The sequence below is a fragment of the Larimichthys crocea genome, unplaced genomic scaffold (genome assembly GCF_000972845.2).
Source record: "Larimichthys crocea isolate SSNF unplaced genomic scaffold, L_crocea_2.0 scaffold150, whole genome shotgun sequence".
Taxonomy (NCBI): domain Eukaryota; kingdom Metazoa; phylum Chordata; class Actinopteri; family Sciaenidae; genus Larimichthys; species Larimichthys crocea.
Window position 1 is genome coordinate 609,762 of NW_020852061.1, and position 72,089 is coordinate 681,850.

Here is a 72,089-nt window from a genome sequence, read left to right on the forward strand (position 1 = left end):
TCAGCTGTAAATGATGCAGGGAGGACTCCAACAAACAGTCGAGCCACAGCGAGGATGAAAAAGGCTGCAGGCAACAGGCTTGTCCTGCGGTTTGTGACTAGCGCACCTCCAACACGTCATCCAACCCTCCAAGTGTTCTGACTGAGCTCTTCAAATGGACTTCTCCTTCTGTGATAAGTGTAGATTCGTACACCAACCCACCCCGTCTGAACAGAGCAGCCTCTCTTTTCTAATTTGTCTTTGTTTCTTTAATTGCCATCCGAGCCTTCTAGCTTTCTTCTGGTGTGCAGCTTTCATGTTGTGGTGGCCGACTGCTGTTGTACTCGAGATAAAGCTCAATGGCCTGCACTCGAAAACCAAAAAAAAATAACTATTTCATTTAGTATTTGGCTTTCAGGGTCACACAGCTTCGCTCGGCAAGGCTCAGATGCAGATTGCTTTGTGTTTCATGCTACGATGGCAAACACTGTGACACTGTTCCCTGCTGTGGCTCAGTCGGGCTCTTTGGGCTGAAAGCTACATTTCAAGAGAGATGCTGTTTTTTTCAGTTTGCATGAAACTTTTCTCGCGTCTCTTTCAAACCTGGTTTTTGTGACATCATCAAAGAAATGAGAAAGAAGGAGGGAGGAAGAAAACAGGAGCAGGAAATCACAAGTCTGTTTAATTAAAGCTCAAAAATCTCCTTCGTTCTGTCTCACACAAACACAACCTCTCATCTTTGTACATAACTTTTGTACAGATTCACCCAAAGACCATTTTCCACCAGAGAGGAGTTCTTCACAGCAGGCTGATCACGCCGTTAAGTTGGATCATCAAATGGTCAAACACACTGCACCCTTAATCTGCATTCATAGCAGTTACATCAATTTTTAAATTTCCAACATTGATCTTTCATTATGGAGTAGTGTAAATTGGCACAAAAAAAACCTGGACACTGCAGAACTGTCCCAACATAGATCACTTCTTCCATCAAAATTAAAAATGTCTCAGGTGACATTTGACAGAGAAATCGCAGCTGAAAACTTTTAGGCCTTCTACCAGAATTCACTTTACTGGGGACGAGAATGATGTATGGTCAGACGTAACCCCGGCCAAAACCAGGTTGAGGTGTCCAACAGGGGGAATCAGAGCGTGGATATATTGCTCTGCCTGTCTAAGTTGGCAGGAATCAGTTGTTTCAACAGAAGGAAATCCGATCATTTAGAATTTTATGGCATCAGCAGCGAGGCTGTGTGGGTCGGCTCAGATGAAGTGTAACCTGTAGACGTGCGCTTCATCCGTTATGTGGAAAATGTAAAGTTATAGTTAGATCAAGAACTTCAACATGGGTGAGCATCGTGCCGACACATGGTGCGGGCTGCTTTACTTAAAGGTCCAGTGTGAAACATTTAAAGAGATCTATGGGCAGAAATTAAATATAATATGCAGAGTTATGTTTCTATTTGTGTATAGCAACCTGAAAATAAGAATCATTGTGGTTTTATTAGCTGTGAATGAGCCTTTTATTTCTACAGTAGACCAGATCGTTCAAACCAAACATCGGCTCTAGATGTGGGACCTTTTCTGCTGCAGTTTATCCTTGGTGAGGCGAGCAGTATTCAGTTGGTTAGTTAGTGATAAAAGCAAAGCTTGAATTTCACGCCTTGTACTTGAATGTATTTTATTAATTAAGTCTTTCAGATTGCTGCATCGAGGTTATTAATTCTATGGGAAAAATGTTTCTGTTTCTCGCATGAATCTATTTAATGTCATAACAAATATCTTATATGACAATTAATAAAGTAAATGAAGGTTTCATTTGTCAGGGTGATTGGCAGTTGAAAAACTATTTTTCTTTAAAAGGGACTGAAACTCATCCTCATCTTACTGATTAAAAAAAAAAAAAGTGACATTTCTCTCAAACAAGGTTCAGAATCTGTCATCAATACAAAATACCAAACTCGAGTGAGGCTGACAGTCCGGTGGAGTAAATGTGGTTCTGTGATAGGTGATACTTTCTCACAACTGAAGGAGTGAAGGAGTGTCCTGGGACTTGAGGAGGTTCAGTTCTGCCTGGAAAATGTTTTGATGCTGTGCAGACATTTGTTGAGTAACTAGAGACCGTGTGGGATCTGAGTTAGTGTTTTTTTTGCCATGTTTGATATTCCATGGGGACTAATTTGCTTTACGTATAATGACAGCAACGCACAACCTGTCTGCACTCCATCGCTCTGCTTTTCCCTCCCTCTGTCGGTTTCTGTTTCCATGCCTCCCCAAGGACAGTCAAATGTCATACTAACTAGTAGTGTCATGGGGTGAGTTTGTCTACTCCAGAGGCATGAAGCAAACCGACTACAATTAAGGCTCTCACCAAATGGGACCCAGTTTAATTGACCCAGAGAAGGTCCATGACCCGTTTCAGGGTCCTGATCTATAGTTTCAGAAATGCTGACATGCAGGGTGTGTATGTGAAGCCTTAAATATAGTCTACCACTGTGGGAGCCAGTCTAATGAAAACATTCCCCGGCCAGGTTGTGACCCAACAGAAACAGACTTGCATCTTATTTTAGGTCCTGAACCTTGAAAAAAAAATGTAAGCAGTGTTTTGTCAAAGTCTGGTCTCAGACCGAAAAAGTGGGTCATGGGAAGATTAAAACTGGCCCTTCAAGTTACTCTCTAGAAATTAATGTCAAAACTCATCGGCTATGCTATGTTGCAAGACCTGTGGGTTAGCAGTCTGGAGTTTTCCATACGCTCAGTGAGTCAGCGCGGGGTAGAAATCAATTCATTTCAATTCCCCTTCATTGTCCTCAAGGGGAAGTTCTTGAAGCCAAGAGTTTAAAAAAAAAAAACATCAATAAGTTCATAAAAGCATGCATGAAAGGTAGACTGGAGTCCTCACTTACCAAACATAGTTACTCTTTAAATAGATCGAACAGTGAACTTAACATTCAGTTCAACACTTTTATCAGCCTCACTTCAAACATGTACACATAACTAAAATGAGTTATCGTTACACAGAGACAATCTTGGAGGAAGGAAACCTGCTGCCACATTTGGTGGCAGTGTTTCCTCCTTATAAATAAAATAAAACCCAAAGTGTAGTGGTTATAGATATAATAAGCTACAGAAGAGAACAAAACTAAAAAATAGTTTTGTTTTGGGAATTAAAGGAGCAGTGTTCGATGTGTGATTGCAACACCCTCACCTCCCTCTCTCCTTCCGAGTGTGATGGATCTTTAATCTTAATTAATCTGGCTCTTCTCCTCTAAGCTGTTAGAGGACTTTAGATTTAGTACGAGACGCAACACAAATGATGCATGGAGGCCGTGATTTCATGATGATAGAGACAGTTTACTTTGATAAAACCTTTCACCATGCCAATCGAAAACATCACATTTTTTAAAATTCAAAACACTAATTAGCACAATTTCAGCCACGAGTAGTGTTATAAAAATTAGGGTTACACAGCCAGTTGGATGTTTTAACTTATACAATGTTTGTTCTTACATTATATGTTCTTAGGGCACTTCCCTTTATTGATGTTTTACTCAGACGGGCAGGGTAAGGTAAAGTCCAGGTTAACGTATAAATAGAGGAATTTGAGAACAGAATGAGTCAGGGAGATGACATTAAGATTGGGGACATACTGGCTACTCATTAGGTGATAAGCTGTTTAAAGGCATTATATGCAAATTGACAATTTACAGGGGTTGAGACAGCCCATCTTCAGGAAAATGTATAAAAACCAACTGTTAACGCTCCTCTGGGAGCCTTTTTCTCTGTGACCCCTTTAGTGTGTTGCACTGTGAAACGCTCCTTCTTGTACAAGAACAATAAATTCAACTTAAACGTTGATGCGTTGAATTCGATCCTCCTTATTTAAGGGTTCTTCTTTGAAATTACTGTAACAAGTAGAAAATGTGCAAACGAGGATGATGAGCTGGTGTGACCTGCTCAGACCTCTGTGGCAGGATTGTGGTTTCACGGACTCGTGTCTTCCCAAACATATTATGAGGACCAAATGTCCACTCGAGAATAGAAAGAGAGGGATTAGGACATAGGAGCAAATGTGTGGAGCAGTGACAGCTCTTTGTGTGTGTGTGTGTGTGTGTGTGTGTGTCCTGAGGGCATTAACGTTCCTGGTCAATCCCACACAACTTTGAATGTATCCGTGTGTCTGTGTGCTTCTGCATGTGTGTGTCCTCGGTGGAATGCTGTCGAGGAGTCGCAGGAGGAGGTGGAAAGGACAGACAGGGGGTCTAAATGTGGCACTCAGACACATATGGAGCCTATTACCTCCCGTACTGAGTTTCTTTCTGCAGCTCGGTGTCCGGTGTCAGCCTGATCCGTCTCTCTCTCTCTCTCTCTTTGTCAGGTCACTTCACATCAGGATAATTGGGGCGATTGGGATGCGTGTGAATGGCAGCGGGTCGCCGAAGCAAACAAACAGAAGCACAAATCGGAGCATCAGAACCGAAATAAGAGGCTACGCTTTGTCAAGGTGATGTGTTTTAACGAGCTCGTTTGAGAGAGGCGATGAATAAATCACCTCGCTGTGCCTTCCAGACCTTTTTTTTTTCTTCTTCTTTTCGGGTCGTGGAGGTTTGATTTCACCAGAAAATTTGTAATTTGATGATGCTTTCTCCTTTGATACGCTTCCCTCCTCCTCTCCTCTCCTCCTCCTCTGGTTTTTTCCAGGGGACTCATTTAACTCTCTTTCTCCTCTCCTATCATTTGTCCTTTTTTCTCTTTGTCTACTCGCCATATTCCTTCTTTCCCCCCTCGTTTCTCCTTCTGTCGCTCCTCCTCCTCAGACCAACAGTCACTATTATTTCTGAAAGACTTTTCCTTGAAGCCACAATCCTTCTCCTCCTCCTCCCTTTTCTAAGACCCTCCTCTGCCTCTTTTTTTGAGGGCTTTTCCCTCAGAACTTCAATCTTTCCTTAACTCCTATCCTTCCCACCATCACCACCTCCTTCTTCTTCTCCCTCTATGTCTCCCTCTCTCCCCCCCTGAGACCTTGGACAGTGATGCTGGGTGTATTTAAGAAGGAAGCCGAGGATTTTCCACAAAGCTTCAATCTTGGTCTTTTAGAGAGCGGCACCACATGAACACACACCAGGCTGCCAAACCAGGCTTTATAATGGCTTAAAATGTCCAGCGGGGGCGGGAGTGAAGAGGGGGGGATGAGAGGGAGAGTAAAAAAAAGTGGTGGTGAGCAGAAAAGGGACTGACGGCGTTGTGAGGGAGTCTGAAAAAGAAATCGCCGTCCTTTGTTAAACTAGAGGTCAATTACTTTGAAGTCCGTGACACATTTATGTAATTTTTTTATGTGATTTGATGTGTTTGCTTTGGCGAGACGTACGTCAGTATTTTCCACGTCCGCGAAGCCTTTAAACTGAAAGGAATGGAAAAAGGGATGAAGTGGAGGAAAGGAGGAGACGGAGGTTAAAAGTTGGTGAGAGTGAAGAAAGAAAGTCTCCTGTTTCCTTCACCTCGGGCCGATCCAGCTGAGCCTGAAACCACACGGCCACGTGGACACCACATCCTTCCCCCGTGTGCGTGTGTGTGTGTGTGTGTGTGTGTGAGAGAGACCTACATTTACAGTGTGTTAAAGTGTGTGTGTGTGTGTGTGTGTGTGTGTGTTGTGTGGGCCTTTTCTACATTTACAATGTGTCTAAGTGCACTGGTTCTGTGTGAGTTTAACGAGTGTGTTTTTGTGTGTCTGCACGTGTTGCTGTCGAATTTACTGTGTGTGTGTGTGTGTGTGTGTGTGTGTAGGCGAGAGAGCCCCTTATTATTGTTGTGCGCCAGGTGTGTGATGCATTATGAGCATGTCTGTGTAGTGTGTGTATCCACCTCTCTGCCTGTGCGTGTGTGAAGCTGTTACATTAAGATGTGTGTGTGTGTGTGTGTGTGTGTTTCCCGTGTATTTCACATAGTACATATATCACACAGGAGACACATATAGGAGCCTGTATTTCCTGGGTATTATAGAAGGTTTTCACTGAGTGTGTGCAGCAGATGTGAGCTCAGAGACGACGTCACAGGCTTTTCCTCTTCTACATCCTGAAATCCAGCAGAAGCACGTCTCACTGCTCGTCGTCTGTCTTCACATTTATCCTTCTCTTCTGTCTGTGTAGATTCATTTCTCTGTCTGTCTGTTCACTGTGCAGAATCACAGCTTTCTTCGAACATAGAAAAAACAGATTGGTTTGTTTAAAATGATTCAAAGTGAAGCATCATACATCCGACCTCATGTCAGATATCTCGATTTGATTTGAAAAGCGTCAGAAGTTATCTCATACAGTGCAGGTCTGCAGCGTACTCTTCAGAAAATGATTAACAACAAGTCCCGATCCATGAGAACCTGCAAGATGAGAGAGCAGTAAAACTTAGTTAGTGCCATCTCAACAAATCTCTCAATGGGCTGCGATTGGTTCGACTGAAACATTTACGTTGTTAAAGTTTGAGATCAGGTGTAGTCAGTTCTGATTTCAGGAGGTCCGGATACAGAAAGTCACGTTCAGGTTCTGCAGCATCATCATGTTTAAGTTGCGATATAATTAAGTTTCTGGCTCTGGGTCCAGACAGGACAGAGAAAAAAAAAAGATTTAAAGATGAAAAACAAATAAAAGAATAAGAAGCAATCAGATGATTTTATGTAACAGAAACATTAGAACTCGTTCCCGCTTCTGGAAATGATCGTATCATCTCAGGTTTATCTTGTCACTCAACAGCTATGAGTGAATAATGAAAATGCATCAAAAGCAACGACAGGATTGTTGTTACATTCATTTTTGAGCAGTTATGTGACTTATGCAGTGAGGGTCAACTTCTTCCTGAACAAAAGTAAGCCGCTGTAGGAAAGGGAAGTATTTTAAGCATGGTATAGCTCTGAGCATTTTGTACAGGAGTAAAAAAAACATAATTGTTCCATTTTGTTTTGTTAGTGTCTGTGTCTGTTAGCTACACCTCATCCCACAATATATAGACGTAAACTCTGCATAACTCTTGTCTTCAGAGTCTGTTTTCATCTCCCCTCTCTCACTCTTAGTGTTGGGCTAAATATAATATCCAGCCCTGTGTTTGTTTCTCCCTTTCTATCTTCTTAATTCATATCAGCGTTTGTTCCTCCATCCACAATCCACCACTGCCCATAAACACAGTAAACTGTCTCCGTCCAAATCTTCCAAAGCCCACTGTCTGACCGTCTGTGAAGAATGTCTTCAGCAGACCATCAAGAGCTGAGGTTTGAGTCCGCAGCCTGATTATCAAAGAGAGGTGAATCACACAGTCTTTACGGGCCTACGAGGAAACTTCATGAGTCAATGGTTTCCAGCGAAAGCACCATCGAAGGAGACGGGTTGGGATTATGGGACGAAACCGACTGAAAGAAACTTCAGCTTCTAGTTTGAGGGAAGTTCAACTGTCACATTTAGACAAGAAGTACTCGGCAAGTTCTAACAAACTATAGTGGACGTTGAAAAAAACCACCCCGACAACATTCAACTGCTCAAGAACCATCCAGTCAAGTTCAATCACGGGCATGCAGTCAGTTTGGCATCAACCTCATTGCTCCCTGCAGAAACGCATGCATGGACATACAGAGGAGTCGTGGATTAGCTGAACAATGCATCGTCATGAGACAGGAATGCTACAAACATGTGACGAGAAACATTTACAGCAGTTAAAGGCAACGTACTCCACAATCCACAAAGAAGAGGTGTAAGACTGAAACACTAGCAGGGAGCGTTTTCTGCAAGATAACTGTGGCTAATATATAAGGTGAATGCAGTACTTTAGTTCGTCGTGGAGTATTTCTGAATACTTCTTCAGTTTTCAGACCTCACATAGGTTACGGTGTGAGAGTGACATCACCCCACAGTTCAGGGGTGTAATCTTCCAGGGAATATTTCACATATTTTTCGTGGCCTACATGAAACAACAGATCAGTTTTTTCTCAGTGCTTCAGTGCAGCCTTTTCTTTAATTCCCTAGTTTCGTATGCCTCTGTGTCCTCCTTCCTCTGATCAGACCCTCTGTGTCTGCCTCCCTCCCTCTCCACCGGTGTCATTCCGTTCCATTTAAAATCAGTCGGACAGCCAGTCAGTCACCTTGCCGTCTGGCTGTTTACAGGCGGAAAGGTCGGGGCAAATTGAGCAGAAGTCAGCCCTTGAGGGATGGAGAGATGGCTGGCAAGACTGGTAAAAGTGAACAAGGGAGAGGAGGAAGAGAACTCTCCAATAAGTCACCTTTTGAGCTATTGATTGTGAGCTCAGACTGTTTACACTCTGGATCCTGGTTACTTACCATATAGATTCTGACCCCGGTTCTCCACTGGCTTTCTACATGACAAGAACACTAACTAGCATTTTTAATGAGAGCGGTACTTAAAGGAAACGATTGTGTGTAAAATAATTCAATCATTTTAATGCTACATTAACGTCGTGTCTCTGTCCTTTGCATTTTGCACCCTGCATGTCGATGTAACCACGTGCATCAGGTACGATCACCCATGACGTAACGCACCACCGACTATTTCACTGATTTTGGTGAACCAGGCTCTATGGGCATAACGACAGAGGAGAAGAGACTGAAGAGGACCTAAGACCAGATAATGACCATCAGACAAGAGTAAATCAGCAAAACACATAAAATACAATGAATAGATACCAGCATCATTCGACTGTGTGACAACATGAGTGACTCTCTAGATTAGAAACTAGGTCGTCTTGGTTTTAGGGTCCCAACTTCACAAAAGCAGCAAATGAAACCGTTACAGCCGAGCTACATTTTTAAATCCTGACCTGGAAATTCTCAATTGTTCTGGCACAGTTTACAAGACAGTTTCAAAAAGGACAGACAGGGAGTGTGTGTGTGTGTGTGTGTGTGTGTGTGTGTGTGTGTGTGTGTGTGTGTGCGTCCACCATGCAGCAGCACCAGGCAGAGAAAGGTAAAATAAATGTTATTTTCAATCAGTCGGCCTCAGCAAGCAGCAAGCAGCAGTCAAACATACAGGAGGAGACCCCTGATGCGTTAAAGGACATTTTCAGTGTGTGTGTGTGTGTATGTGTGTGTGTGTGTGTGTGTGTGATATAGAACCAGCATCCCAGCAGTCAAGGTGTAGGCTACTGCAGGGTGGAGGAGTGAGAGACGGAGGGATGGATGTTGAAGTACCGCAGCAGCAAAAGCAATCTGCAGTATCAGGCTGCAGCTGGGTGAATTTACCCCCCGTGGTTTTTACAATAAATAACAAAAACACAAAAAAGTGTCGCACACACACACACACACTAAATAACAAAAACACAAAAAAGTGTCGCACACACACACACACACACAAAAATCAAGAGAGCTCTCAGAGCCTGTTAGCACACAAGTTCACGCTGAGAAGAGTTCAGGTGTGGCTCGCTGTTCAGTCTGCTCTTGAATTTGATGAAGAGTTGAAGAGTTAACTCCGAAGAGCTGCTGGTGATAAAAAGCTGTCGGATGCTGCTTTATTCTTTAGAGCTCCAAATGAAATGACTGAGTGTTAGATACAGTAAGACGCATGTAGCTGTAGCTTCATTACAACTGTAATGTTAAATTGTTTATCTGGACTTAACAAAGCGAGTGTCTCCTCTGCTTCTTTGGAAAGCACCAATCATGTTGTGTCTAAGAGGGAACGCCACTGTGTCATTTCACTGCCTCATCTCTTATTTTTCTACATCAGGGCATCTCTGTAGGATTTAGTGGCATCTAGTGGTGTGGTTGCAGATTGCAAACCTTTCGTTTCACGTTTAACGTGCTAAGCATGTTGAGTTTGTCCCTTCTAGGCTACTGTAGACACATTGTTGGTTTAACACAAGGGTCCTCAAACTTTTTCTGGTGCGGGCCACATCAACTTGCCTTTCTGTGATGGGGGGTCGGGGTCAGTCTATAACTGAAATGATTTCAGTCCCACCAGGATTTCGTGGCCTTTTTTGAAATAGTTGCGGCCTAAAATCACTGATGTTGCATGAGGTTTTCAAAAAAAATTGCGGTGAAAGTTGCTTTTTACATTTTTGTTGCGATTTGGTTGCGGGAGGAAGTGAAAGTTGCGATAAGTTGTGATTCGACAGTCGCGGAGAGGGCGCAGTGAGCAAGTCCATGGCCCCGGGAAGCGGCGAGGTCCGGGCAGGAGGGCGCTGTAAAGCTCACGGCCGGAGCCGTGAGCCACCTTCACCCCCCGAGCCTTTCCAAGCCGACCCAGAGCGGGTCGGGGAGCGGTCCCATGAGGGGATCCTCCCGCAACGTGCGGCCGTCCCTGACCCGCCGAGTTGAATCCCCCGGGCAGACTGCGCGGAAGTTGATCACGAGCAAAGTCCGTCGGAATATACCATTGTGGTAGGGGATGAAATAATTCGTAAATAAGGTAGATTTTAATCAGAATGCCAAGCTTAATCATTAAGTGTGGATATTTTATAATAGGAAAATGCAATTTTGAAAAATAGGCCATGTTTAGAGGGATTGTTTGGGATCGTTAAGTGGGCCACTCCAATTGTTTAGGCGGGCCGGATGTGGCCCGGGGGCCGTAGTTTGGAGACCCCTGGTTTAACATGTAGAACACACTCCATCTGTGCTGTGAGCCTTACACACTGGATCTTTAAGTAAAGTCAACATCAGCATAACGATGATTGGATTGGACATGTTTGATGTACTTGGGGACAGAACATGGATAAAATGAGTGACTGACAGTCAGATAAATGAATTTTCAAAGGATTAACATCTCAAGCAGCATGAGAGCTGAAAGCCACAGAACCCAGAATCATCAGATTTTTCTAAATATCAGGAAGGCACGAGGTCCTTCTTCATCATCTCCTTTCTTTCCTCTCCCTCTGTCTCTCCTTCGCACATACCTGCCTCTCTCTTTCTCTCTTCCACTGTCTTGTCAAGACAATTCTGTCTCTTCGCTCTTTCGCTGTCGCCATGTTCCTTCGAGGCAAAACAATCAGACCGCAGTCATTTGTCAGAAGAGTGAGGAGCGACGGGAAAAACGACTGAAGTATCGGTTTGTAATCAGCAAACAAAGATCAGCATAGCGCTCAAACACACTGCTCTGTCTTTGTATTTATTTAGTCTTTTAATATTATGGAAGTGTCATTTTTTTAACTTAAGAAGAGACGTGAAGATCCGTCCTTAGATTCACATACAAGCCGCTTATTTTTAAATATGAGAATCTAATTTACATATTTATCAGACTTACAGGTTTCCACCAATTCACGCTCACGGTCTGATGGAGTTAACATCTGCAAAAAACCCTTAAAAATCCAGATTATAGAAATAAGAAAGACATTATTATTATTGCAGTGGATCCTAAACTCTTCTGTCATGCCCCCCTTCAGAGACTGATGCTGATGTCTGGCTGTCAGTGTGATATCTGAATCATTTCCCTCATTTCATCAGCGTTTATTTAGTCTCGATCCGAGTTTGGCAAACTGCCTGCGAGGTGGTCTCGCCATCTGGATGGGACTTTAACATATTGCTTAGTTTTGTTGCAGACTTCAGATTGTCTGTGATCTCAGCGGGTTGAAATTAGCTGCGAGAGCAAATGGTTTTTGTTTTAAAAAAAATAAGCGTTTAAAAACCTTGTTTCGTCTCATTTTTCATAGCACGAATGTTAACACAGAGCTCTGCGGTGGCTGTGATCATAATGACTAGAGTTGATGAACTGAGATATAAATACAAACAGAGCTGCTGTATTTTTCTTTCCAGTCTTGTACTTTGGTGCCATATGTATTCCCTACAAGTTGAATATCCCAGATTACAGTCAGGAGCTTTGTGCAGCTGCCAGCTCCAAATTCACTAATACTTGATCCTATTATTCTCTTAAGTTCTTAAGTTTATTATCTGTCTTTGCTCAGTTGGCTAAGTCGTCTGTTGTATATTCCAGCGTCGCGTTGGTGCTGGTATCATCCTCCCATGTTTTATTCAGACTTACTCTTGAAAACAAGATCCGTTTTTACACATCTGTTCCAAACTGGGCCAGGATTAGAACATGAGATTAATTCTTTTGAGCAAAATCTATTTGCAAAATGCAGACTTTACCATATTTTAGCATTACATTTATTTCTAATCAATGTTTTATTGGTTGCTCTTGGTCTTACAGTGGAGAAAGTGGCAGTTTGTTTAATCTATTATTTTTTTTTACAGTATATTTTCTGTATTTCCCCGACTGTTTGTCACCATTCTCAGGCTTCAGAATAAATAATAGAGATGTATGACAGTGATTTTCACAGCAAGCTGACAGGAATGCCACAACTTAAGCAGCAGGGCATGAAATTACCTACTTTATCATATCCCAGTGGATAATTGTTTTTGCTATGGGTTCTCTACATTGGCAGAAAGGTCACAGTGTCTGTGGATATCGGAGTCGAGTGCAGCAGCAGCAGCTGCAGCCTTTCTCTTTTTTTTTTTTTATTATTATTTTAGGGTCAGTGTCTCCTTTCTGGCAGGCTATCTTAATCTGGGGGTCTTAGCACTGCTTAGTTTGTTGTGTTTTGTCGGGCAGTTGGTGTAAGTGTCTGCACAGGGAGGTGTAATCCTGCAGTCATGTGCTGTATGGAGGTGTGTATGCATGTGTGTGTGTGTGTGTGTGTGTTATTCACACATGGCAGAAGTTATTTTTATTTAACCAGCACCAGAGGTAGAGACACCTGTGCTGGCCGGAAGCCTAGAGACACATAATGGTTTTTACTGCATGGGGCTCCGTTCACACTGCAGGATTTACGCCAGATGTGGCTCCAATTATCACACGGACAGGAGCATGTGACTCTGACTGCCTGCCTGCAGACATGTTCACATGTAAGACAAATACAGCGCCACTTCTGTGATATTTCTTGATGAAACTAATGCAGGGGGAAAGCTAAAAACGACCACGTTAAAGGTTCTCATATAACAAAACCTTTGTAATAATGATATTATTTATCAGGAGTATCAAAGAATAAAGCTTCATTTAAACTAAACCGTCCCTGTTTGCAGAGTGTACCTCCATGTTTAGGTTGAACTTCAGCTGAAGTATCACCGTTTGTCTAAATGTGCTTTTCATCCCTATCTAGACACAATCCAGACACAGTTTTGATTTGTGCTCGGCGCCGTAAACAGAGTCTCAGGTGACTTACATTGTTAGATCTGCGTGGGATAACGTAGCTTTGTTTATGTGCGTTACAAACATCCAGAACTCGGAGAACATTCCTGAATGTTGACGGGATACAGAGAGTGAAAAGTAGCAGACAGAGGGTTTTAATGTAAAAGCACTCGTACATCAGCTACATGGGAGCTTTTAAAGGCAGGTGTAAATGGGATCATAAACGGTTCTATTATCTAGATACGTCTTGACGGACCTTTTATCTACATTTGAAATTTTACTGCCAAGTTAACTGTGAATTGGTCCTGGTGGATTAGAAGAAAGCATGTCCACACTCAAAACTAGGTGCACCTGCAGTGGGTGTTTAATTCAAGTCATAAAAAAAATGACTGGAACAAACTGTCGTTTTTTTATGATGCATTTTACTGATCCCAATCCAAACACAACGTATCCGTGTCCTTCCATCTATGCTTGGACTTTTACGCCCGTTTCGATTGGTGTCTCTCCAATCTCTGCGGCTGCAAACGACAAATTAGAGTCCTTCATTTGTCCCTCGTTACCGTGATAACTAGGCCCCAGAGGACTGGAGTCAAAGGTCATCCGAAGCGGCGACCTTAGCAACCTTTGTTGAAATACGGCGATTAGGTGTAATTGAGGCAGCCGGCATTCATTATGTCAGTCAATAGAGGGATCAATAGCGTGATAGATTGGAGCTATGTATTGTTTAGGCTCAGATTAGGAAGCCATCAGAGGTGACTTCAGCTGGCTGTCAGTGTTAGATTAAAGCATCCCGGTTATTTCACTGCAGCTGTGCTGAGTCATAAAGTCATTTAGACATTGATCAGTCTGCAACAACAATATCATGAACATTTCTTGGATAATTTGCCAGTTTGTAAGATATAACAACCTAATTTTACCCTTGAAAATAAACAAAATTATTATTAAATTAAAGTCATGCATATTGTACCCCCAAAATCTTCCAGACTGGACCTTTAAAGTTTAAAGTGTTGGTGATTGACCATCAATGAAGCAGATATACATTCAATACAGAGCTGGAAACTGCACTGTCCTGTCCTGGCTGCAGGGTCATATCACCCGAGCACTGGCAAACTGATGTTCATGTTATTCGATCACACCTATTCTGATACCAATAAATATTCTAATATCAGAGATCTGACTTGGTCTTCCTCGACATGTTCTTCACGTATGTGAACAGATTTATGCCGATATGTTAAAAAAATAAAAAAAAACAGCGTCTGTCATTGTGTGTAATTATTCTCCTCATTTGTCTTAATAAACGTCTCCTCGTTTCCCTCACCACCTCACGTCTTTGCACTTAAGATTTTAAGAACAGATGTGAGTAAAGAGACGTGAAGGAATCGCTTATTAATATTTCCAGCTCATGTTACAGGTCCAGTCCCTGTAGCTGCCATCGTTCTGTGGCTTCTGCACTGTGGAACAAACGAGGCCTGTAATGTTTGTACGGTCTCACACAAGGCTGGTAATAAATACACTCTGTCTTATGGTTATTTTTGCCCAGAGCCTGAGTTTTGAAGCGTGTATGAAGTTACACAAGGTTGGTAATAAATAGACTTTGGAGATAAGACAACTAAGATTTCTCCTCTCCTCCTCTTCCTCCTCCAGTGATGGAGATGGAGCGAGCAGCACAGTAAAGTGATTAGGTTTTATTATTTTCTCCAGACTCTGGGCTTCTTGGTTGATTAAATTAAAGCGTGTAGCGGCTTGTCTGAACACAGAAGGGGTCAAAACGAAACCGAACAGAATAGCTCTGGGGGAACGGAGGCAGCATGAATGCAATATGATAGATAATACGGTTTTGTGATGAGTGGGTGAGTGAAAAAAGAGATTGTGTCTTGGAAATCTGTGTTTTGGAGAGTGGAAGGTAATGATGCAGGGTCAGATAAATGAAGTGAAGTGAGCGCTGTCCTAAACGAACTTTCTTTCTCATCTGCAAGACTAATAAACAATAATACACAACACGTGTGAGTCGCAGCCTAAAGAAAACTTGTGGATTACGACAGACCAAGCTCAACAAATTGAGAAGAATTGCTTAATTCCCAGACTGTCACCATAAAAACGGCCGTATATGCCGTTTGTGCCGGCAGCTTATTACGACTGAATATTTACGTCTATTCTCAGGCGGTGAACTTTAGTGGCCATGATAATTATGACAGGAGCAAAGGAGGAAGTCAGGTGATGGAGTTTACAATTAAAATCCATGTACGGAGGAGGCTGTGCCCCGCGTGAAACCGAAAGTCAATGCACATATCGTATCGTATTTAACGTAACGTCACATACATTAGGTAGCTTTTAACCTAAAGCATGATCCTTTCTTAAGCTTGACCGAGTATCTTTAGTGTCTAAACCTAACCAAGCTGGATTGTTGAGCCGCATTTTGTAGTAACGGTGCATTTTGTAATAAACGTCCAAAATGAAATAACTTTTTCATTTCATTTTGTAATAAACTGCCCCAACACATTTTGTAATAAATTTTGCCGCATTATGTAATAAGTTATTACATTTTGACAAGATTATTACACAATGCACTTGCAACTTTTTTATTTTCTAGGAAATGTAATAACATGGTGCATTATGTAATAACAATTCTAAAGCATAGTTTATTTGTTTGTTAATTGTATTTTATTTTACTTTAAAGTATTTGTAAAAGCTAAACCTATTATTAGTATCACTGTATTAGCCTAGTAGCAGTACTTAGCAATTACTATTACAATTACTAGTACACTATTCAAAGGTTACATTAACAGAGAATATTATGTAAATTGCAGATTTTTTGCATTTGGTAATAATCTTGTCAAAATGTAATAACTTATTACATAATGCGGCAAAATTTATTACAAAATGCGTTGGGGCAGTTTATTACAAAATGCACAGTTATTACAAAATGCGGCTCAACATGGATTCATGAAGACTGTTTACTTCATGGATCCAAAATTCTTTTTTTCAGTTAACCTCCTCGGCGCCGTCGGGGTGCGCTTGATTCATCGCCGATCGACCTATTCAGTCATTGAGGATTGAGAACATGTTTATTCCCCAGCTGACAGATTCGTAACATTTCAGAACACCCGGTGAACTTTGAGCTCGGTCTCAGTTTGCCTTCAACAAAACCAAAACGACAGACATATTACAACAACGTATTATATTACACACGCAAACATAACGGAACATATTTTTGTACATCACTGCCCGACTTTGTTAAAATAACACGCTGTTTCTCGTTCCTCGCTCTAGAATAATAGGTGTGCAGACTGTAGGCGTTTGTCAGAAGCTGCATACAGTTCAATGCATTTCAAGCAGAACTTGTTTACGCAGACGGTCTACCAGAAGTTTGATCCGTCGTCCCTCATTACATTCTACCTCCAGGATTTCAAGAATCCTTCTTCTAAATGAGGTTTTTTCAGAGCTCTGCTCCGCACAGAGATGTCCACCATCGGAAAGAAAGAAACAGAAAAATAATTCCATTAAAATACGAACGTCGAGCAGAGACATCCTGATACAAATGTGGATTCTCGCTGTTCATCAGTTTAGGCTCCAACTTGGTTTAATGATGTAGTCTTCTCCACCTGGAGTAAGGCTTATTAAGACACACTTGTATCATGGAGACCCCATCAAGGTAAGGGTATTCTCTCCGCTCTGGGACCGTGGCTCCATTAAATATACCACTAGTCATGTCATGTGGGAGTTTAACCTAAGTAAATGTCATCCCTTACTCAGAAACCCGGGCTGATTAAAACATCGTACCAACAGCTCGCCTATGACCAATTTTAGCTTCCTAACGAACAGTCTGCCAGAGACGGTGCAGCACAACTCTAAGCACAACTAAGAAAATAAGGTTCATAGTTTACTAGGTGAAAAACAAAATGCTTCCTGGGATGAAGTTTCACTGATACAGATGATGGCGAACGATCATTTTCCTTTGTGCCGGTAATAAGTTTGAAATCTCTCATTTTGGAATCAAATCCCCGGAGTTACACTCTTCTCGAATATCCAGACGATGTTAAAACATCAGAGCAGTGACTAAATTACGCGCCACCTCAGCAAACAAACAGAAACTCAGAGGCTTGTTGTTCTGATGATTTCACTGCCGAGTTGAACCTGAACAGTTCGCAGTCAGACTTTAATGAATCCAATAAGAAGAATATCAGTATTATTACAATAAGCCATCAAGCTATGATTTTCCGGTGATGCTTTATTAGAGTTTTCTCAGTATAAAGAAATCCTGTGAGATGTGTCTGTCTGTTTGTGACACTTCCACAAAGATTCATACACAGGCTGCTTCAATAAAGGAAACTCGGTGTAACTGAGGCCTCGGGGCATGTTGACAATGACTTGTTCAGGGTGTTTCTTTGTAGTCTGGAGGTTTTACTTTTCCCGACACCAGTTCATCTTGGGTGGCAACACGTAGCTGCTCTGCAAGTCAATTATGTGATTTTCTGTGTTTAGGCTAAGGCCTACTGCATGGATCGATTGCAAATACGTAGACTAGAAACATTACGGTCATCTGTGCATGACTCTTTGTCTCTTTGTTTGTGATTGACTCCTCCTCCTAAAACACACGGATCAAATCAGACAAATGAGAACGCAGTCATGCCACACGTGTTGTACAATGATGCTGACATGAAAGTTCACGTCGTATTTTTAGTTCTTCTGACCCACCCATGACCATTTTTAGACTTTTCCAACATTGGCAAAGTCTAAAGGCGGAAACAGAGAGATCTCTGACACCATTTAACATTGATACTTTGAACTAATGTTCAGATTTCTACGTATCATTGTGTATTCCCGTGACGCGTTCAGGCTCCCGCGGCGCTGAGCTCTTTTGAACTAACCGACCCGACAGGATTGACCACATGTTGTTTGTTTCGCCCGGTGAATTGTAGGGTTGACCTCTGCAGCCTTCAGGGACCGTCTGCATCGCCACCATCACCACCTCGGCTCGGTCCAACAAGGCTTCACCCCTTCGCCTCCACCTCCACCTGCCAGCTGGATTAAAACAACACATGGTCACGTCGCACTATGTGCGTCCACAGATGAGACGCGCTGGGGGACAGAAAAGACATGAGGGGGACAGAGTGAAGGGTTAAAACGTTAAAGCTTTGTTTTGCCATAAAGGGACATTCCCTCAATTTTCTACCACCGAGCGGAAATGACTCACCCTCGAATCTAGGCCATGTCATTCACACTAAAGCCCACCCTGCCGCCTCTGTATGTATATGTGTCACTGTGTGTGTGTGTGTGTGTGTGTGTTATGAGCTGGTTTTGGTTTACTTCCAGCTACCTCAGAGTACAGCTACTAACATACCATGGCTATGACATGCTACACCACAGCACGCACACACACACACACACACACACACACACACACACACTTTCCCAGTCTCAGTTGATTTTTTTTTTTAGGGTAGAAGGATGTGAGGGGAGTAGCCTAGAATTAAACTGAATTAAAGACTCTTTTTCCCCCTCTTGTTATTTATTCATTGCTTTTTCTCTCCTTTACTCCTGAGCATGACTGCTGCATTCAGTGTGTGTGTGTGTGTGTGTGTGTGTGTGTGTGTGTGTGTTTTGTACCAATAACCGGTCGCGGGCATCATTTCACTCGCTGAGTTCAAAGGTGAAACGCGTCATGTTGTTCTTCGTGGTATTTTAAACTTTGTCGTTTCCCAATAAACCATAAAAAGTTGTTGATGATGTCATCCTGCACTCCGGGGGCGTGTACTAATTTAACAGCCAATGAAACGCTTTCTCTCTTCTGACTGCTTCCTGTTTGATCCAGTCTAGGGCTGTGTCCGAAATCACTCCCTAACCACTATGTAGTGACCACGCCATTTTGTAGTGGTGTCCGAATGTTTAGTGTCCACTATATAGTGCACTGCATGTATCCCACAATTCACCGCGAAATGTAGTGAACATCCGATGGTCACTAACCGAAGCAAGATATCCCATCATGCATTGCCAGAAGTTCTCTGGGCGCGGAAAGGAAATAAATTGAAATAAAAAAGTAAATAAAAAGTAAATAATTGAATTATTGATAAAACACAAACAGCCAGACTGACAGTAGATGGCATTTCTATAGCGCTACAGGAGTTTTCTAAAATAACGGTGTATGTTTTTTTCGGCGGATGGATGAGAGGATGAGGATGATGCTTAAATAGAAAACAAAACACGAAAATAAAACATACAGGACAGTAATCAAAAGACTCTAATTTAATAAAAATGCAGTAGTAAATGTACAAGAATTATGTGAGACGACATTAATGTGGTACGTTTTAATTGTGCGACAGCAATGACGTAATTACCGGCGCCAAGAGAAGTGTCCGATAGTGTCCGAACATTTTTTCTGTTAAGCTCACTATATAGTCCACTACATTTATTTCCCTATGTAGGGAGTAGGGAGTAGGGAATGAGTGAGTGATTTCGGACACAGCCTAGGAGTGACTGTGAAGCTGCTACAGTCATCTCTGTCCGGGCCTCACTGATTACCGTACAGAACCAGAACCACAGAACTTCATTCAAACTGGATCAGATCAATATATTTGCTGGTTTTCCCTCTGATGTGCTCCGACTGCTCAGCTTCATTTACACACTTCATGACGGACGGATAGCTTCAGCATAACCTCTTGTAAACTGCTGCTAGCAGGCAACAGAATCGGACCGGACCAGGTTCGAGCACCGCCTCTGAGACCAACAGGAAGTTCTGGTCTGGCCTGCCGTGCAGCTACGTGAACCGACTCAGGCTTGAGATGCCAAGGGCCAAACGTGGCAACCTGGTGGGCGACTCACTGGTTGTATTGGGTCCCAAGTCCAGCCATGTGTGGGAAACATTTCAAGATAACTGAAGGGAACAGGACACAGATGAAGTGTTTACCTGTAGTCGCCTCTGTATCTGTTTACAAGAGAATCTGTGTGTGTGAGAGAGAGAGTAAAACTGATATAGATTTTAACTTCCGGCAGACAACAGGCATTCTGGAGCGCTATCAATCCCCCCGCTCGTCTTGGCTGGACTCTCCAGAGCGATCTCGGGTGTTGAAAAGCCCTCGCTCAACAGCTTTTTACTAGAGTTAAAAATCGCCCCACTTTTTTTTGCATCCAGCCGATCGATTTCCATCTCTGCGATCAATTTCGTCTTCCACAGATGGAGGCAGTCCAAGAGCGCTTATGAGTTAGTGCTGAGAGAGAGGGAGGGAGTGCTGCAGAGAGAGAGAGGTGAGAATATCGGCTGTTTTCTGCCAACACACTGTGTGTTTGGGAACAAACAGCCTGGGGGTGCATTCCAAACACTTTATCACTTGAAGGATATCTGCAATGACTGAAAATGAAGGTTAGTGAACAGGAAAGTACAAAAGGGTTTATTATGTAAATGATTTCAAACCAACAAAGCATGGCTACAAGATCATTGCAGGAAGTCATCGCCCTCAGCATCCACAGGCAAAACTGCAAACTATGCTGCAAACGAGCGTCACAAGACATCGTCTGTTTCGAGACCATATAACGAGGTGGCGGTAATCGCAGAGGGAAGAGAAGAAGACATCTACAGTGTTCAAGTTCAAGTCAGTTCCTCTGACCGCATCTTTCAGATATTCTTTAATCGTGGCCTGTTTGTGCAGTTCAGATGTTGCTTTGGCTCATTTATTTTTTCTTCTGTGGCAGGAGAACTGGCTACCTAAACACTTTTAGGGGTGATGAACTATAAAAGATATCAACAAAAACCTGAAGGCAAGCCCAGCCTGGCAACGTAACGTACAACGCAACACGTGCTGTAGAGACAGTCTTTATTATTACTGTACTTTTTACTTTTAGAAGGCCATAAATCTGTTGATACTAATGGGAGAAATAGATTGATTAGGTACAAACGATTACTTAATTGGTATTTTTGCAGTTTATAGATCTGCAAAATCAAATAGACAACTTTTCTAACAGCCAATCAGAAACAGAATCAGAAACACTTTATTAATCCCTGCAGGGAAATAGTTTTTGTTACAGCAGTAACTCGTAAGCAGTAAGTGAGACAGCAAGAAAACAAAACTTTAACACTGTACGATATCCTGTTTTAACATTATACAGTGGTCCCTCGTTTATCGCGGGGGATAACCCGCAATAAACGAAATCCGCGAAGTAAGTTTAAAAATTATTATACATGTTTTAAGGCCGTAAAACCCCCTAACCACACACTTTAATACACTTTTCTCAGACAGGCATTAACATTTTCTCACATTTCTCTCTTATTTAAACTCTCAAAGTTCAAACTTTCGCAGATTTAACAACAATAAGTACAATACTGTATTAGTAAATGAAACCAAAGATCAAACCCTGTTTTCAAGCCCAAACATTTTTAACTAATTTAATTTTAATGATCAATCCACGTACTGCACAGTTCCTCTGACGGTGCCGAACACAATGCACATGCGTTCATACTGTACAGTACGCTGTAAAAAAAAAAAAAACCTGCAAAATTACACAAAAATAATGAAAGTGAAAAACGTTATAGCGAGGGACGACTGTATACACATGTATAAATAACAGTTAAATAAACCAGGTAACAGTGAACTATGCAATGTGTAAATCTAAAACCTTATGAAGAATTTAGTCTTTGAGAGACTGCACAGAGAACACACTGATTGTTAAAGTGCAGTATGAATGTGAGGAAGATTTCACTCATGTATTGCACAAGCCAGTTGGATATCTACTGGACTGGACTTGGAGTGTCTGATATTCTGAGGGAGGAGTTGTAGAGGCTGATGCTCACAGGGAGGACAGACTTGTTGTGTCTGTCTTGGTGCCAGCAAACTCTGGCTGAAGGTGCTTCTGAGTCTGTCCAGCACCTCATGGAGTGGGTGGGAGTCAGCACCTAATCATCAACCAGGCATCAACCAGCCAGCTAATATCACTGAGTAGTCGGTGTCTGTCCTTCAAAACACAAGCTGAGGCCGAGATGTCCTAAAGTGACCGCTGCACCGACAACAACCCATTTTTATTTAGGTTACAACGTGCTGCTAAACCTTATTCATGCCCCACAAGTGACAAATAATTTACAAGTTGTATCTCACATGTTGTTTGTTTCCTGGTACTTTAACCTCGCAGGTCACAGGCATGGCTGTGGACCGGGGATGTGGGTGGAGAAAGATGTTGTAATGTAGTCAGCAGCTGGAGGACAGGGAGCAGTCTGAATATTTACTTCTTTCTTTAACAGGAAGGGTGACAAACAACATTGGGTTGGTGCATATATGCGGGTAATAAATTGGGTGTGCATGCCTTCCAGTAAGGGTTGGGACTTTTTCTATGATTAAAATAAGACGGAGGTTGGTGTGAGGGGGGAATCAGACAGTTAGTTCTATGTTTAAGATGGTGGTAAGGCCTCATAACAACAGAATTACAAGCATGTGTGTCTGAGAGGCAGAGGCTCTTCACTTCTTCATCTCTTTTACAAATAGCCTGAACCACTTCTTCTCTCATCATTAACCCGCTCTCTGTCACACTCGCCCTGGGTCAGACTTTCCCTTTGTCTATATTTCTGCATCTTCAACTTGTTTTCTCTCCCTCATTTCGCCCTGTTTCCCCTCGTTCTCCCCGTCTCTCTTCCAGGCAGTTATTACCAGTCTAATTAATTCCACATGCTGACACCGGTCAGGCCTGGTGTCTCTCACACACACATACATACATGCATGCATGCATGCACACACCGAGATCCAGGCTAAAGCCTCCCCCTCTCTTTCTTTAGTAGTTGCACCCAACTGCTCCCAGCCAGAACAATTAAGTTCCCATCAAAGTGGAAGCAGAGGCCTTAAAGCTGAGCACTGTGGGCTTACTGAGGTTCTGGACAGATGTAGACATGACACGGCGTGGATTCAGTGAGCTGCTGCTGCAGGAAGTATTATCAGATTTTTCATCCGTGACCCCGGGGAATGTACTCGTGCAGTGATGCAAAGATGCAGAGCTGCACTTTTTGGAAAAGATTCACTAATTTTCAACAAAACAAACGGTTTAATCTCCCGTTCTTCTCATCCCATCCTCCTGTTGTTGTATGAAGAAGTGATGAGCATGTTCATCTGTTCTGATCTGCCTGATTAAACTCGCTTCACACAGACGTGGAGAGTCAATTCCATTTAATTCAGTTTTATTTACATAGCGCCAAATCACAGAAGTTATCCTACGAGGAGTGCTGCGCCTCAGTTCACACACTTCCATACTTGCACTTACTATTTTGAGTACGTAAGTCGGTTACGGTAAAATGTCAGTACCCAGGTGCTGATGGAAGAATGCTAATTGAGACAAAGCGCAGGTCTAGACTGCACGCTCTATAAAATGATCTACAGAGACCCAACGATTCCAACCAAGAGCAGGCACCTGACAACAGCGTCAAGGAAAAACACATTTTTTAACCCTTTATACGACACTTATTGAAATACAGTCGTCCCTCGCTATAACGCGGTTCACTTTTCGCGGACTCGCTGTTTCGCGGATTTTTTTTGTGTAATTTTGCTTTTTTTTACAGCGTACTGTACAGTATGAACGCGCATTGTGTTCTACATCCTGATTAACTAAGGGAGTACTGTACAAAATGCGTGTAAAAAGGTGTATAAAAGTGTGTGGTTAGGGGTTTTACGGCCTTAAAACATGTATAATAATTGTAAAACTTACTTCGCGGATTTCGTTTATTGCGGGTTATTTTTAGAACGTATCCCCCGCGATAAACGAGGGACCACTGTACTTGGAAACTAAAAATGTCAGTTTGATGGACATTTTTTTTTTTTTTTTTTAAAGTTTCAGTTTTGGGCTGCAAATCAAAGTCAAAGATATATACGGTGACTTGCCCACCGAGGGTAAAAAACGCATTTCCAAAGGAATAATCAGCCACATGTCTTACGGAAGTTACGACACTTATTTCAACAACACACGTGATGCAGCATAAAAGGGTAAGGGTGAGGTTAGGAGCCGATGAACGCCATGGGGTCACATGATTCTGCCCATGGAAGTGACCATATGGTTCCTTGCCCGATAAAGGGTTAAAGGTACAGTGTGTTGTTTTTCAATTTTTGGGTGACACATCAAAACAATAACAAAAGATGAGTTGATGATGTCATAGAGTACTGTGGGTCTCGCTGATGAAAACTTTCTGACATGACTCGGCCAGAAATAGTTTTACAGACGAGGTAATATAAAAGTTTGAGTCCTTTCCTCACTTTATAAACATAAAGGTAAGCGAGGAAACGGCAGGAAGAGTTTGAACATTGTTAGAAACATAATGAATAATGTAAATACACAAAACAAAACTGAGAAACAATTCATGATTTGGGAGTATTGTACTTAAAATGCTGCAGTTTGTGTTTCCGGACACAACTTTGAACCATAAAGCAACATAAAAAAATCACCTACATATACATATGTAGTCGTGTAGCTTTGGTGTTTTAACCCACGTTTGTCCACCACTGCAGACTTCGTTAACCTCATGTTTAGTTTCTTCTGAGTTACAGCTAGTTCAGCGACATGGAGAGACATGATATCATGCTTTTTTTTACGGTCACACACAAAAAAACACTTTTGGCAGTCGGCGACACTTGGCTAGCAATGACACACGGTTTTAGGAGTTGGAGCTATAAAAAAATAACTATATATTTAAGACTTTAAGCCTATGAGAGAAGGTCTGTAAAGTGACCCTGCCCTGCCTCTTGGTAGCTTCAGTTCCACAAATAGATTTACAGGCTTTCATTATAGCAGCTATGCAGGGCAGAGGCGCTTGGATGGCCAGCTGCATGCATGTGTGTGTGTGTGTGTGTGTGTGTGTGTGTGTGTGTGTGTGTGTGTGTGTGTGTGTGTGTGTGTGTGTGTGTCTGAGGCTGGTCCTGAGATTACTTCCAGAAGTTCCACAGCCTGCTGTTTCATTACAGCTACAAAGCGACCGCACGGCTACACAGAGTGCAGAGTTGCAAAAACTTTTTTCTCTCTCTCTCTGCTCCTCGCTGCCTTCCTCCTCCTCCTCCTCCTCCTCCTCCTCCTCCTCGTCCTCCTCTTCTCTCTTTCATGGTTACACTTGGAATGGGAATAAACATCTGTGGAAATGCATTTCTCCCCATTTTGGGATTTCAGGGCGAAGTGAGCGGGACTTATCCGATTTCAAACAGCTCTGAGTATGAACCGATGTTTCTTCAACTTGAAACAACTTCAAAATGGCAGCTCTGAGAGTCCAGCTGTTTTTGTCAGGTTCAAACAACTTAACAGCTACGATCTTTTTCGTCGAGTTCAGCAGCTTTAACATTCTCATATAAATCACATCAGCTGGCTTGTGATTAACCAACCCTGTGACGCAACAATAACTGAAAACCTTTTTACTTTTATTGCCTTTTTAGTCTCGGTTAAGATGAAATTTAATGTGAAGGACAAATTTTTCTGCCACAAAATACTCAGAAAGGACTTGATTGAATAGGCCACAACCGTTACCTGATTGGCTTCTGCTGCTGTTGGTGTTAATCAGCCAGGCTTTTGCTCACAGTTCAGAAGAGGGCCTGTACTTTATGCACATTTTCCGCTGTATAGATGCATATATAACCCGTGCTGCATCGCTGATTTCACTGCAGCAGCCGAGAAGCCACTTCCTCTGAGATCAGCTCTGATTGAAGCGCTTTAGTTCTCAGCGTATTGATGCCTTCGGCGGTTCGGTTACGTCACTTTTTCCTGGAAGTATGGACTGAAACCGGAATGCAGCGGTAAAGCCATTTACACTGTGACACGTGGCTGTGTCTTATTGTGCCGAATGTAACGATAACTTTTTATTTCTCTGATTTCTCCTCATTCGTCCTGTCAGTAGCTGAACCACCGCTGACACTCAACCACTCAAACAAACTGAAGAAAGCTGCTCGGTGCCACACACAGATGTAGAAGCTGCGCTGACGTCAGGTTGCATTTCTCCTAAAAAGTTGATTCTGTTTCTGCGTTTCCGACACAGATTGCTGTGTTTCTTTTTTTTCCGAGCAGCCTAAACTGACTCCCCCCACATTCACAGTATTGGAACCATTATTTTAAAGTGTTTCCAATTGGTCCTTAGAGGACCACCCTATGTTGTTAAAGGAGGAAATGTACACTGACATAAATGTTTAGCGGACACCAACATTTCTGTCTTTCAAGTCGTATCCTTTACCAACCACTGACACGTAGCGATAGAATGTAAATATAGGTTTTTGTCACCAAAAGCACCTAAATTGCTGCTTTGAATGTTTAGCTAAAACACATCTGCATCCTTGAACTGGCAGAGGACAGAAGTTAAAAAGGTTTTTTGTGCTCAGAAGCCACATAAATACTGGTTTGATTTAATGACTGACTCTTCAGGTGTACAGAAATAGCACAATCATGTCGTATTTACCTAGTTACCTCTAATTACTGTACCTTTACAAGCAGAAAATAGGCCAGGCATGGTTCATAATAACAACCTGCCTGAGAGAGTGTGTGTGAGTGTGTGTGAGACATTTTGAAGCCTGACATTGATTCTCCTCACTTCAGACTTCCAGATGTGGCTGATTCAAACCAGCACCTGGCAGATTTTTTCTTCAATAAACACACATGCACGCTCACAAACTCACAACAGGTTATGGGAGTCATTGGAGGGAGAGTGCTGTTGGAATTTATTGCATCCTCTTCCTTCGCTGTTTATTAATACCCTGTGTGTGTGTGAGACAGAGAGAGTGTACGTGCGAGAGTGGGTGTGTGAATTAATCCACTCCTTGACTCCCTTCAGTTGATCCCACTCATGCATCTCTAAAAGGAAGCATTAGGCGTTCAGGTAATTTGAATCGCGGATTAGACGAGAAGAGGGAGAGGAAAACGTGGAAACGGACGGAAGGAAGGGAAGGATAGAGAGAAACCCGGGCGTCTCCAGAGAGTTTTAATGGCAGGGCGAGAGTGAGAGGACGAGACAAATCTGCAGGAAGCAGAGATCGTATCGTCCTGGAAATGAAAGCTCAAGGCCCATCAGAACCCACACAGGTCCACCCGGACCGAGCTCACTGCTGCTCGGGAAGCATTTCCAGAGCTGAGCCTGGACAAAGTGTCCTGCATGACCCAGATCGTCTGCTCATTAACAGCTAGTTCATTATTATAAAAATGCATCGACTGCGAAGATTTTCAGTCATCTCGATCAATGAATTAAAGCTGAATGAACCTCTGTTGTATCTGTGACTGACAGGTTTAGCTCGTCCTGAGTCTAAATGTAACCGCAAATATGATGTGAAATAAACATTAAATATGAGTTTTTGCAATTTAGCCATAACGTAAGACCCATTTATGGTGTCTGCTACAGTTCAGAATCCCAAAACGTGTTTGCAAAATGTAACCTGAGAGTTTCTGATGTGTTCTGAGGAGAAAACAAGGCACGAGATATGTAATCATTTATTCAGCTGCCAAGAACGACCAGCATCGCACAATGACAACACGAGGAAAGAGAAAATCACACACCCAAGAGTCTGACAAGCTCCACAAATCAACTGTCCGATCTGCTTTAATGGACGTACACGGATCTCCTCTTTGGACTGACAGTATATATTGTTCTAGTCGTCTTAAAGAGTCCATGTTTTATGCTCTGTATTAAATGTATCTCCATATTCCACACATGTACAAAACCTCTTAGTTATGCCATAGAAGTGGAAGCCATAGTGTTGATACTGTAAAAAAATCATTCACAGCCGTTATTGGCTCCATGTGGCAAAACAGCACTCGAAGAAATCCAGTGAAGTAATGAACCAAACTAATCCCCAAATGGAGTGAACCATCAATTTTGAGCCTGACTTCATCGAGGTTTAGGACAAGGATTTTAAGCTCTCAGACACAGATGCTGTGATTTTGGCAACACATTTTGGAAGAGATATAAACAGAGATTTCACCACCCGGGGGAATCAGAGAGTGGGACTCATTAGGAGCTGGAAAAGAATGGTTGAACTATAAAAGATCTGTCATTTCCATCAACGATCAAAACATTTATCCTTGTTTAACAAGTCCCCTTTGAGTCTCTTTGTGATGCAGCTTGCATATATTATTAACGCAGTGTGAGAAACCCACCTGTTTATGATGTGAAGAGAAAGAAAATAGAATAAAATTGGTTTAAACTGTCAAGAAAAATCCTCCCGGGGCTTCAGTTCACAGCTATTCATGTTGGAATTGGACTGGAAATTATTTTCCATCAACTATCAACATGATTACTGAAAAGTATCTCACCATGCAGATTCAAAATAGATCGAAATGATGTTCCCCTTACTTGTGAGGGAAATATATATAGCTATACACTGGCAGTATCTATTATTTATTGTTCTTAATAAGGACACAGATTGATAGTCTACCAGTTATTTAAAGGTGTCTTGGCTTCCATTAGTCACAAGCTTCCTCTCTCTATACTCTTACACCTGTCTAAGTGAGACAAGACGTTCAAATTTGAGGGCATCTACACTGAAAAGGTGACTCTGACTCTTTTCATGAATTACACTAATGAGGGGAAAAACAAGCTATTTATGATACCCCTTATTAAAATCATATCAATCACAAAGGGGGGGGAAGCCGTGAGGTTGAGCAGTGAGACTTCTGAATATGCTAATGAATGATTATATGTCTTTGTGGTAGGATCTCGTTTGCATTTTGCAAAATAGACAAGTAATGCTTGAAAAAGCAGCAGGTGACTGTGACCGTGTCACTCAGGCTTCATCTGAACCGAGTGTTCAAATGATGCCTGATGGGATTTATCGGCGTGTTTTTGGTTACCGCTCGCAGCGACGCTGCACGGATGCTGACGAGTTTATATCAGACACGTGACTCCAAAGTTCAAGCGAGTCACAGTCATGTCAAATCACAGGTTACGTCTTGATTAAGGCAAGTCAAGTCCCAAGTCAAGGCAGTCTTTGCAGCAGTTAACTAGCTACAGAGTTGTTACCTAACATCAGCTCCCACAGACACTGACGGATCGGAAATACCGACATGGGATTAAAACCAGGAACTTTTCACAAACCGGTCACTCTCTCTACTTGTGGGCGTCAGAATGTCATTAGATGTCTACCACGTTATGTTTGGATGTGATCGGATCTCCCCGTATTATCTCGCAGGCTTACACGCAAACTGTGTTTGTTTATACCAACGTGACGAGGGAAAAAACCTCATCCGATGAGTAGAGACCTCCCCGCTGCAGGTAGAGACCTCATTATCACCTGAAAACCTCCCCGCTGCAGGTACAAAACACATCACGACCGGTTCAAATGTGGGCAGAAATCTCATCATGTAGAAAGGATCCCTCATCATTGCAAACAGAAACATGATCACTGTGGTTATAGGTGTGATAAGCCACACACGGCCTCCTCCTCACCCCTGAACATGCTCGCTGTGAACCGCCTGTAGCTGCTTTCATTGTTTTCTACAAGACAACAAAGGAACTATATGTCAAGAATGGAGCAGCTCTTAACTGTCAGCTGTCAGGTTTGCATGCAGTCACAGGGTTTGAAGTCCCATTCTTGTCAAACTGAACCCCTTTTTAAAAAGTTTGAACTGTTCTTAGCAGTTGTAATAGATTGTAATAGAAGGATATATTTGAATAAAAATGGGTCCAACATATGTAATTTCCGGGTTCCCTCGGGTTTTAAACATCATATTTGCCTCCTGAGTTGACATTTGTGATGTAAAGACAGGCTGAGAAACCTTTTAAGGAAAAGAGGAAAAGCAAGTCCAGGCTTCACGGTGACAACTTTTATTTTTGTTGCCGACGCACCGCCTCCCAACCTAATCGCCTGCTTTGCATATAGCGCCGACGACAAACAAGATTCAATCACGACGCGGACAGAATGCTGACAACTGGAACTATAATATCAGAATATGCAAGGACATGATGGGACTGTTCATTACAGGTAGAGCGTATGCAGATGTAGACCGCATTTTAATACCAAGAACAGATGAGGTCTCACTGTCATCCACCAATCTAATTTGGTTGTTGCTTGTGCACCAGTAATGCAAAGCCAGTAAGGTCACACACAAACACACACACACCTACACGCGTATAAAGCAGAGTCATTGCTTTTTCAAGTGCTGTTTAAGTTCTGGCCGTAGGGGAATTCACCACAAAACTCACCTTATATCTCTCAATCTATATAGCATGGGACACACACACATACAGACACACATACACTCGGTCCAACAATCCATCAACATGATCAAGCAGGGAGCCAATGGGAGCTGGCCGGTCATACATCAACCTCTCTGAGCTTGTTAAAGACAAACAGAAACACACACATACACACGGGTGTGCAACATGATGTGTTACCTTTTTGAAATGACAAAGCAGGGGCAGCAAAGACATCGGGTTACACGGTCATGCAGACCAACAGGAAGATTACATATATGGATAGATGGTCCATCGTTGAAATCCGGACCCCTAAGTTGAATATACTGCATGAGAAACGTGATGCAAAAGACACAGCAATGGAAGCATTTCATAGTCAGCGTGGGATTATCTTTTGGAAACACTTCCGAGACTTGGGTTAGGGCAACCGTGGAGATCCCAAAAAACGATACCATCTCAAAAACTTAGTCTACAGAGATCCACTCGGCAAGGTTGTCCATTGTCTCCGCTGTTGTTTACATTAGTAATTGAACCAGTAGCCGTGGCCGTCTCTTTATTTGCAGATGATATCATGTTTTACCTGACAAATATAAAAAACAGTATTCTAATGAGATTAATTGGAGATTTTGGAGAGAAAATTAATAATTCTAAATTAGTAATAATGTTTCTAAATAAGGAGGACACAGAAGACAACTAGGTTTTAGGTACTTAGGTGTAAAAATCATTCCTGAACTCAGTGAAATGATCCAAACAAACTGCCACCCTGTGTTGGACGATGTAACTGAAGTACTGACTCGAAGGTCCAATTTTCCATCTCCACGATAGGTTGAATAAATCCTATAAAACTGAAGATGTGTTGTTAACGTATGCTCAGTCTGGGAGCCACAATTTAGGTTTTTAAAGATATCTGTGATCCATAAAGTTAAAATTCAGCAAGAAAACACAAGAGTGTGAAAGGGTGTGAGGATATAGCCTTTTGGTTGCCGGCTGTAGTCTGACAGGAGATCCTCTGCATCTCCTCGAGTCGTGAACAACTTTCACCTCAGACTCCACAACAATAAAATGTGGTGGCATTGTAGCAGCGCCCGGTCCCACCTGAAGTCCGGTCAGGAGTGTGACCACAGGAGGTTCAATTATTTTTTGGTTTTGTTTGTGTGAACCGGCTCCAAAGCTGCTTCCTACTGTGAAGGTGCTCGCACACTTCCCACACCCGGAGAAATTCACTTGTTACAGCACACATACAGTATACGGCGATGAGTGAATTAATGCATTCGAATGAAACCATGACATCAGGATTTCATCAAAATCTATTATCCAAAAGTTTCTGGCTGCCGCCTGTCAATCAAAGCTCTCACTTCTGCATAACTTTAAGCCTTAATATAATGTGAACAGGTGAGTTGTATATAAATTCACCCTCAGTACAGTTGTCATGAAGCTACAGAGACCAAAACAAACCTAATTAGTCAATTAAACGTATGGCTAAATATCACAGGGATAAAAAAATCTGGTGCAGATCAGCCTGGAAAGACTCGACTCTCCCTGGTTTGAAACATAAATCCGTCCTCTGGTTAGAGACAAACTCTCTGCGGCAACCCGAGCGTCGATTCTTGTGTGTTGGAATGCTGGAGCATTTAATCACTTACCACATCCTTAATAAGAACTCACTCATGCAGTAAGGTGTAAAACAGCATTCTCCAGTTTTGTGTTTGGTGTCGTTTCATAATTTGGACCAAACAAGTTATCGATTCATATTTGGATTGAACGCTGCAGAGCGGGCCTCGCGAAGCAGCGTGTCGTACTCCGGGTAAAATTCCCTCGGAACGGACAAAAAACAAGAGCGGCAACAAACCCATCAATGGCACTACAAGCCAAATCATTCAGCTCCGTAATTACAACTGAGCCACAACCGGTCCGCTGTGGCCTAACAGAGGAGGGGAGAGAGGGAGAGAGGGAGAGAGGGGAGGGAGGGAGGAAAAAAAGATAGATTTCATGAGTGAGAGGCTCCCAAAGTGCCCAGGGGGATTGTGGTTACAATGTTGTACTCTACATCTGTTTACAGCAGACAGAAAGACATACGAAAGAGGCGGGAGAGATGGAGGGAGAGATGATGCCTGCCTGCCGCACGCTGTCATCTCAGAGATGTAGTAACTCTACCTCATTATGTTCTATCATCGTCCGTGCACACACACACACACACACACACAAACTGCACTCTCATCCTTTTGATGCTCTCATGTGCTGTGAAAGCATCACATCAACAGAAGGAAGAGAAAGAGAGGGACACAGGGAGGGAGGGAGGGAGGGAGAAAAACAAATAATATGGGAGAGAGAGTCAAAGAGAGAGTGAGTGAGCTGAGTCGAGTTCAGGGTGCTGAATGTTAATCAGCTTCTTATTGTTTTTAGCCCATGGCAAAGATTTCCACTTGACTCCTCTCTCTTGCTAGCTGGTGTGTGTGTGTGTGTGTGTGTGTGCGTTTGTGCACATGCAGATGGCTTTCAAAGTTTGAGTGCGCAACAGTGAGTTTGACTGTTGTGTCATCAGAGATCCTAACTTCTCCCTGTGTGAGGGCTGAGTGTCAAATGAGCTGAAATGCTTGTGTGTGTGTGTGTGTGTGTGTGTGTGTGTGTGGCACTGAATGCTCTTAAGCTGAAGCTCTGTCAGATGAAAACGAAGCCTTAAAAAGTTGAAGTGGAGAAAATGGCACAAGAATTTTTGCCGCGGCATCGAGCACCGTGGAGATACTTCTGTTTTCTGCTCTGTGATGTTCAGGTCTATGCTGCCTCATGCTCCACCAGGAGTGTTTGGCCGCCAGACTTTGCTGACTTCGGTCGTTGGCTTATGTGCTTCTACCATGAGTAAGTAGTCTACGTAGTTAAATTGTTTTTACAAATGGGAGTCTGAGATCTCGATCTTCCAGTCCATCTACGTTCAGACCCTCACCTATGGTCATGAGCTTTGGGTAGATACAGATACAGGTGGCCGAAATGAGCTTCCTCTGCTGGGTGGCCAGGCTCAGCCTTAGAGATGGGCTGCTCCGTGTAGAAAGGAAACAGCTCAGGTGGTTTGTGCATCTAAATAGGATGCCACCTGGGTGCCTTCCTTTGGAGGTGTTCCAGGTATGTCCAACTAGGAGGAGACCCATGGGACTGAAGGTACTACATAGCTCATCAAGCTTGGGAACACCTCAGGATCTCCCAGGAGGAGCTGGAATGTGTTGCTGGGGAGAAGGACGTCTCCTAAACCTGCTGCCACCGCGGCCCAAAGCCAGATAAGACGAGGAAAATGGATGGAGTCTGCACAAGCTGGTTTATTTTAAGAACTGATTCTCTATGCCGTTTCCACGTCTGACATCCAGCCAGCTCGATCTGATCTTGGCGTAGCTGGTCTATACTTCTGAAATCGCCATGGTGCTTCTGGTGGTACTGCAATCATTGTCTAGAATGGGTGTGATCATCTCTGGCGGCCTCAGTGCAGAGAACACCGTGCACCAGTGGAGTTTATTCGTTAGTATTAAGGCGAATTAATCTCCAACCAGTTCCTGAGAAACGAAAGGTTGCATCTTATGCAGAAGCTCTTCCTGTGGGTTAGGGACCAGCCAGACCTGAACTTTGCACATTCTTATATAACCCTTTAAGTTAATTCTTCATACCATACAGTTGGCTAAAAGAATGCAGAATCTATCCAGGAGTTTGAGTGTATACTTTGTTTTTGGCCATTTGGCAGTAAGAATGCTGCATGACCTCAGAGAATAAATACAACTGCTCCGCTGTGAAGGATATCGACTGTAACTACGAGAGCTGACCTTGAGTTACGAGGTATTATGGGTACAGAATATGACAGATTTTCATCAGCAATTTCTTGAAAAGCAATGATTTTATTCTCACATTGATTCATGTGTCCTTGTATAAACATGAAACAATGAGTGGTGGCAGTTGCATGCACATGCAGTATACACACATGTATATAGTTATGATCAGCTTTCAGCTTTTTGTTTGTGCTGTTGTCAAATGTATTTTTGGAGTTTACAAAATGTTTCAAATCCAATGAAGAAGTTTTGAGATCATCAAAAGCAGGACGGATTTGTAAGCGGTGGTTCTGACGCTATAAAAGATGTTGAGATGCTGAGTTAGGGAAGAAATCTAAAATATCTAAAATAGAGTTTTACTCAAAAGAAACTCTCTGAGCTGAACGAGCCTGCTCGACAGCACTGCTAACATCTATTGGTGAGCCTCAGACAAATTCAGAGAGACTGCAACAAAACTCATTCAGCGGGTTAACGATATCATCCACAGCAGCAGCTGCAGCAGATCATGTGCTATGACCAAGCTTTGTTCATCAGCCCTGTCTGAATCTAAAAGCCTTCACTTTGTTCTATGGAGATGCATGTTGCAGACTGGAACAGAAGATCAGTTGTCGTGGTCTTGTATTCCTGCCTTTACCAAAATCATGTTCAATAAGCAAGCTTGCTGTGCTGTGTGTTTTTGTTTTGGCTCTTAATTAAGCAAATGAACCTCATACTAGAAGGGCACAGACCTCCATCAAGGCTAATAGTCCAGTTTCCTATGATATGCAAATCTGCAAGTGCAACCACTGAATGTCTGTGTTACAACTGACCTAAAACAAGTGAAAGATAGCGTATCCACCCTGTGATCGACTCCTTCACCCTTCCACCAAGTTGAATGAACGGGGCCATTAATATTTCTGTAATCCTGCTGACAAACCACAAAGATAATCCAACTCCAAAAATAAGACAAATATAAACCTCCTCTTTCAAGCTTTATTTTCATCAGAGACAGCTGAAGAGTGACAGGAATTTGGGGAATGACATGCAGCAAAGACGACCTCCTTTCTCTTAACTGCAAAAATATTCATCATCATCATCTTCCAAACCTCATCTGACATTAGGAGAGGTGGCCACTTCAATCCTTAATGAAACTGGGTCAAGAACCCGTTTGGAGCCAGCAATGGTTTTTAAACCTCGTTTCATTTGCGTCCAACAGGCCTTGTAGTATTTTTATAGTATAATATGTTTTTAAATGAATTTATTTCAGAGATCTTCAAGTACCACCACAAGGAGGGTGCGTACCACCGGTGATCCTTGTACCATAGTTTGAGAAACAGTGTGAATACACGCAATTACCTCCTTTCTTTACTAATTCCCCCAGCGTTGGGGTTTGCCCTTCATACGATTGGACTGAATTTTGGGATTTTTCTTTCTTCCCCGGAGAAACGGTCCAGCGCCATGTTGTAAAGGCTTCAAATAAACCTGCTGTAGCAGTTCGACGTCGACTGTCCCTGCTTCATTATCATTCACATCATGGCACAGACGACTGTAACTACTCGTTCTCCCTCCCTCTCTCTCCCTCCTGTCTTTCTCTCAGATTTTCAATCTGCTTTTCGCCCGTTCGCCTCTCTTTTCGCTCTCATCTGCACCCCACCCTCGCTCTGTCTCCTCGCCATCTCTCATCTGTTGCTGCAATCAATCTGTTTACATGGAAATGCAAATCTGTAATTAGCCAGTTCACGTTAACTGCAGATGAAATGGTTGACATTGCCCAAATTGGTTTCTCTCCGATCCCCGGTCTCCTTCTAACCCCCTCCACACACCTCCGTGTCTCCTCTCTCACCAGACATGAACGGTGTTGCAAAGCTAACCTGAGGATGACTCATCAAACCGCAGCCCTGTTTGTAACTCTCTGTGTGTGTGACCGAGTGTGTTTACCTGAGCTGGAGAGTTCGAAACACTGAGAGAGGAAACAAGGTGGGAGGAAACACGCCGTCTGTCCATGGGTGGTGCAGCTGCCTTCAGGTCTGATGAGCAGCAAACACAGGGGGGTGGACCAAATAACAGCAACCTGACAATAGAATGTGATTCAATAAAAAGCTTTTCATGTGCAGTGTTTGTGAAATCAGTAGATCTCATGAGATTAATCTGCAACAAGGCTACCAGCTATGGCTGGAAAACGTCTGCAGTGAAGTTTCCCAACTCAAATGCTGATTAACTGTTACGTTGTTTCATGTCAGTTTGTAACAGGCTGTTGTCTGTACTGTGCACAGCTTTAAAGAGGCTTTAAAAGGACTGTTGCATGATTGTGATGGAATACCTTGATTTGTCGGGGATTTGATTCACCGGTTTAGCCAGTTTCATCTGGTATAAATCAAATTTCACCCTTATTATTATCGTAATACGCTCATCTCTAGTAACCTCACTGCACCACATCGCAGAACCATCGAGGAAATCGCTGTTAGAAACAGAAAACTGAGAAACTTCAACGAACCATATAACATAATCACACCTGACCAAAGTCAGAAACATTGTTTCCCTGAAGAAATACTGTCAGTGTCGAGAAATGCTCTCCAGTTGCTCACAAGGACACTGATTGGCCCTTGAAAACTCAACCGCGTAGTTTGAAGTCTGTCAAGATGATCTTGAGATGCCTCCAGTGGTAACGCAACTTTAAAATCTCTACAAAAAGAAAGAAGAACTATTGTAGGAGTTTGCATGTTTGGATGAAACTTTAAAGGTGAACAATGCTGATTGAAACAAGGAGCGGAGGACCACATATTCTAACAATGCTTCAACCCACTGACACTTTTACAGTTCCTGTTGTTTGTTCAAGCTTAGATTATTTTTGATTGGCCTTTGATGAATGTGAGTTTCTCCATGGTGCCCATACAGCAGCTGTCAGTGCCGCTGAGTGAGTGTCAGGACTTAGCATTTAAACTAGCTCTTTAAATCAACCTGTGCTACCACATACACTGACTTATGGCTGTATAGGTGACATACTGTCAGCACAGTACCGCTATGATATGTGTGTGTGTGTGTGTGTGTGGCTTAAAGTGTCTAACCTGGTGAATAATAGTGACTTATGGTGCAGATGGGGGCGACCCGTCCATACACACAGATGAGACAAGGTCAACTCTACAGTGCACGGTTTAATTTATAGGTGGACACATTTACATATAGAGCTGTACTGTACATACAGACAGTGGAAGGTGTGCTGTGAGCGTACACACAGATCGGCAGCAAACGGAAGAGGAAGGAAGGAAGGAAGTTAAGAGGTGGTGAAGGTGAGAAACTGGACAAAGAAAAGAAAAGGAGACGGAAGAAAGGATGCAAATGACTCTTTATTGTCGTCTGTTCCTTTATATAAATAATCACCATTCTGAAAAATATAATAAACAAGCACCGTTGTCATAAAAACACATACTCGGCTTGCTGAATAAAAACACTGAAAGACGACAGGAAAAAAATGGTTTGAACTTCTGTGATGCGCATCAGCGATATTTGATAATTAGACGGCATCGCCATGGCAAGAAGACTAATTGTTCTCATCAGATTAAAGGAATAATTGTGTGTGGATACATCATCAAAACATGGCAGAGGCAAATTTGATCAGAGCAGATGTTGAATTAATTGGTTTTGAGGCTGATTGCATTAATGCTCTGAGTCTATTAGTTAGACGGACTAGTAATTAACACCCTGCCTCTAACTCACACATCGGTGGTAATGCTGTACACCACACACACACACACACACACACCTAAACATGCTAATGTTTATGTACAACACAGAATATAAATAAATATAAATAGAATTAATGGTTTTGTTCTTTGTTGTTTAGCATGTTTTCAGTTTGCAGGCAGCTTGTCCAGAAATAGAATTCGTAAATAAATATGAAGGTGTTAGATATACATGACATACACATGAAGGAGACAAGATTACAATGCACATCTCAACATCACAAACTGAATTCTTTATCTTTGCCTCATGGAGGTCATTGTTGAGTCCAAATGTTCATAAGAGTGATAAAACACAATCGTTAGCCACATCTACAAGTCGTAACTTCAATGGAATGTTGTTCCTGGAATATTGCTGGTAGGTTTTGTATTCTTAGCAGTACTGCACGTCTAGTCAAAAGAGAGGTGAAGGACGGTGTGCAGCTTTTGGTTGGAGTTCCTTTCCTCCTCTCCGGTGGTGCTAAAATGGGCGATCATCGGGTTGAGCTCTCGTTCAAGACTAAAAATGCGGGTACACGGTTTGGAAAACGTCTCTCCAGTATGTTTCCAGAAACACTCTCATATCCTTTTACGTTTACTCTACTGTAGCCACTGATGTGACACTGAATTATTCTTTTACAAAAGAAAAACGATGAAGAACATTCGAGTCATTACAGCCACTGGAGCGCCTCCTTTTAACTCCACCTGTCTCGGATTATCGTGATCAATTCAGGGACATCATTTCAAACTCTGATGCTTAGACGCACTGTCAAAACCTCATGGGAGATGTAGTTATGTAATGCAAGTGAAAAATGTAAAGAGGCATGAGGATAATAGGCTTGAAATGTATGTATGGCCACAAACTGCATGTGTACAATGGAAGAGGTCAGAAAAATTAAAACTACTTCCTTCCACGATGTCTGTTGCCAATGATGGTGAATAGAGGGGGTGATTGTTGTGCGCCATGATGTCTACATATTTCAAAATGCTCCCATACATCCCGGTGGTTTCATGGATGACGTCGAATGTCTTCCACAATTCAACCGCCAGATCGGAGCAAAATAAAACCTTCATGGGAAGATGTCGAACAAATTAGAGTTGCAGCAGTTATTCTACCACAAACACAAGATATGTATGACAGTGTTTAAAGAAAGACTCCTCAATACAGACACCTGATATTAGTGTTGTTGTGGGTATTGTTTAAATTCATGTTGCATCAGAGAAAATAGAAAAGTCATGAAAACGTTCTATCTACAATACTGTAGTACACATATGTAAATACACATCCCCTGCAGAATCACAGCAGTATAATAGTGTACCACCCACACACTGGTGGGATGACTTTTGCCTGTCACCAGCCAATCATGCTTTAATTATGCTGGAAGATCCACCTATCCCCTGATTGTTGTTGGTGCTGCAGCTGGCATTTACAAATTGAGCCAATCCCCAAGAGAAGAGCAACGCCGCCTGCTGAAGCACAAACCTGGTCAGGTGTGTTCTCGTGGGAGAACAGAGTGGGAAAGGAGATTCAGCGAGGGACCACACCACAATATTCACATGAATAACCCCTTAAACTGGTTTACTTCATTATCTTGGTCTTTAATTGCTTTTATTTGCTGAGGAAGTTTCAGGACTTTAAGCAATAAACAAACCCACCATGTGGTTTGATCAGTAACTTTAGGACTTGGGCCCAGTTTCTGAATATTTGACTTACGCCTACTGGAAATCTTCTTTTGTCATGTGCGAGTAAATAGCAGCCATATGTTGTTTCACTTTTGATATTCAGAGTAGTAATTAGCAGCATCCATGTAATATGTTGGAAATAAATGATAAGTCATTTTGGTCACCTGCAGTTTCTCTGCAGTGATTTATCTTGAGCTCTGTTTGGATGGGATTCAGTTTAAGGACAACATAAAACAGAAATCTGGTGCGGCAGCTTTGGACTGAACTAAAAATACAGAGATGTTTGATAATGATTATGTTTCTCCAGCAACTGCTGCAAAGATTGTCCCGTCTGGCTTTAGTCCCAGACAAGAGAGACCTTTTATGGACATGACTTTGGAGAAAAACACAGTGGAAATAATTGCAGTTATACAACATAGAAAGACAGAAATAATATGTCTGGGCAGAATTCACCAGATCAGGAAACAGGCTAAAAAAAAAGTTAGTGTTTGATCAGCATTTCTGCATAAACAACTGACCAGCACTTTCCCAACATCTCGACTCTATAAAAAAAACAATGCTTTATGACTGATGCACTGTATCAACAGCCATGAAACATTATAGATAGATATACTATGTGTCCTTACTATGGTTGATTGCTAAAGTGTGGTTATAGGTGAGTACAGGTTGTCATAATGTGTTATAAGTCCATAATATAGTCCATCAGAAAACAAAAAAAACTCACTATGAACACCGGTAACGCACTATAGATGTGGATGTATCCATAGAAAGTGTTAGTTCACACTATCAGAATAACTGTGTGAACATCATAAGTCACTGCTGGAGTAGCTGCACTTTAAAAAAGACCAACGTATGCTCAGTGTCATAATGCTTTAAAATGAAATCTTCAGCTCAGTGTCACAACACTTTGTCTCAAACTCATTTAAATGCATCAGTGTGTAACATTTAAGGGGCTTTAGGGGCTCATATACATGGAATACAATAAGCATAATTATGTTTTCATTGGTGTATATCACTCAAAAAACAGATCTGCTATTCTTATGCACATTCTTACAGGAGCCCAGAAGGGACAAACCAAACACTGGCTCACTTTTTTGTGTGTTTCATGGCAACTGTGCACTCTTCCTTCACACTACGAACAAGAGGGTGAAGCAAGGGGGTCGGAATTACCAATTCCACTGGTAGATGCTACAAAATCATCCAGTAGGTGAACGTAATATACTGGTGGTCGATGTTCTCCAGTGTTTCTCTGCATTCACTGGGCCACGCAGTTGTAATTACATCAATATTGTGTGTTTGAAGTTACAAATTTAAATGGCTCCAGCCATATTTCATCCTAATTACTCTACACCCCCAGAGAGGATCAGAGTGGAGTGTGAAGTGAAGCTACACTAATTTAATGTTCAGAGTCACAGCGCTGCTGAAATCTTCTGATGCAACTATCTGCGTCTGCATCCACCCGAAATAATCCACCAAAGCCTGTGTGTGTGTATCATTTTCACCTGACACAGAGTCTTTAGAGGGAGACTTCTGTTATTGTGAAGTGTGGGTGTATGACGTGCTTATCCATAGTCTTGTGTACTACTACCACCACTACACTTTGGAGATGCAGATCCCAGTACAGAAGCAGTGAAATGTTCTGCTGTGGAGGGTCAGGGTCAACAGAAAAATGTGTTTCAGACACATAAAAACGGTACCTTCAACAAAATCAATATCCTTTTTAAGTGTACTCTATATTAGGAATATTTTTTGCTGCTTTATGTTGCTGTCAGACAGCGTTTTTCTAACCATAGAACTATTTCTGCGTATGAGCTCAACTGCCTGTGGCTCAAATACATTAGGCTGCTGAGCCCGTCCACCTCAAACTGAGGGCACACTGACCACCATCTACTGTAGGTAACACACAACCATGACCAACATGACCGACATGACCAACATGACCAACCCTTCAAATGACCAGAAGTGAAGTTTTATGACTTCAGGAACAAGGACCACGCCTACCGTCAACCTCCATCCACCAACGACCCTGTTTTCTCCTCCCTCATCCCTTCATCCCTTCAACCCTCATCCCTTCATCCCTTCACCTTCAACCCTTCATACCTTCAACCCTTCAGACCTTCAACCATACCTTCGACCCTCATCCCTTCATACCTTCAACCCTTCATACCTTCAACCCTACATCCCTTCGACCCTTCATCCCTTCATCCTTCATACCTTCAACCCTTCAGACCTTCAACCATACCTTCGACCCTCATCCCTCCATCCATACCTTCGACCCTTCAGACCTTCATACCTTCATACCTTCAACCCTCATCCCTTCATCCCTTCAACCCTTCAGACCTTCATACCTTCAACCCTCATCCCTTCGACCCTCATCCCTTCATCCCTTCAACCCTACATCCCTTCAACCCTTCAGACCTTCAACCATACCTTCGACCCTCATCCCTCCATCCATACCTTCAACCCTTCAGACCTTCATACCTTCAACCCTTCAGACCTTCATACCTTCAACCCTCATCCCTTCATCCCTTCATACCTTCAACCCTTCAGACCTTCATACCTTCATACCTTCAACCCTTCATACCTTCAACCCTTCATACCTTCAACCCTTCAGACCCTCATCCCTTCATCCCTTCATACCTTCAACCCTTCATCCCTCATCCCTTCATCCCTTCAACCCTTCAGACCTTCATACCTTCATACCCTCATCCCTCCATCCCTTCATACCTTCAACCCTTCAGACCTTCATACCCTCATCCCTTCATCCCTTCATCCCTTTGACTCTTCATCCCTTCATACCTTCAACCCTTCAACCCTCATCCATTCATCCATACCTTCGACCCTCATCCCTTCATCCCTTCGACCCTCATCCCTTCATCCCTTCGACCCTCATCCCTTCTTCTCTCCTACAGGACATCATCCTTTTCCATCACTTGCAATGAACCTGTCTAAACTTAAATCCACGTTGGTGTGGTCCTTGTTAGTGAACTATCCCTCTAAAAGGCCAAACACTGAATCATCGGTCGAAGAAATAAACACGCTTATTAAGATTACACACGACTTCTTCTGCACTCTTTTACATTAGCTCGGGGAAAATGCTCAGCTCGCTGGTAACTCCTACAATTAACCTGAATTTGCAATCATGCTTAAATGTTTACAGGCCCAATTAAAATGATACGGCAATCGTTGATCATAGTGATCGGCGCTGAACATTTCCCCCCTCTCACAGGAACACACTTTGTGGAGGAGGGAAGCACAGTGGTGCGTGTGCAAACTGTATCTCTTGCTTGTGGAGCAATATTTCACTTCATTGCACTCTACTCACATGTTCTGTCACACGCACACACAACCTTTAAAGGACTTTCTGCTTAGTAAACTATTTTCTACAAAACCTCTCCAAAGACACAATGAAAAATAGAGTCAATTAGATTAAAATAGAACCACAGTGTGCAGGTGGAGTGGTCACGGACCCCTCGGCACACCTGTTCCTCTCAAGTGAAACAGTTGCCGATGTGTCTGATGTCTTCATCAGAAGCAAACACATGAATGAAAAAAGAATAAAAATAACCGATGTCACCCTGTCAGAAGAGCTGTGTCATATCACAACAGTGATGAACTTTCAACAACTCATGACAGCCTCATACTTCCTGTTCACGGAACAAATGAAACTGTTTGTTTGTTTGTTTGTTTGTATTTTTATTCAACTTCATAGCAGATATTTCTGTTTTGATACAGATTTGAAGTATCAAATACGACAACTGCTGCAGTTCAGTGGTGCATTGTAGAAACACAATGCAAGCTTTTCTGTTACCTCTTCAAGTCAGTGTAAAGGAAATTCTGAGATCTGTTTCCCAACACATTAAATATGTTGTAAAATAGTTGCTGGAAACACGTGTAAGGACTTTGAATGATTTATCACTGAAATGTGGAGTAAGAGGTTCAAACCGTTTTCAGTCTCAGGGTTTTGTGGGCGGTCCCTAAAGGGCGGCTCGATGACACGCTGAGGCCACCCTGAGCAGAGAGACAGAGATGAATTCATCTCAGCTCAGAGTGTTTCAAAGTTAGTCATGTCATTTTCTGAACTCATCTGACACATTTCAGGGGCGTGGCTTCAGCACATTCAGACACCGAATTTCATAAACATGTCGATAGTTTTAATCACTCAAATTTAGCTGGGTGGTTAATAACACTTTCTTCTTCGGTCTGATAAACTACAACATTTTTACTTTACATGAACTTTGAAGGAGCAGTGCGTAGGATTTAGTGGCACCTAGTGGTGCAGTCGCTATTTGCAACCCCTTGCCTCACCCTCTCCTTCCTAGCATTAGGGAAAAACTACAGTGGTTGTGAAGGCCTCTATCTGGAGCCAGTTTTTAGTTCCATCCTGGGTTACTGTAGAAGCTTCATGGTCCCCGTAACATCTGTAAATATAAAAGGGCTCAATCTAAGGTTCATTTAACTGATGCAGTGATGCTGCCTGATACACATTTTATTTATTCATTATCATTACGGGCGCTTTAGTCATATTACTAGTAACAATTTATTCAGAGGTGAAAGTGAGTGTTAATTTTCTTAATCCAATTTGTTGGCTGTAAATTCCCATTAGGTTTTACAGAGTTACTTTCTAGTTTAACTTATTTTGACTGCTTTGACCTTTTGTGGTTACCCAACCGTAGTCGTGTACTGACACAGTATTTTAGTGTAATGAACACTCAGAACAGACTTCTTCTGCTTAGGTTGTTATAGTTTTCAAATTAAATAAAATCTGGTTAAAATGAAGGCGCTCTTTCTCCAAATGCACTCAGATCACAGCAATAAAATAAAAAAAGTAAAAGGCCGTCGTATGAGGTAGGAATGTTCAAAAATAAGATCCTGACAGGATAACACTGGATTTTGGTTGATGGAAAAAGCATAAGAAAGTCCTGACCACCGGTGACTGGCCGAGGCGTACCGGACACGGCTGTGCCATTGCAGGTAGAGCGACAACTCTAGACAATGATTGTGATCCCAGCAGCTGGATTTGGCCCAACACAATGCAACATCTGGAAAGGCACTCCACTGGCCAATCAAACGCATGAATTCCTGTGAGGTCATGTGGATGAGATGATTCTTCTGTTTATGATGGCGTCTTGACAACTGAATCCTGGAGCAATAATAATAATGAAGATAATAATGGTCATCAGCCAAAATAAAACTAAATGATGCTTTCAGTGACAACGTTCGATCATCGCCGGACCTCAGCATTCGCTCCTTCCCGAACAATCATGGATGTCATTTTCTTGTTTACATCAGAAACTGAAAAACAATTTAACCTTGAGAGCATGCCTGTCATTAAAGATGCACACACACACACACCTACACACACACAAACAATAGGACGTAGAGATGCACGCATCAATCACATGTCTGACCGATCTATCCAGTACTGAACCCTGTAATAGCATGGCTATTACGCACACACACATACACACACTCATGAATAATGGATCCTCAAATTGACCTGTACATAAGTGTGACTTTGTGTGTGTGTGTGTGTGTGTGTGTGTGTGGAGGCCTGTGTCCTTGTACATAAGACATTAAGGGTGTGTGAAAAAGAGACAAAAGCCTGCAATGATTCTGACAGGTAAGAAAGCTGATGGTATCACCAAAACTACACACACACACACACACATCACTGACGATATCATAGCTCTAGCTATCGAGCAACCTTGATGGACACACACTAACACCAAATACACACCAGAAGCGGGGGAAGGGGGAATGGGGGAGGCTCCTCCTCCACGTGTCCAAGTGTCCTTGAGAAAAACACTGAAGTCCAAATTGCTCTCGATGGTCAGACCAGCACATGGCGCCATATAAACAATGTCTGCTTGTAACCCAGAGGTGTGTCACTGTGCACTGACGTCACCTTCAACGCCACGAATGGAAGATATCTCTAAACATCAACCAGGTCCCCAGCAGCAGCTGATATCACTGCCTAGTCCAGCAGCAGTCAGCCCAGCTCGGCGTCTGTCTTTCAGCCTTTTATTTCACCAAGCTCTCACCAACCACTAAAAGTCAGTCCCACGTTTACTCTTGTCCGGCGGCTTCTTGCTCCGTCAGCGTCTGTTTTTAGTCTTTTTCCTCCATCATTATGTCTGTAGAGGTTACCGAGACCGATTACATTGCTTCCTTTCCTAGCTCCGGTTCTGGCACGACACCAAACCCTCCTCCCTTCTTCAAGGTGGTCCTAAACACCTGTGGTACATATTACTACTGGTCAGAGTATTGGTTTTAACCATTCTTAAGCTTAGGTTAACACAGTAATGACAGATGTTTTTTATTTATTTCATTAAACAGCTGTACTAAGCTCTTGAGTTACTCAAATTTTATTTGTCTGTTAGTGTCGTACCCGTCACAGGAAATCGTGTTCTGTGACTTCTTTTCTGTTCATTTTGATGTTGTTATTTTACACCTGAGCCTCCGGCAATGAATATTCACAGGATTTACTGATAAAGTACATCAACAGTTTCAGTAAAATCTCGTCGTCTTTTAAAAACCTAAACATTGCAGAAGTGATGCTTTCCTTCCTTCTTTCTCTCCCTTTTAATAATAAGTTTGTCGTGTCACACTGACCCACTGACCCCGTAAACCTGCTGCAGAGACTGGAAATCCTGTTAGCATTGAACTCAAAAGCACAGAGGCCTCCTGGGAAATAATGGAGCCTCACTAACCAGGATAGTGCGAGCGAAAAAAATGACGACACCCGCCACACTGTCCTCACTTCTTCTTCTTCTTCCCTGACTGCACGAGGAATTCGATTTGGAAAGATGAATAAATGTAAACCATGAGGAACCACGAGGACATGGACATGGATAAACATGGACACGTGATGAATGACGAGGCGTTATTCAACAAACCGCATTTATTGCTGAGCGGTTTGGTTCCAGGACTTGGTGACTGTCGGACGGAACCACGCCAAAAAAAACCAACAGAACAGTCCCGGTCTCACATCAACCTCGCTCGTGCGCCGTACGTCATACACCTGACGCACCCAGGTGCGCTCTCTCACCTGCTCCCGCATTTATTCAGACGCATTCACAGACCATGGGAAATCACAGAACTCTACCATGAACATTGTAACACTGTAACATTAGAAGTTGTGCCTTAATAAATATTTGAAATAATATAAACAACAGTACTTGTATTTATACTTTTACTTTCAGTACTTGAGTAGCAATTTTTTACATACTTCTACTTGCAATACTTAAGTACAAAACATTTTGAATACTTTAGTACTTTTACTTAAGTATAGTGTTTAAAGAACACTTCAACTTCTACTCAAGTCAGTTTTTTGAAATAGCACTTGTACTTCTACTCCACTCCGTTACTCCAGTACTTTATACATCTCTGACACACACACACACACACACACACACACACACACACACACATCCTTCCCTGTGGCCGGCTAATACAGTGTGACCCCTGTCTGTCTTTCAGCCTTATCTCCTCTGGAGAGTATCTGCTGGGACTGACTGAGTGAGAGAGACTGAGGAAAGGAAAAAAGGAGGAAAGGAAGGAAGGAAATAAACATCTCCTTCTGTTTCATGAGGTTTCTCCTCCCCTCTCCAGTTTTCTCCTCTCTCTCCTTGTCTTTGCTAAGCTCCCAAACTGTCGGCTCCACAAAAAAAAGCCTGCGATTCATAGCCGGTGCTCACACACACACACACACACACACACACACACACACACACATATAGAGTGTCATCTTCACACCCGCACTGTAAGAAGACTCAACTGGAGCGGTTGGCAGAGTAAGCTGGCATCATGAGCAGCATGAATCATGTTCAGTCTCCCTTTTTTTCTGCTGTAGACGCTTAAAGGAAACACTATATGAAATCTCAACCAAGTTTGAATCCCGTTTAATAATCTGTGCTAGAACACGTGTTTAAAACCATCCACCATAATCCTGCTGATGAGCCACGAAATGGAACATTAATGTTTGGATCCGATGTCGCGATACGAAAGACGTGAGAACATGACTCGTCGTTTCATCATAACTATGTTCCTGTAATTACTGTTAACAGATGAGTCATGTGATCAGTCTCTACAGTGTATTTTAAACCCGTGATGATGAGAGGAGTCAAAGGTTACATAATAAAAAAACATGTAAATGTGGAGGGCAGCCAGGGAAAGGTGCAGCTCTTTAAGTTGATGCTCTGTGGCTCGAAGCTGCATCCGCTGCTTGGCGTGTAATTCATCATCAATCCATTCATCTGTGCAACCTATTGACCCGCAGGCATGTCGGACGCTGATTGCAACATTCATTGGGAATACAATCAATGCACGTCGATGCTTTTTGTCCGAGGCTAACTGCGTCTGCAAGTTAGATCACAAAAGGTTGCTCGTGTCATACGACATCATGATTAAAGTGTTTGTCAGAGCAGCAGATTAAAAAAAACAGAAATGTTTAATATTTAACTTTGGGTTATCGTCTTCAGATCGGACAGAGCTGTTATCTCAGGTCTTGATTCTGGAGTTCCTTCCTAATCAGAGTGATGAACAGAAACAATCAGATTCAGGTTTATACTAATGTCGTAGGAATCACAGATCGACTCTCTGGCTTTTATTTCACTCTGAATGTACTGTTGGCATCGTGCATGCATTGTTTGAAAATAAGAAATAAACTCAGATCTGCTGCCAGATTCTTTGTAGGCCAGTGCACCAATAAACAATGTCAGTTTTAAATGTGTGCGAAGAGGAAACAGATGCTTTCCAACTTCCATCCATTTCCTTCTTCCCCTTTCTGCACGGTGTTCTAGGGAGCACCTGAACCACCTCAGGTGGCTCCTTTCGACGTGAAGGAGCAGCATCTCCACTCCGAGCTTCCTCTGGATGTCCGAGCTCCTCGCTCTAATCTCTAAGGCCTGGAGGAAAATCATTTCGACCACTTGTATCCGCGATGTCATTCTTTTGGTCAAAGCTCATGAGCAGAGGTGAAGGGAAGACGGAGAGCTTCATACCACACCTCTAATTACTCTGTGTGGCCATGCTGTCCGTTGGAATCTGTGAGTTTGAACTGTAAAATATGGAAAGAACATTTCGGCTCCTGCATTATTAATCTATCAGCTCTCTGCTTGTCTCTTGCCCTGTCTGACTTCAGTGTTGCTGTCTGACAAATGACTTTACTCATAACTGAAATTATGGCAAAAAAGTTTGTAATAAAACTGATTTTTTTTTTTCGGTGCATCAATATTTAAAGGGTTAGTTTGATTTGAATTGTTTTTCCCACCTGCCCAGAGTCAAACAAACTCACTTGTGTTGAAGTCTGTGCGTGCGCTTTGAAGGCACTGTTGCATGTTTAATGGTGAGAATCTCCGCGATGTCTTTAGGATCAAGCAAAGTCGAAACATATTCTCTCCACCTTCGTCTCTCTCCGCTCTCACACAACTCTCTTTCCATTCCTTTGTTTTTCCCTCACGTTGGCTTGCTCTCACTTATTGAAGTCCAATATATTGAGTGTCATTCTAATGCCTGGTGCTGGGAACGGAGGTGTACTGTGCAGCTCCTGTCAACAATAAACCTGTGTGTGTGTGTGTGTGTGTGTGTGTGTGTGTGTGTGTGTGTGTGTGTCTCGCAGCAATAAACTGCAGCGTAATCCATCTATAAAATCATAAGTCACTGTGGGCTCTCCGGGTGATGTGATTATTATTAATATGGAATTCAGTGGCACTGATTTATCCAGCGGTTGGATTCCTAATATATTAGACTGGAAATAAAGTTTTAACGTGGAGGGCCAGGAATGTTTCATCGCTCAGCATCGCTGAAGTTTGCTGGCTGCGTGTCGTGACTGGCTGGCTGACTGGCTGACAGGATGAGTCACTGACTGGCTGAAATTAAGAACGCATTAGTGTGGAGATGACACGTTAAACTCTAAGAAGAGATCCATTTTATGTCTCCTGGCCCGGCTGGTAAGCTTGTTGATTATGAATAGATGTGTGTGTGTGTGTGTGTGTGCTTGGCTGGCTGTGTTTGAGGCTAATGGACGTTGTTGGAATATGTGAAAATATATTAGCATGTAATTGAGGATTTAAAGTCCGCCATGAAATTTATAGTTAAGACACCGGCTCAGCTGACTGGACAAATCTTTGTCTGGCTAGCTCAACGACTGGGTCAGGGCGTGACGGGATTTTTCCCCAGTTGGAGGATGGATGGAAGCTTTAAAATCCACGATCCAAGAACAGGTAAGTTGATGCTTTCTGCACAGGTGACCGGCTACCTGCTGTCCTGGTGGCACTTCACAGGCTGAAATAAAGAAAATGACACAAAACATTTCCATAAATGTTAAAGCTTTCTCCCAGACGAGGTCATGTTTTTCAAACACAATATTTTAATATACAGTCCTGAAATCACCTCATCACTTCTGCTTTTTGATATTCGGTTGTTTTATTGCTGCTGCTCTGTAGTCGACTGTTTGTTCGGCCTCTTCTCCTCCGTCATCATGTCCATACAGGCTGCTGATCACCAAGCTTACCAAGCTCCGGTTCTGGCACGACACTGGCTTTACTCCCTGTTGCATCTTGCTCTAATGATTTGTTGTGGGTATGCAGACACATTTAAACAAAAAAAAAATACCTGGCGGCAGTAAAAACGTCCCCAGGTGTGCAACTGTTGTGAGTGTTTTGGTGAGTCCCTCCTCTCTCCTACGACTAATTTCCCCCAAGCTGACACTTTGAATAAGAATATTATCTCTGGTAAATTGCCTGCTTAAATAAGAGCTACGGAAAAAAAACCTGAGTGGAAAGCAGCGGTCGGCGATGAAAAGCTAATCAAGTTGCAGCGTCGTTATTGAGACGGTCAGACGGAGAGATGGAGCCTCCTTCAATCTGTCTGATAGGAGCAATCAACTGATGAAACACACTGAAAGATGGAAGAGCTCTTACTCATTCCTTGTGATTGTCGCACATCCGTCCTGTCGTTACCCATCTCTCTCTCTGTCTCTACCTCCAACTGTTCTCGTTCAAGGCTCCTCTCCCTCCTTCTCATCATCCCTCCATCCATGCTTCCTCCTCAATCCTGTGCGAGGTGAAGGCGAGGAGAATGAGTGCCTTGTTGAGCAGACACAGTCAGATAATGGACTGTCCTATTTCTGAAACAAGCAGTGGCATCGTGCCTCTGAGCGACGGGGTGACGGCGAGAGAGAAAGGTGGATAATAGTCTGTACACACTAAAGATGACCTTCCTACATGAGACCAGGTGAGGTCGTCTTTACATGGAACTATTTCTGGACTTATTTCTCGTCTTCCATGTGAGCGGCTCTTGTTCCAGTTGAAGAATCGTTGTCGGTGCATGTTTTTGGCTACGTTTACACAGAGAAATGAATATTTCCCTCCCTCGGTTTTTCCAAAATAACATCGTGCACATCGCATCGTTTTCAAAAAAGTTTTCGTTTACATCAACCTGCATAAATACACCATGGAGCGCCATCATAACTACGTCAAGCCTCTGGGCGGCAGTGTAGGAAGGAGGAGAACGCTCTGCAAGCCAATCAGAATTCTCATTTCGACAACAACGAATAAAGAGTCCCTTCCTATACAACAAATCATCGTCATAGCAAAAGGTAAACATCGCATCAGCTGCCTAAAACTCTGTTTATCTCAATTTACACGCAAAACTGTAGTTTTCCAGAATCTCCACTCTAGCCGGAGTTTTTAGAAAGATTCATTTTCAGAGGCGAGTTCACTGTTTGCCTGTAAAAGATACAAACGAAGTTTTTAAAAATACCCGTGTACGTGTAAACGGGGCCTGTGTGTTGAATCTATCGAAGATCCTGAGGTGCAAACCAACATTAATTATGAAGCTGACAAGTGATTAAAACAAAAAAAAACCTGCTAATGCAAAAGTGAACAAACAACATTACGACATAAAACATTTACGAGGAGCGCGATGTCAAGTGTGTACACAAAATAACATGAAGAGAGAGAAAGGGGGATTATCATGGAGAGAAAATCTGCGTCTGCTGATATTTTAAACCAACTTTGCTCTTCACCGTCTGCTTTATGTCTCGCTGTAATAACTGTAATTTGGGGTTTTAGCCTGTATCCTGAAATATCCTGATACGGCCTTAAGCAGGATGTGAGTGTGGTATTTAAAATGCTGCGTGCATATAAACACGTCGGTGTTTCCATGAAGGAATTAGAATGAATGTATCTTCAGAAACAGCTTATGCTTCTCACAGTCGCAGGCCTTAGTCAGCACACAGGAGTGCTATTCTCTGCTACCTGACATATTCCTGAGATCCTATCTGCAGCGAGAGGGCTTATGAGTTATCTCACCTGGAAAACGGCTCATGTGACGGCGTTCTCCGTGTCAGCAGAAAGCGGCTCGCCACGTCGCCACTGAATCACCCGGCTCGGCCTCGTCTGTTGTGACCTCCCCTGGAATCAGTGTGTCAGACAGGTCCGTGTGCTTCTTCATGTCGTGTGATGTGTTGTATGAACTTTGATGTAGTCCTCTTGTCTGGCACTTTTATTACAGTCTATGTTTGTTGGTGTCGACTTAAAGTCAGTCCACTTACTCTCCCTTTCTCTTCTTTGTCCATAGAGGCAGGTCCACTTGCCCAGCTCCAGTTCTGGCACGACACTGGCTTTCCTCAATGTCAACATTCCCTGAAAACCTCCTCTTCCTCGTCCCAGTGCTCCAAAACGCCTAGTTAATTACTAGTTTGACACACCTACAGTTTCTGAGTGCGATTCACTTGACAGCTGCATTTGCTTTACAGCCAAACATGAAGCAAACGACACAACAGTCTTGTTGTGTCGCAGCCTTTTATTTCACAAAGCTCTTGCCAGTGCCTGAAAGCCATCAAGCTGATGTTTTGAAGCTGATTTTAGATAAATTAGTTGCATAATCTTTCTTTAAAGTGAAAGCTGAATGGAGGCTTTGATCGTAGCAAGGACAAGTAAAGATGCAAGGTTTATTTTCTCAGCTTTTAAAAGCAGAGATCATCCAACAACATCGAAATAACATTTAATTGAAAACATTTAGCTCTGCAAGTCTTGAAGGTATACAGAGCATACCTGTGTGTGAAGGTCGAAACGTCTTTATTTACATGAACAGACGACATATAGGCTCATGCCACTCATGTGTGTTGAGGTGAAATTGCTGCCTCAGCCACATTTTCTGCTGATAATTTGACAGACAGTGAGTACTTTGGTTCCAGCAGCAGTAATCTGCCACTATCAGCAAACAGCACTTATGCCTAATTGCCAAGCACTTACCAAACCTCCCACTACAGAGCCAATGTGCACCACTGACTGTTCATGATAAGACAAAAAAAACTAGAAGCCTTTCCTCCAAGAAACGTCAACCAAACACCACCTGGGCACAGAGAGTCACTCACTCGTCACTCTCTATGAATTTAAGGTTTTTGATGTATATTTAATCATTTCTAGGAGTCATAGAAATATCTTGAATGTATATTTTAACTCTCGGTCACATGACATTCAACACTGTGTGGTCTAATAGTCCAGTACGCTATCAGCTGTAAATATGCACGCAGTCCACAGCACATTTCATGTCGTTAAAATGCCATTTTCTAAATAGAATTCAGTACAGGAGCTGTTTTTGTCGCTCTTACTTGAACAGCCTCTCATGCATAACTGTTCATCATCAGCAGCTGCAGATATTTGGCCAAACGTGTGTTGATTGGCCACATGTTGGTGCCGCCAATGTTTCACATTTTCCTATTTTGAACTGATGGGATTGAGTTTCCGCATCTTGTTTCTTCGTCAGTTCCTTTTTTTCTTCCTTCTTGTGTTTGTGGAGGTTCCTCAGTCATCCATTGAAACAAGAGGATCTAGCTCATGGGAGCGTTTGGACTTGTTCACATGAAAGTATGACCCTCACGACAACACGAGGGTAAAGTAAGGAGCTCAAAGAGCGAAGGTCAAAAAAGCCCAAACCATTTGAGCTGATCAGGTAACAAGGAGATTAGAAGAAAATCAAGGTAAAAGCTGGATGTTGTGATTTCAAAGTAGCTCAAAGTACTTGATGTTATGGACTTAATGCAGATGGTTAGGTGGTTAAATGATTCAGATTTAGGGTAGTTCATGAAGCTCTGCTTCCAAACCAGATGTGGTGTTAAAGAGTTGTCCATAGTCTCCATGGTGGCCATAGTAAAACCAAAGTTTCTGTATGAATTTTAGGACACATCATCAGTACTGGACCTCAGCATCATCGCGCGTTTCAGCCATTATCACTAGACACCCTCTACCTGGGTTTATCAAGCCTAATTGGATCCCGACCACCAAGATTTGGTGAAGAGTTGGATCAGGAGATAGATACCCATCGAGCAGCAGGTGGTTAACCTAGTTTAGCTGAGCATAAAGACTGTAAACACAGGGCTGGGGTTAGCCCACATCCTAACATATGTTGGTGCCGCCAATGGTCGATGGCAAGAACATCAACACAGGAGGCCACAAGTTGAGTCTGGATCTTTAAGAGTAGAGAATATCAGAGGAATCTGGCCTTAAATGTATGTCCTTCCCAACGGGCAAGGGCAACTCTCCTGGAGGAGCGTTGGATGAGAAGATAGACACCGCTCTCATACAGTATCTGTTCATTCAGTATGAATCTACTGTCAGCAGGTTAACTCAGCTGAGCATAAAGACTGTAAACAGAGGGAAACAGCTAGCCTGGCTCTGTCTCAAGGTGACAAACCACCGACCAGCTCTTCAGTAGATCACTAATGAACACGTTACGTCTTATTTGCTTAATCTGTAGGAAAAAACTGAAGACGTTTCCCAATTGACTCGCTCGTGAATGGAGTTTTAAGCTGTGTCGGTGTACCTTTAACTCTCTGAAGATAAAGCACTCACAGGCGAGACTGTATGAAAAAGCTGCTGTTTGACCTTGGTTGTAATACCGGATAATCTCTGCTCGGTGTGTGTATGAATATGTGCATGTGTTACTGTCCACGCCTGTTAATGCGTGCATATATGCAGCCTCTGAGTGTGTGTTTCCATGCACGCCTGTGTGTTTGCATGCATGCGGTACAGTACGTGCTCACAGACATTAGTGTGCGTTGCTGTGTGTGTGTGTGTGTGTGTCGGTGTGTATATGCGCGCACAGTGGCCACATCTATCACGCAGTCCAGAGAGTTACAGAGTGTGAAATCAACTTTGACATTCATGGTTCTAACCTCCCAAGGCCATCCTAAAGCGGAACACTTAGAGTGGAGTGTCACTTTTCAGACAGAGAATAATAGCCGACTCTTCCCCGCTCTTTGAAGACGACTTTTCATTCTCTCACTGACTCTTATTCATTTTGACCTAGCCCGTGGAAATAATGGACTAAATACTCGTGTCTTTCTTCTTCTCTGCCGCTCACGCCGTCTCTTAGCACCTCTTTCTCTCTCTTGCATGCTGTCTTCCTCTCACGGCGTTACCGCTCTCCCCAAAAAAGTCTTCACGTAACGACGATGACAAGGAGTTAAGATATTCAACAGCAGTAAAAAGAAAAAATAAGTCTCACTTCTGTCTCAATTAGCTGACCTAAATAAATAAAAAGGCCTCCTGAACATCTTAAGAATCTTTTAAGAATTGCAGAAAGCTATAATTATCTCAAGTGCCGGCTGATGTTGGTCATCCACAGATGTTTTTGGGAGGTCATGATCGATAAAAATGTCAGAACGTCCAGAGCCAGAAGCCGCTAACGAGGAAGCTTTCCAAGATTTAAAAACACCAACCTGACTGACTCACTGCTGGAGTTTCTTGTTCATCCCTCTCATGTCAAGTCGCCATGCCTTGTTCGGTTTTTACTTCCCATATTTTGAGTCTTTGTCACTTTCTATTTGAAGGCAAGCACTTTGTTTTATTATTTTAATGATTTAAGTTACAAAGACAACTCACCGTGTCTCTGCTTTTTCTTCTCTCAACCGACTTGTGTTTGAATTTCTCCAGACTCGCCAAACTCGATGAGACAGACGTCTGGCAATGCGAGATTAGGTTTCGTGTTCATTCGGGCATTCGATTGTGTGCAAGACTGTTTGTCATGCATCGTGCTTTCAGCAGAATTATGGCATGTCCTGTTTGGGAAGAGCAGAGCCCCAAGAGCCCTCAATAAGGATAACACAGCACACAATGGTAAAAGAAACAAGTGGAGTATGTTCTCGAGGCGTCTGCATGAGGTGGTGGAGCTTTGTCATACACCAAACAAAATGTTGGTGATTCATTTAAAGGGAGACTAATGGGTTTTTAACCTGGGCCATTCTTTCTCATCAATGGGGACAACGATTCTTTAAAGTATTGAGCGAGGAGCTGCAGCCTGCAGGAATCCTTCGGGGCAACCGCACGTCATCAATTTACATCCACTAAAAGCGTTTATTTCTATTTTATTGTATTTTTGAGTCAAGCCCATGTAAAGTAAGAATAAATATGTGTTCTGAGTTTGTATTAGTAACTCGTTCAGTCTTTTCAGCAACTGTTTTCCAACATAATTAACTAATTAATTAAAGAACTGCCTTTACATGGGCTTTAACTAGAAAGAAATCAGAAAGAAACTCCCAAGGGCAAATGTAAATCTGTGATAAAACAGATCAGGAGTTTGTGACAAAACAAGCGGTACTGTTCAAACATGTCCTACCTTGAAACGTCAGAATAAAAAGAATAAAATATCAAAGGCAGTTTGCATTCTTTGGATTCTGGAGATGCTGTTGGACATAAAGCACGGCCTACTTGGTCGGTAATAAAGACTGCCAGCCTTTTATTACTTACACATAATTTGAATTGCATGCAGTTACTGGACACATGCCATAGGTATAACTTACAACAGAAGGTTAAACCTTCGATTTGGGACACAAGGATGCACCACGTCTACACAGTGTTCTCATTAGTTAATGAGTGAGTCGACAAATGGGCCATTTTTCACAGATAGCGTGTTCCTTCACACATGACGACCCGTAAAAGACGCGTTTGGTATGCACGGACCTCAGCCGGAATGATTATGTCTTTGTTGTTTTCCCCGTCTTGACAATCTGAGGTTCGACCTGACGACCTTCAGGTCACAGGCTTATTGTTTATTAGCAGTTGATATCCGTACTCGTTGTGCTACATGATGAGTTTATTGTGAACTTTTCTGTTATGGAATTTGTTTTTCCTCCCGTGGAAAAGCCATTAAATTTTATTTTGCTTACAGATATTGCTTCGCCTCGCACAGTGTCCTCACAGAGTGCATCTTTATTGAGTTTTTCCTGCAAGATTTAGAGCTGCTTCCTCGCCGCGCCGCACTCAGCAGCGAATTAAAACGACATACAGAATGTGTTGGTGTTTTCTTCCAGATAGCAGTGTGCTGTGTAACACCTTTCATAACGGAGATACACAGAAGCCGATGGGTATTCCGATAGAGACGAAGTACAATGGTTGTTTTTAAGCTGAAGAGATATACGCTTTGTTTTTTCTCCTCTGCCTGGAAAGTGAGCCATGCTGCGGCTGTGTGTTTGGAGAAGGTTGTGCATTTGTTGTTTCTGGTTTTACTTTCTCTTTGTGGTATAAAGGTTGCACACAGCTCCTGGTCTCCTGATCCCTTTTCTCTTCCAACAATGCGGAGGCAGAGAGAGGGAGGGAGACGAGCCAGGTGAAAAAAAACAAAAAGGAAAATAGAGATCATCATGTGCATCTCTTTTTTTTTCCCCCTTCGTTGACACTTTTATCGGATTAAATGATCACTTTCCGTAGATTCTGCCAGCAAACCGTAAGAGTATGACGAGTTCTGTGGGTGTTATTCCTTGATATTTATTATCTCTGTGATGTCTTTACAACTGAAGACAAAACACTGGCTCGTGTCTTTTTCTGCTGGCAGGGAAATCAGGAGAAAACTCAGAAAATTCCAAACTTCCACAATGTTTTCACTCCGTGAAGTCGATCTCACATGCAGTCTGTGTCACACTTCTACTTCACGCTAAGTGACAACTGTGTGGATTGAGTGTTTTCAGAGGCTCGTCCTGCAGCACGTCTTCCATTAGTATATAAAGAGAGGACACACGCTCTCAGAGTCCTCTTGTTTGATTGGTCCGTTTGATTTTTTTCTTCAACGGCAGCTGCATTTTTTAGTTCCGCTTCAGCGACTGCTCAGACAGGCAGAAGTTAAGTGGTTTTCAGTAGATCAGCAACCAGATGGAAACACTTGTTGGAGCCACAAATTGGCCACAAATTGGTTTGAAGTTACATTTCCATGGATTTCCATTGAACAGGCCAAGGTTCGACTCAAAGATGTGACGCATCTGATGAATATAGAAAGAAATATATACATGCCACCCACGTGTTATCATCCGCATGTTTTTACATGTTTGGATGTGAGGTTTGGGTTTAATTCCAGCCAACGCACCGGCAACATAACTGAGATGCCTGTCAATTAATTAAAACATATTTAATATGTGCCTTAATGTGTCTTTAATTAAATGCAGAACTTTTAGCTATAACGAGACACAATTAATTAGGAGGAAAAAATAGCGTCTTCCATGGAACACTGGTAAGCCACTTTTGAAAAAAAAGATGTCTTCGCTGTAACCTTTAGAGGAATGTGTTTGTTATCTGCTAAGTGAAAAAATTGAAAAGAGACCCACAGTTAGTAAAAAGAAAAATGATCAGCACACTAAAGAGACCCAGATGTTCCTCTGAAAATGTGAGTAAAGTGAGAGCGAAGGTTCCAGCAGGTTATAATTTGAGAGTTTCATTCGGTGAAATGTTGTGTCCGTACAACAAGAAGACTGTGTGTGGTGAAATGGTGGAATGATTCGGATGTGGAGAGAGCACATTACACATCACAAGGTAAGAATGAGGCCGTGGTGACAGTCATGTTTCAACTTGGAAACTAAAAACATGCACTTTTTATTTCTGACTCCTGTTTATGTCCATCTCAGTTGGCATACTATCAATATCAAGGCTGTCCAACATGTTTCCTTACAGCCCACTCGCCTGATCAAAGCTATTTTACTATTCTAGACTGAAATCAGCATAATGCAGGTCAGTGACACTGATGTCTGTACGTCAGTCTGACTCGGTTCAGGGAGATCACAGAACCAATCGTCTGTCAGTGACCCAAAGTTATCCTTCTTCGATCTATCCTGATGTAAGAAAACATCTTTTCATTGGTCGATGAGATTCCAAATGCTGAGCGTAGACAGAAGAGAATATACTGCACATATAGAAGTCAACGAATTACTTGATGGGTTGCGGAGAAAAAACAAGAGGCTGACATAAAATCTAAACGAACATATTGTTGACACGATGCATCTATATTTGACCTCGGCTTTGGTTGGATTAAACTTGATCCAAAAAACAAAAAAACAAAAAACAGTTTGTTCTATGCTTTTATTTTGGCATCAGCCGCTTCCATAACCTTTGTTTTAAGGCAGCTGAGCATCAGTCAAGCTTCGATGTTTGAGGTCAGAATAAATTAAGTTCTGCTGACATTTCCATCCCACTCCAGGAATCTACTTCTGCCTAATATGCTTTTGGTACTAGTAATATCCCTTTTTCTGTAGTGCTTTGTGTTTGACATTTTAATAAATTGCCGTATCGTTAGAGCACACTCCCACTCTCCCTCCGTCTCTCCTCGCTCTTTCATGTCGCGCTCTGCAGAGATCGTCGTCAGCATATTGTCGTATGTGAGATCAGTCCTCGCTGACAGGGAGGGAGGACGCATGTTAGACGTGCACGAGACACTCTGTAGGAAGAGAGGGAAGCATCGGTCCATATGATCGGTGTTATTGGCTGATCAGCCCGTCACATGGTATCAGTAAATCTGTACGCGAATGCCAAAAATGTGTTTGAGGTCATTTCGAAACAAAAAAGATGAAAAGATAACTGCTGTGCCAATTTTTTGATTTCTTCCACATGCACGCGACGTGAATTTGTTTTGTTTCCACAAAGTATGAAGCACAGATTTCTACCAGCAGACTCCGACGCTCAGGCAACAGAGACACTTTGTCCCAAGACCACAACCGTCCTCTGCGATCTCAGGCGCCTGCACATACGTTTCTATAACTGACTGATCAAAGTGCATGTTGATTTAGTTTCTTGATTTTAAAACTCCACAATAAAAGCAGAGATCTGTCAAATAAGTAAATGTTTGAACATGTTAAAGTTTCTTAAGTTGTTAGCAAACCACATTCAATGCTTTACATTTTTTATTTGACAGATAAATGATGATGACTTGCCAAATTTCATTTAGAGGATTTAGCAACATCAGCGGTTAGAACTCACTGGCTATGATCTGATGAGGATTAAGCTTTTTACTACATCCTTTCTAAAGTTATGGACATTCATATGCAGATATCTGTTCATAGTCACGTCTTACTGTACTGCAGAGGAAGTCTTGTTATCTGTTTTCTGGATATCTGCTGGGTATATTGGAAACCCAGAAATATTGTTGCCCCGGTTCCAAAAGTGGTAGATAAGTTCATTTGGATGCTAGATATCAGTCTGAGTTAAACAATCAAATAAAGCTCAATGCAGGACCATTTCCTGTGGAGCACAGGTGGAGCTGAATGAAGCCTGGTTGCTGAAAGAAGACACCTGTGACGACACTTACCTGTCAATCAAAGCGTCCACGCTCTTAATCCTGCATAACTTTAAGCCTTAATATAATGTGAACAGGTGAGTTGTATATAAATTCACCCTCAGTACAGTTGTCATGAACGGGGAAATTAGCTACAGAGACCAAAACTGTTTTTTGTACCAGGCTGTAAACATGTTTATTTCTGCTGTGACATTTGGACATGGGGACTTATGGAGACTGACTCGCTTCTGGAGCCAGCCTCAAGTGGACGTTAGAGGAACTGCAGTTTTTTGGCACCTCCTGTGTCGGCTTCACTCCACAGCCATGGAGGTCCTTCAGACATCCGATCATGTTCTGTGTGAAGCTGGAGGCGGTCGGTGAGAATCGGCTCTTCATCGTCTCAGCGACAGATAGAGTAATTAACCCAGATACAGTCGGCGCTTAGCGCTTCATTTTCCAGGTATTCCTACCAGCCCGGCTTCTCACTGTTATGGTTACAGAGGAAGTAATTAACAGACATACAGAGGGAATACGACTATATTAGATCCTGGATGAGTGGTCCTCTGGGACAGTTTGTTCTCGTTCTTTCATTCTCTTTTCTTTTCTGTATTCTCTCTCTCTGTCACTGTCTTCTATTCTTTATCTCCTCTGATTTCCCTCCTTCATTTTCCAACCAACTCCTCCTCCTCCTCTTTCCATCTCCTCTCTCTCTCCCATCCCGCCTCAGGCCATCCTCTAACTGCTATGATGACTTCATTTTCTGTGCTGAGGGAAGTTTCTTTATTAGCCTAGTCTTAATGGTTCTTTACGATGGCCTAGATATGGCAGTCAGTCTTCACGATTCAACGCCTGTGAGGCTGTATTTAACATGATTATTAGTCTGGTTGACTGAATAGGCGCCTTTTGCACAATCCTGTTTCTTTCGCACATTTTGCCATTCATACTTTCTTCTCTGTCTCCTCCACTCCTTCCTCTTCTTCTGCAGTCTGCACATGCTTTTCTTTGCCCTGTCTCGTGTCTATTTTTCCCATCCTCGCGTCTCTCTCTCTCCCTCTGTGTATTTAACACAAGTATTAGCCTGACAAGTCCATAAGTGGTTTTGTCTGAATGCAGGCAGGGCGGCTCAAGGATCGACTTCCTCTTTTCACTCCTGAGATGTTTCTACATTGGCATCTTCGTCTTCTCTCTCCTGCTCCCACATTCATTATCTGTCATCTGTCTCCTTTCAGAGTCACGCTCCATTATACAGGAATGTATTTAACTTGAACATTAGACCGTCACGTCCACCTCAGGTCGTGTGAATGGCAACAGAAGACGGTGATTGTTGCTTTTATTGCTTCTCGCTTCCAAAATAAAAGCTTTTTTATACGATGTGACCTCAGGACCTCGTCATATGTCTTTGATGATTTGCTACAGAAGAAAACTTTACCCCAACAGAACCAGGTTAAGATGGACCCTCTCTGTGCGCCTCCTTCTCATCTGTCCTGTCGTTGGTAAATGTCGTTATTCCATTGCTTAAACTTCCTCAACTTTTAAACTTAAGTTTGTCTCTTATGCAGATTTTATTCCTGAACCGAAGCTTCACTTTGCATGAAGCCTTTTAGGCTGTCTCCCTGCCAAAGTGTTTTTACTAATGGTCTTACGGTAGTTACTGTCACAGTACAGCACGTGCAGTTCTATCACCATCCAATGTCTTATCTTATTTAATTGAACTCAACCAATTGTGGCAGGAAGATGTAAGACAGGAGATTTACAGTTCTCCACGCGGTTTCAGGAGCATTTTAGAAGTTTTAGAAGTTTTTTTTTGCGTGCCAAAGTTTGGTAACATGCAGATCTGGACATTTTTCTTCTTGGTTTATGAGCTTCTACCATGAGTAATTAGACTGTTTTGACCAGCCACGGACGTCTCTGGCAACATGGCACTTCTCAATCATGGACTAGAAATGTGTGAACAGTTCCGTTGGCCATGTCGCAGGGATAAAAGCTCTGAGTCCCTCAAACTTTTCTATGGATACGAGCTCAAAGATCGGTTACGAGATCGGTTTTCCATGACAGCGTCTTAAAGACATCCTTACATATTATATATTCCGAGGCCACGGCCTGGCTGCTTTCCTGCACATATCTTTTTTTTTGTCAGTTACTGTCTGCAGCACCTTTAAAAGTTGCCATAAATCACGAGATAAAAACGGCAATTCTCTGGTTGTCAATCCGGGTTTGTGCATCGGTCGTCACACGCACAGCCTCACCGACACTTCACACGACATTTGCACATAGTGACACTGTTCCATTCTCGAACACGACGAGGAAGATTAATCAACACCTCTGAGGGAAAAACAAGCACATTACGAGCTTCGTGCACTTACTCATTTTGTGTTGCTGTTATTCTGTCCACCCCGTGTATTTTTTCCACGTGTTTCACAAATATTAACCTGCCAACACAAGCAGTGAAATCTGCACAAACACAGGCAGACTTCCTCCTCTCAGCTCCTTTATTTCACTCCCTCCCTCCCTCTCTTCTCTCTCCCTTAGGCTGCTTTTAATTCTTAATAAGTCCAAACGAGCTGCTTCAGAACCAATGAGACATAAAGCAGACTTCCTTTGGCTACTAATCATTTATTGATTTTTAAGGTTTCTGGTCTTTACTTGTGCACAGTGTGCACTGTATATAGAGTCAATGCACACAAAAAGAAACAGCAGCATTAGAGGTAGATGATTTATTTACACGTATGGATTCCACCACAGAATTAGAGACCCGTGCTTCTTCTATTTATGATCACGAGTATGTTTTTGTTTTAGTCAGCAGTTGGAAAGAAGCTCGCACAGACACAGAGCACCTTTTTCTCTGGCGAGGATATTAAGGATTGTTCTTATTTTTGTCTTTACTTGAACACAAACAAGGCAAAACATGGAAGAAATAAGGGTTTATCTTAATGGGATCCACTTTTCAAAAAGCCTTTTTAAAACACACAAAAGATCTCGTCAGACGCTCGGTGTGGTACGCACGGTAAATAGGACGGTTAGCGTTAAAGGGCATTTGACCTTTGGACATGATCACTGAAAGGATCTGAGCATTTACTGACAGTCCTCATTGACATACACAGATTTCTGACCTTGCATTTTCAATAATTTAGCCTTCCAGGGTGTCGTATTGATAAACTGCCACTTACAAAAGGATTAATGGTTTCCTTCTACAGCTGTCACCTTTTCATCCCGACCGGCCTGATGTCTTGCACTGCGTAATAAAGGCTGCAGAGACATGGATGCCCTGCTCTCACTGTGACTACATGGGATTGTATTTGTGCAGTGTTTATTTCAGTAACTGGTATAAAGTGAGAGCTCGATACTCTCGCTGGAATCATCATCGGCATCACAGTCCACAAAAACTGCACAGTAAGAGCTAATCACCCGACCGAGCGACAGACGCCCAGTCATCTTATACTGTGGGCTTCACTCCAAAGTCCACAAGTCTATTCTTGTGTAACACTGGCTGTATTTTAAGAGCACTTCTATTCTTGATTTGATAAATATGTGTTTCCTGTCTGTCTGGCAGCGACCGGTCTTCAGTTAATTTAGCAAAATGTGACTTACAGAGAGATCCATGTCTACTTTTGTATGATGCTGAAATGCACTAAAGCTAAAACATTCTCACTGATCATTTAATTATGTTAAATGTCAAACAGTTATTTCCTCAGTTTATTTCTATTAATAGCAGCGACTGCTAATCACAGAGTTAAAATTGAGACAAACCAGTTCCTCGCTGGCATCAGTATTATTATTTTTTTTTTTGTATTTCAGCTGTCGGGTTTAATGATTGGGTGATAAAACAACAACTGGTAATATTTAATTACATGAATGACTTTGTAAAAAGCTGCAGATAGGGGATAACATGCAGCAATCATCTGTGTGTGTCACTGGAGGCTGAAACTCTCAGCTAATGAGCCGTGGGTTGAGCCAGAGTCCCAGGGCAATGGACAATTAACCAGGGGAGTCATCTCAGACTTCCTTTGCTTCTTTCTCTTTCTCTTTCTTTTGAGCTATTCTGGGTAAATGCCTGTGAATGTGGAGTGCTCTGTGTGAAGTCATGTGTTGAGTTGAGCTATAGTGTATGAGTAAAGCTCATTAGACAGAAGACCTCTTGCTCCCAGCAGAGGCAAAGAAAGAGAAGTGTGTTCGTGTTGTGCGGTCAAACTGTCCTCTGAGAGCCGGAGGAGAGGATGGAGAAACCAGAGGAGGGCGGGTGTTTAAAGACAATAAAGCTTTTGTGTATGACCTTTATGATAAATGTATTGGTCCTGTACAAAGAAATATGAAGAGGAGTGAAGATTTAATCCCCAAAGTTTTTAACAAATTAGAACAAAGCCAGAGACGAGGAAGGAAACAGAAGACTCTCCTAAAAATGACAGACTATAGAGAATGTTATTACATGTTAATAACAAGACATACTGTAAGCCAACTTAAATATCTTAGTATCTTAAATAAAAGACTGCTCAGTGTTTCATCACTGCTTTCTAACCACCCGGGGTGCAGAGGAGAGGTTCGGACTGTAACTGATGAAATCATCATCGGTTTGTGAAATCCAAAATGATATTAAAGAAGTGATAATAGTATCTTCTAAAACTGTCCATATATCACCAAGTTTAAGTCGTGATATAGTGTTGGTGTGTGAAATCTCTGCAGTGAACACTGAAGACGTCACTGTGCCTTCTCACCATCTGCCTCAGTGTCTGGAAACAAAGCTCGTCGTCACACTCCATGTCCGTGTCATATGTTATGTCATATACCTTCCTGGCAGGCTCATTTATATGCATCAGCATTCATTTGATGCTTTGCATTGAGCGCTTGTGGTTGAATGTGGTGGGCAGATACGGGGATCCATGTGTGCACACTTCCAGGTGAAGGTGCCTGCAGGTGAGCGTGTGCACCAATGATAGTGTGAAGAGTGGACAGGGCATGTGTGACGTCACCCACAGGTCCTAGCCACTGACATGTTGCATGTACTGCTTCTTCCACCTCCTGGTTAATCTAAAGCAGTGGTTTTTAACCTGGGTTCAATCGAACCCCAGGGGTTCGGTGAGTCGGTCTCAGGGGTTCGGTGAGTCGGTCTCAGGGGTTCGGTGGAGCCTCCGCCCTGGAATTTTTTATACCATTTGTTACAACATATCTTTGTGAGCAATCATTTTTCGAGGATGCTGGACATAAAAACTAAGAAAAGGAACAGACTTTGCTGTGAAAATGACATGAGGCTGACACTTGCCAAGGTGAAGCCTCGCATATCTGAACTGGTCTCTCAAAGGCAACAGCAGAAGTCACACTGAGGTAAGTTGTTGTGAGTTCATGCACTGTGTTGGTTTTGTTATTTGAACAAGGTGATGTTAATGCACGGTTCATTTTGTGCACCAGTAAAAAAAAAAATCAGATTTTATTTTTTACTAAAGAAGGGTTCGGTGAATGAGCATATGAAACTGGTGGGGTTCGGTACCTCCAACAAGGTTAAGAACCACTGATCTAAAGATCAGTAAAGACGTGGATCATCGGCGGACCTGATGACGCCAAACAAGCCACCTGTCAATCAACGCCTCCACGCTCTTAATCCTGCATAACTTTAAGCCTTAATATAATGTGAACAGGTGAGTTGTATATAAATTCACCCTCAGTACAGTTGTCATGAACGGGGAAATTAGCTACAGAGACCAAAACTGTTTTTTGCACCAGGCTGTAAACATGTTTATTTCTGCTGCTCCATTTAAATTCACAGAGAATCTCACCTCATATCACGAGTTCTCCGAATGAGCCAGTAAAGAATGTGCCGCGTTGCCCTTGAGCCTCTCAGATGTATCTGCTCACTTGGATCCAGTGACAGGTTGATACTCAAGGCTGCAGCTCTCAAAGTTGATCTGTGCTAATGCACCCGCCGTCTCGTGTGCTTTGTTCCTTTCGGCTTTTCGCATGATGTCAGTCAGCGGTGCTTTTCAGAGAACATTTGGTTTGTGAGGGAGAAGAAAATGAAGGATTAATTAGCAAAGAGCCATCCCTTTTCTTCTCTTTCTCTTCTGCTCCTTTTTCTCCTTCTCGTCTTCTACGTACCCAGCATCTCTCCTTTGTCGTTATCTTCAACTTTTATTGACCCATAAAACCAAAGGGTGGTTAGTTAAAAACCCCACAATGGGCTGGTGAATGGTCTGGTGAGCTATGACACCAGCTATGATTTTTATTTTCATTATTCAGCTTACATCACTTGATTAATTAACCAGCAGGAGAAGCTTTTGGTCAGCATGGGTGTAATACAGCCAGGGAGTAATACTGCAAAGTGGGCCAGCCATGGTTAAGATTTATGGACTCGGGGTGTTTAATTATTCAACAGAAAATGTCGTGCTAAATGTCATGCAACAATATTTAATGCACGTATAACATTTGCGGTATCAGGGTAGAGAAGACAGGACATTGGACCAAGGAAGGTCCCAGGTTCGATGCTCCTGAACGTCTTCTTCGTCCTTGAAACGCTCGCTCATGTTCAGCTGCATCATTTACAAAGCTCGACTGTAATCATCACACGGGAGGATTTCATCACAGCTTCATTTCACATTCAATTATTATGATTTCATGATTTTTACAATGTGAGGAGAATATTCCGCCAATTAAATTTATATACGCATCTCCTATAAGATACATATATAATTCAATCTGGAGGACATGTATAGATTACGTTCCTTTCACAGTCCTCATGAGGAGAAGGTCATGGTCGATGTTTGGCTGCAGGACTTCGGCACCACGTGCTGCTGTTGATGTTCTCAGGCGCTGAAACTCTACGTCGTAAATGTGGGACTGACTTTTAGTGGTTGGTGAGAGCTTGGTGAAATAAAAGGCTGAAAGACAGACGCCGAGCTGGGCTGACTGCTGCTGGACTAGTCAGTGATATCAGCTGCTGCTGGTGATCAGAAGTAATGTAATCAGAAGAAATACTCGAGTACAGCTGAAGATATTTACCACAGTGGGACAATTAATGAGCCAGCTTTATGTCAGAATATATCAAAGGCTTCAACGGGGAAACATTTCTTTTCCACTTACAAGAAGCGATTTCAAATGATAAAGTGTGACCTGGGCAGCGTTATGCAGCCATGACTGCCTCCAAACGTTTAACGCTTGCCATCTATAATCCTTTTGCACCAGCAGCTGCTTTCACCCTTTCTTTGTTCGAGGGTTTCTTTTCCCTCTGGCAGATATCGGCTCTCTTCAAAGATTTTCAATTGGACTGAGATCAGCACTGACTGCTATCCATTTTCTTTCTTTCCCAACCATTCTTGTGTGCTTTGTGTCTTTGTCATGCTGGAAGGACCCATGATCTTTCGACCCAAAAGGAGGATTGAGGTTTGTCTAGGTATGCCTCAGCAAAGATCAGTCATGCCTTTTTATGTCTTTCTTTCAGCAGTGGGGTCCTCCTTGGCCTTCGCTCTCTTCTTAAGAGTCTGCCATATGGCACAGTTTGAAACTCAAGGTCAGCCCTCAGCTCTTTTTTTTTTAGTTTTTACCAACTGTCTATGACTTTCATCATTTTTTCTCTATCCCTGCATGTCCTCGGAGGTTTTTGACAGTTCCATGAGTATCAAATCCTTAATAATGTTGTTTACTGTTCAAGCTGGGATGCCGAGGTCTTTGGCGATGGCCTTGTATCTTGTACAGATCTTGTGTTTGGTGATAAAAGCACCTGTGATGCTCTCAGACAGCTATTTTGTCTCCACCGCTGTAAAGGAACAAGGGATGAAGTGAGCCATCATTGGTTAAATCAAGTCCTGTGAGCTGCTCCTGACAAATTATTGTGAGAGATCTTTAAAATATAATCCCGCCTGTATCTTTGGAGTCAGCAAAGCCTCAGCTGGTGTAGAACCTCTCCAGCAAGTCCCACAGCTTCTAGCCACAGTCAGTATGAGCGCTCGCAACATTTCATGTTTCATATCATTGTTGTACTACAGTATTCCTGCTAAATGATACCGAGGAGTCCTGTTGGACCCTCTGGCTGGTGATGTGTCTCTACAGAAACATCTGACCATTGTGGACCGACCAAACTAAAACCTGCAGCTGCCCGATTGGAAAAAGTGGAAGTGCAGACCAAACTGTTGCTGTTAAATTGAACTGCAGACTTTTTTTGTGTGTGTTGTTTCAAAACTAAAGCTATATAATTATTCCAAACTTAATTTAAGTTTTGTTCTCAGTTCTACAAATCACAACGTATCCATATTCCAAGACATAACCTCCTTATTGTTGCAGCACTAAAGCTGTGTGTGGATTTCACAAGCCAAAAAGTTTCCAGTAACTTAATATTCTGCGGTGGATTTTATTTTCAACCCGGTGGCACTTTTGTGAGAGTAGATGTCACCTGTCAAACGCTGGACATTTGATCTCATTTTGTGAAAGAGGTAGGTCGGTACAACTGCCCTCTGCCATTTTATTTTACTGCATTTAACTTTTGAGGTCAGGACCAAAATGTAGTTTCTACCCTCGGGAGTCGGATCAAGCAGAACAATGCAACATTAAGCAAACTATTTTATTTAAATCTGAATTTGTTTAATGGCTCTCGCAGTAAAAACCATTACCAAAGAGCACCATCCAATTACTGCGAGATAATCTATTTCATATTAGCGCTCTCATTATGTGAGGCCCCTGACTGAGTAATTATGGTCGATCGTTTCGGGAGCCTGACTTTGGGATACTGTAGCACTCTTGATGTTCAGTTAAACACTTCATCTCCTGAGCTACAGAGAAAATGTTCCACCTTTAATTCTTCCTCTATCCTGGTTGCATCGATTTCTAAAGGTGGCACATCCCCTGGTGACAGACAATACATGACTCTCATTGGCCAATGAGAACCAAGCATCAACCTCCGTACCTAGAAGTCTTATTTTTCACATGCTTCGATTTTTTCTTCAGGCGGCATCTATAAAAAAAAAGCAGCATGCAAAACACTGTCCCACATTATTTATTGCAATATTTCTGAATGTTTCTGCCCATTTATAATTCCATTATCCGTGTACGATGGGGAATGAGTAGAACATTTTGTTTTCTGTTTGTTTTTTCTTCATCTCTTCACTTGTAGATGCAGCTTTTTGCCGTATGCAGACACTCTTTGTTCCCAAGCTTCTTTTTTGTCCCCCCCTTTGGTTCCTTTTCATGGTTGAAATTAGTGAAGTGTTTTTCAAAGGGATATTAGTCAGACCGTTTGGTACAGGGCAGGTCTGTCTTTTTGTTCATTGTTCACTGATAACACACAAAAACAAGCGAGGATTCAGGATCCGATTCATCACATTTTATCCGGATCAGGGATTAAAAGATTACAGTTGACATGATTAGCTGTTTCATTATTAAACCCCACATTGTTAAACCGGACATCGAGTGCAGAAGGTCAGTTCTCAGAACTTGCAGCTTCAAAAACTGATTAAGCGAACACATGTTGCTAATTACTGCTGCATGCTTTATTCAATGCAAACTATTTTGCTGAACATTCTTGAAACAAACTAGAATCCAGCAGATGATAATGTGTTCAAAAATAGTTTTCTGCAGTCTTTTCCATACTAGTCACCCCAAAACCTCACCGACGATGTTTTAGTCCATCCTCCATGTGACTTCAAACCCACCAGAGGAGTTTCAGAAGCTGAGTGGTTTGACTTTGGTTTAGGTGCTTCTAGATAAATAGGTCAAAGTAAATAAGCTACGAAGTTCATTTGTTTCCCTTTTGTCTGTTTTTACGAGCAGCGGTTTGCACGGCGTGTTTTATTTTGGAAATCGTTTCTGTGTCTGACTTCGGTCCGGCTTGTGGCGACCGTCAAAAATAAAACAGCCACGTATTCTTCACAGAGACCCGTTTCTGGAATGCCCCTGAACCAGGCCGCGGTGGGGCTGGTGGGGTTTGAAACTTTGACTAGAACGGTGGTGTAAAGCTCCGGTGGCCGTGACGCATACAGAGTGAGTCACATCCATGCCCGGTAGAAACCACCAGAACCATTCAGTACCTTTAATCATCATGTCAGCATGTAATTATGCATATACACAGATGTCTGTTTTACCTGAAACAGAGAAAGAAATCTGAGCAAACAACCTTTTTGGATTGATGCAGGAGCGTTCAGAACACCCACATCAAGGAAGGTTGTCAGTAGAAATTGCAGCCTACAGTCCATTGAGAACAATCATGCTTTTCACCTTTTAGCCTTAACAGGTTTTAGACTCTGCCTCATCTCACCTGGCACTTTGAACAGAAACTGCCTTTAATGGCGAATTTAGGAGAGTGAAGTTATCACGCCGTCTCAGCAACTTTACACACTCTGCTACACTTGGATTGAAAGGTCATTTCACTGCACTCCACTCCACAATGGCCAGGACGGTCCGCGGCTTGTTGAAAGTCCGAAACTGCTTCAGAAAGAATAAAAACAAACTTTGGATCCCGTCTGAGGCTAAAAGAAATTCTTCATCAAAGCTGGAGAACCTGGGTTCACCTCTCATTCTTACTTTAGTTATTGCCTCGCTGCTATTTCTGTTTGTTTTGCTCCACTTTCTCCGTCACACTTTCTGTTCTCCTCAATCCGCCTGACCTCAATCCCACCTCGGCGAACTGACCGAGCACACTTCCACACAATGCTTACCTGTTTCTGTGTGCATGAGTAGGCAGCAAGAGTCTTTATTTGCAAAATGCAAAGTGCACTCGATGCGCGACCACGACGCGCTGCAAAAAATGCTGAAAGTGTCACTTACAGGAGCGTTATGAAGCCGAGACACAGCGGGAGACAAACCTCAACACTCAATTAGCCGCTCTGTAACTGCCACTTCTGTTAGTCGGCCCTCGAGAACAGAAATGCATTTGTGTGTTTGCAGCTTTCTTTCTGTGTCTGGACACAGGAAATGTGAATGTAATGATGTAATGGCTGGAGTATGCTAACAGGATTCATCTCGCCAGCGATCATTGCATGTCTGCACTCGTGTATTTACAAATGTTTGGACAAAAGCACAAAGACGGTTCGTACTCGCTGAATGAAACAATCAGTTTGTTTTTTTTGCTTTTAGTTGAAAAAAAAAAGAGGACGTGAAAGCCAGAGACGTCACGAAAACAAACAGTAATGCATGCATGATTCACAAAACCACGAACACGTAATTCAGCGCATAATGGACCATTATCATAAAGACACGCTCCTGTTTGCTTTTATGTCATTTTCTCCATCTCAGTCAGGGAGAGATGAAATGCACCAAACCATCCTCGTAACACGATTCACAGAGTCCATACAGGGAGACAGTGTTAATACTAAGAGGCACTTACAGCATGTGTGTGCTGCACTGAAACATCTGCATGTCTGCAGAGAAAGACGTCTGAAGCCTCTGGCTCTTCTTCAGCTGTCGGTTGTTTATAAGCCGCATTGCCAGCAAAGTGCTAACACCAGAAGAAATGAAGCCTAAACTAGATATTTTTAATCAATATTTGTTAAACTAGACTAGACATAAACATGCAGAGCAGCCTTTGCAGTTACCCTAAAAAGTCAAATCATTGACATTGGACTGCAGAAGATTGTTTTACCTCACAGAGCTGCTCTACCGCTGCCTTGATTCACTTAGACTACCTAATGTTAGTTAAGATCCAAACTAAATGTCACAGAATAATAGCAGTGCTGTTCTGTGAGGTATAATTCTGGTTTTGGTCAGTGAATTCTGGTGGTCTTGTAGACAGCATAGATCCATATAACGCCTTCAGGATGCGTGATGTCGAGTGGTAAAGCATGTGATTGGTGCCCCCATCCACAGCTCCTCCAAAGCCGGGGAGCCAGCTGCTGTATGTAGGCGACACACTGACTGCACCTCATACAACTTCATTTCAGGAAAGCCGATCTACCCTTTTGTTTCTTGGCTGCTTTCATTAATCACATTATTAATCTGAACGGTCGTCATCGTGGCATGAAAGCAACAAATCTGCACCGTGTCCAGTCTTCAGTTTCTGTGTGGCTCCTTGTTGCAGGAGGGATTCAGGTTTATCAGTGAAAGACACTTTCTCATTAATTCTTAATAATTTCCTTATCAGTGCAAGGCTTCACGCTGACAGTCTGTCAATGCCAAGCTCCTTTCTGTCATCTTAAAGCTGCTGCCTTTATGCACAGAATTGACTAAGTGACTAACTCGCTGACGCTGTTTGGAAAT